Source organism: Vigna umbellata, chromosome 9 (genome assembly GCF_029865625.1).
Source record: "Vigna umbellata cultivar VRB3 chromosome 9, Vumbellata_1.0, whole genome shotgun sequence".
NCBI classification, from domain to species: Eukaryota; Viridiplantae; Streptophyta; class Magnoliopsida; order Fabales; family Fabaceae; genus Vigna; species Vigna umbellata.
Genome location: NC_142173.1, coordinates 45,302,846 through 45,374,934, shown reverse-complemented (window position 1 = coordinate 45,374,934; position 72,089 = coordinate 45,302,846). Strand labels below are relative to the sequence as shown.

At 38.5% G+C, this 72,089-nt stretch overlaps 1 protein-coding gene across 1 annotated transcript; it reads right to left on the bottom strand.

Moving 5' to 3' along the window:
- Window positions 1-41,669: 41,669 nt before the first annotated feature.
- On the bottom strand, window positions 41,670-67,173 carry LOC148193675 (uncharacterized). Its single transcript, XM_088099484.1, has 6 exons — window positions 67,088-67,173; window positions 44,702-44,785; window positions 42,991-43,117; window positions 42,633-42,911; window positions 42,437-42,541; window positions 41,670-42,362 (listed from the first exon to the last, which is right to left on the bottom strand). The coding sequence occupies exons 1-6, from the start codon at window positions 67,171-67,173 to the stop codon at window positions 41,844-41,846; spliced, it is 1,200 nt and encodes a 399-aa protein (XP_087955610.1). The 3' UTR covers window positions 41,670-41,843.
- Between the last annotated feature and the right edge of the window lie 4,916 nt (window positions 67,174-72,089).

Genomic DNA, 72,089 nt, shown 5'->3' with positions numbered 1-72,089 from the left:
TAATATGGATGAGAAGCTATAAACCAAAAGAAATAGAGGAGCAATGGGGAACAAGTGTAAGCACGATCAACTCACACCCAGACCTCTAATTCAATCCTCTTCTTGACTCCATTATTCACAATTTTTTTTTTTTTCATTTTTCTCTATATTTTTTTTTCATCTTGTCTCTTTCCTTATCTTTCTGTTTAGCACACAACTATAAGAGACAAGATATAAATCATATTTCCAACAACAAACAAGAAGAGGAACCAACTAGCCAATTCATCAGAATCCCCAAGGAGACCACACTTGTTCCCAAAACACTTCCAAAGCTCCAAAATTCCCTAAGGTTAAGGTAATCATGGTTTTTCACTTAGGGCCAGTGTATGAGCTTCAAAACAAAGAAATGAGGAAAGTATAGGCTCAAAAGGGGTTATCAAAGGATTAGAGCAAGGTAAGCTTATTTGGCTAGAGAGGCTCAAAAACAAAATTGCCTTTATCACTTCCAAACATGCATATCAATCAAGAATCATCAAAAAGAGTCAAGCCAAGGCATATGCGCAAGCAATCAAGAGACATATCACACATAAGAAAGAACATAAAGTGGCTCAAATCTCACACAGGGTAATTCTGTCACAATCAATTCAACTCTCGAAAATCATAACCATCTTCCCAAGCAAAGAAAAGCAAGGATTTCAAACAAATCAGAGTATCAATGAAGTGAAAGACACATCTACAACCTAAACAAAGTCCAGAAATCAAGAGAAACATGTAAAACTGTACACAAGACACGACAAAAATAACCTAGAAAAGAAAAAATTTAACCAAGAAAACAAAAACTAACAAAGACAAATAAAAATCTCCCCCAATAGACCACACTTAAACTACACAGTGTCCTCAATGTGTCACAATCAGCTGATCAAACAATCAGAACAGTCATCAGATATCGACAAAGTGCAATAAAAGTGAGGAAAAGGGGAGAAGAGAGAAAGAAAACTCCCCTGATCATGGTGGCAGTTGCCAATTTTGGACTTGCAGGGAGATGTCTTCCACCACAGTATCCAGCAAAGAAGTTTTGAGGAAGAACTGCTTCATCCTCCATATTTGATCGAGCAGGGAAATGTCTTCCACAGCTGGATCTAAGAAGAAGTGATTGTTGATGAGTGGGTTCAGCAGGTGCCTATTGATCTTGAAGCTTTTGTCCGTGTCAGCACCTTTGTTGTCCACTGTGGGTGTTTGTTGATCAAATTCATGTGTACCTCCTGCAATAGGGTTAGTGCAATGTGGCTCTACAGAAATTACATGCAGGGGTATAACACCCAATCCAAGTGTAACAGACTGAACCTCAGATACATCCTCAGAACATGAATCAATTTCAAAATCACAAGCAATATCAACCACAGATTCAGATTCATGTTCAGTGCATGGAGAATAAACATACGAATTTGATATCAAAAATTGATTCTCATCATGCAGAGAGGAAGAATTAAAAACAGACTCATCAACAATACAATCATCAACATACCTATCAACAACATATTCATCAATATAATCAAATTGAGGTATGCTCACCTCCTCTTCCTTGAAGATTGCTAAAGTGTGGGAAGATGAAGGTGGTCTACCTGGTTCAGGATTACTGCTTATTTCTGCCTGCTCTTCAAAATACTCATCACTCTCCTCAGGTGCAAGGGTATGGACATAGGATGATGGGAAAGTAGATGGCACAGTAGTAAGCTCATGACTCTTCTCCCAATCTTCTATGTTGATGCCACTATCATCATCATCTGGAATCTGAACAGTCTGAAATGGTAGCTCTGAATCTTGAGACTGTTCCTCAGTGAGTTGAGTGGCCATCTGCCCTATCTGATCAGTCATACTCTGAATGGCAGCTCCTATTTCTTGCTGGAACTGCATGTTCTCTTGCCGAAACTGAAGGTTCTGCATGGTCATCTGCTCCAACAACTCCTTCAATGTAGGCTCAGAAGTAGAAGGCTGAGGAGCTATTTCGGCAGGAGCACTATACTGCTGACTCTCGTATTGCTGGACTGGTGGAGGCATAAAAGTACTCTGGAATGGTGGTTCTTGATATTGATGCTGTGGAGCATCATACCATCCCAAGGTAGGGTCATTCCATCCAAGACCGTTGCTGTAAGCATATTGCACAGGGGAAAATTTGCTCAGAAACTGATGCTCAAGATATCCCCAATCGGTAACGGATCTCAGAGGAAGAGAGTCTTTCCAATCCTTAGCTGCTCCTTGTAATGAATGCGGAAATGCGCTCAAGAAAATGTAATCAAGAGGGACATCTGGAGGCTTCATTGAAGAGCACATGATGTGGAGCTCCTCCAAATGTCTGTGTGGGCATTCTCCTGCAAAACCATGAAACTTAGGCAGCAAATGTATCAGTCCAGGGGTGAGATCGCAATGAAGATCATCCTCCTTAAGTGAAACCGGCTCACAAAGAGCACTCTCAGAAATTAGAGGATGAGTCGTATTGTTCTCAACATAGAAATCAGCAGAATATGAATTACAATCAGAGTAACATGCAGAAGGAGAATCATAATCAGAGGCACTAGCAAAACAAGCAGTGTTCACGAAATCAAAATAGGTAGACATGGAAAAAGAAGAATACTAAAAATCACGAAACCAATAAAACACGACACATTTATACATGCAACACGCACACACAAAACAGAACATCACATCACATCACATCACAACACAAGACAAAACACAACACACACAAACACAACAAAAACCTAAGACCGAACCGTTGGTCCCCGGCAACGGCGCCATTTTGATGAGAGGGTCGCACCTCCCAACAAAAGTTGTGCATAAAAGAATGCAGTATAGACTAGGAAGTGACTCCTAGGTCGTCTCTCAAGGACCAAATTGGGTTCAGTCTCAGATCAAACACATAGTGGGGGGGGTTTTGAAAATGTTTTTGTGATTCGAAAATGATGTAAATTAAGACTGGAAATTAAATACAACCAAACATAATTGAAAATAGTGAAATGAATTAACAAAGCTTGAATACCGAACGGTTTCTAAAATAAGTGAGGAAATTGGAAATGCAAGAAGATAAATAAACTGAACAGAACAGACAACATGATAACAGTAAATTAAACATTCCTAAAGCCAAAACTAATTTAAATGCATTAGAGAAATAAGAAAAAGGAATTCAAAACTATTAAAATGCAATGATAAGCTAAAGTAAAACAAATTAAATGCATTGCAGCAAAGAAGCAGTAAAGGGCTTTAATCAAAAGTTAAAATGTGAGCTTGTGTATCTCCCAATCCGTGACAGCACACCACTTTCCGTGCACACCATTCTTCTACCTAATCTACTCCTTCAATCAGCGTTCCAGCATGGCCCCCTACCACCTTGACCAAGTGTTTCTCTTTCTCCCAGCCAATCACCATCAACCCGTGCCTCATTTCTCCCAGCCATCACTGTGTGCATCCTTTTTCATTGGATTAAAACTAATGAAAACTTCCAAAAATAAAAAAACGAAATGTGAGGCTGACGGCTCCCTTCACACGTCCAGCCCCACTTAAGTTACGACTCCCAACGCTCCAAACATAGAAAAGTAAAAATCCACAAATATTCTTATCCTAGTGTAAGCACGAGATGAATTCCCGCTTATCCAACGCCCATGTGCTTATAAGTAAGCATAATAAAAAAAAAATTAAGAACCAATGCCAAACAATATCACCGTTACAGCTGCTTGCTTCTCTTCACCATGCTGCTTCTAAAAACGAAAATGAATTGTGTGTGGTGCTTTTCCTTTCCCAGACCGTGACAGCATACTGTGCACCACTGGCCGTAACACTATTCTCCAATTCCAATATCCATTACCCCTACTACAAGGACACCACGTGCTTCAAGCTTCCAGCCGCGACATGTGCTCTCTCCATACCATACCACATCCTTTCTTTCCTTCTCGCCTATTCTTTCTTGGTAACAGTAATATTTGTATCTTCAGCTGCCAAGCGCCGTTTCCTTTTACTCTCTCTTTCTCTCTCTTCCTTTTTCAAAAGCCAGTTTTTACTTACTCTGATCATGCCTCCACTGCCTCACTCTTCTCCATAACCATCGCACGCTCCTCACTCACCCAATTCTTTTTCCTTCTTCTCCCCCTCACTACTTTCTCCATACTAAGCTTTGACACGACATCTCCTCCAACGTACTTCACTTCTTCCAGCAAAATCAATCCCGTGAGCTGCCTTTCTTTCCACTTGAATGAAGATTGAAATTAGTGCCCCCTTCTCCAGCAAAGAAAAGAAACCAGCTTGCTTATTAAGATGAGACCAGCGTTAACACTTCCCAATCCAAAACAGCGTACAAAGTAAAAAAACAAAATCAGTGTGCCATTAAACGTTCAAAGCCAAAGGCTAAAACCAAAAAAATAACCCGAGAGAGTAACGTGCCCCCCTGCAAGTGGCGGCAGGCTGCTCCCCTTTTCATTCATTCCAAACTAATAAAAATTCCAAGAGAGAGAGCCCCCTTTCGTAAGGGTGGCGGCTGCTAACTATAAAGCCGTGTGTCCTTTGTTTTAGGGTAGGGTCCACACAAATAAAACCCTAGGGTGCCAAGTCATTAATTTCTAATTTTGGGTCTAATCTAATTTACCAAAAATTGACCCAAAATATAAAAGTTGATACAAAAAAATTCTAAACTACTGAATTACATTTTAATTAATTCAACGATGTCTGTCTGGAGAGTCTTCAATTTATTTGGCACTCTTCCTGATGTCCCAAAATGTATTTCCGAAATTTTCCTGCACTTCAAAAATACACTTAATTAGCTCAGAAAACCCAAATTAGCACAATTACAAATTTGCGACCAAATTAAGCAAAATTCGGAAAACGAGGAAATAACAAACAATTAAACACAATTCCCTGGTTTATTTAAGTGCAATAAACTAAATATAATTCAAGAATTAACGACTCATCAGGAATGAATAAGAATAATTGTGTTGTTACAATTCTCTTAACTCAAGGATTTTGTGATCCAGAAAAACCAATTTTCTTGTTAGCCCAGCCACATTATAAGCCATTGAAAAGTCCTTGTGATGATGCATTCTTGTGAATGTTTTTTATTGTGGTTAAATGAAAGGAAAAGTTGATTCATGTGACATTGTGATAGTAGAGTGAATGAGTGATTACCTCTTATACACTTGTGTGTGAGTGAAACACTTTACCTAGTGAGGAAATATTCCATGAGCACATGAACATCCATGCTTAATTGATTGATCATTCATGAAAAATAGCATTTGTTGGAATTTAAATGACTTTGTGAACACTAAAGCATGTGCACATCTTGATTGAACTCTTGGTCATAAGTTTGATTGAAGTCTTTACTTATCTTGAAAAGAAGATTTTTGAATGAGTGAACCATCATATGAATTGGCAGAAGATTGAGTTACATCTTATTTGCTTGAGGACAAGCAAAGTTTTAAGTTTGGGGTTGTGATAACGGTTGAAAAACCGTTATTTCTATGCTTAAAATTGATACCAAAAGCAACCTTTAAGACTTAGAAACTAGCTTGAACTCATATTTTTGCTTTAGTTTTGTGAATAAGAGTGTTGAAAGTGAATTTAATGGTTTTGTGCAAGATTCCCTTGATTTTGTAGGCTAATTGAATGATTTGAAAGAAGAATTGAAGTACCGAATGATTGGAATGCTGAAAAGTCAACCAGAAACCAGAGAAGTCAACCAGTCAACCAAAAAAGTCAACCAGTCAACCAGAATACGAAAAAAGTCAACCAGACGAGTTTTGGGCCAGTTTTATGCGATTTTATGATCTGTTTGGGCCTGGACCCGTTTTCTATTATTTTTATGTCCTATTTAAAGACCTAGATGTCTTAGGGTTGGTATCTTTGGCAGAAACGAAGCAAACACTCTCTCTTCCACCGCTTTGAAGGAGGATCTTGGATGCTCAGTCTTCCTCTTCACCTTTCTAGGGTTTTATCTTTCATTCTTTCATTGTTATTCATCTAGGTTCACCATGAATATGGTGAACTAAACTCTGTATGTTTGTTGGGGAATCAATGTAATCTTTTGAAGCTCTCATATATGGAATCTGTTTTTACATCTTTTAATTAAGACTTATGCTTTCTTTCATCATTAGTTAGGGTTTTTCCTCTTTGCTTAATGCTTGCATTGTTTAACTCATTCGATGCATGATTATTGGTTTTGTCGATACGGGCGCGTACGGGGAAGTCTAGATCCGGGGAATTTCTCCCAATATTATATTGGTTGTCGTTAAGCTCCTGCACTTATGAACTGATCATTAGGAATGCTAGGAATTGTATGAACTCGTGATTAGGGAGAAGCCTTCTTGAAAGGTACTTTAGAGAGTGGCATTAACAATGATGATTTGAATGTTGAATTCCTGATGAGAGGGTCGCACCTCCCACAAAAGTTGTGCATAAAAGAATGCAGTATAGTTACTAGGAAGTGACTCCTAGGTCGTCTCTCAAGGACCAAATTGTGGTTCAGTCTCAAATCAAACACGTCGTGGGGGGGTTTTGGTGAAAGATTTGTGATTCAAAACGAACTAAACTAAAATTGGAAATTAAATGCAACCAAACATAATTGAAAACAGTGAAATGAATTAACAAAGCGTGAATACCGAACGGTTCTACATTGACACCGAACGGTCTCTAAAGCAAGTGAGGAAATTGGAAATGCACGAAAATGAAGAAACTAAACAAAATAGACAACATAGTGAACGAGAACAATAAACTAATTAAAGTGAATGAAAGCAGTGAACCGACATTTCTAAAGGAAGATGTGTTAACTAATTAAAATGCATAGATAATAAAGAAACATGTGATGTGCTATTCAAATGCAATACTTAAACTAAAACATTAAAACATAAACCGGCGGGAATTACAAGAAAACCTGCAAAAAGTGCTTGAACCAATTTTAAGCAAGGAAAATACATTTAATAATAAAATGCAACGTTGAGCTAAACCATTAAATTCACACGACAACTAAAATAAGAAAGCAATGCTTAAAATGCTATGAAACTTTGGAGTCACACATTTAATGCAAAGTGTTTGAATAAAATTGGAATGCATGGATTTAACAATTGAAATTAATACTATTGAGCTAAAAGTTCATCACGGACACAGTGCAAAGAACGTATATGAACAGTAAAAAGGAACCAAACTACATTTTGGGGCTATTCCCTCTCCACGGACCGTCACATGTTTGCTTCAAAACCATAAAGAAAATACTGCACCGTGCTCATTCAATGATAAACTCCAAAAATAAAACGTTCCAGCCTTGCACAAAATTAAAAGGAAAAGACAGTGTGCTTGTTTTCATTCAACCAATGTAATAGCGCTTGCAAAAAAAAAAATAGAAAAAGGGAAAGTGTGCTCTTCATTCTCCATGAAAAACATTCAAAAGCAGAGAGAAAACTCGTAACAAGTGGCAGCTGCCCTCAGCTCTAGGCCGAAACATCCTCCAAAGAAAACTCCATGCTCTTTATTCCAGCACCATTCTTTTCTTCAACCGTATCCCTCCATGCTTGCTTTCTTTCTCCAGCTCTACTCTCCTCTCGGTGGTGGCTACTGGAACCTCCCACGTCCTCTAAAATCATTCTCCATCCCGTAACAGTGCCTTCTTTTTCTAAATGAAAAATGATGCCCCTAGGTCGCGGCTGGACTGCACCCCTAAAACCTGCCTCTCTGTAACACTGCTACTTCTCCTGCTGGACTTAGTGGACGCGTGGATTGCTTCATGCACACCCGCTGGATGTGCTGTGTGGACGTGGCAGCTGTTTCCAGAATGAAGATAGTTGGGCCTGCTGCTTCTTTGCTGGATGCCACGTGAAGTCCCTTGCTCAAGCTGGAAAAACCGAGAGCTTCCAAGCCTGCTACTGCTTTGCTGGACTCCACTGGAAGGCCTGCTGTCTCCTTTTGCTGCACCTCCCATTCTCTCCAAACACACCTGCTCAAATCCATGCTGCTGGACCAAAAGCCAAGGAGGCTGCTGGAAAATGAAGCCCAACGTGCTGACTCCCAAGCTGCTGGAACGCTGGACCGAAAATTGTGTTGGCCGTGATACTTCTTTTTCTTCCAGCACCACTTCTTAGCTTCTCCAATCAAGCCCATCTCCATGTGCACTCCCATAATTTAAATCCACACCTCCTCACTCATTTTAGTTTAAAGTATATTTGATGTGGTATTTTCTTTTGACCTCCAAATGTTCCAAAATTTATCCAACAATTTCCCTACAATTAATAATGCAAATAATTAGCTCAAATAATTCAAATTAATTAAAATAAGAATTTCTGATCAAATTAAGCACAATTAGGAAAAATGGGAAAATACTGGACATTTAAGCACAATTCCCTAATTAAATTCGGTACAATAGGCTAAGTGAAATTGAGAAAATATTGACTCATCAATTCCTAAAATATATGAGAGTGGATAAGATGAAATTGACCCCCAACAACATATTCATACATAAATTTCATTGAAAGTGTTTATCTTTTGCTTTTTGCCATTGATCAAAACTTCATGCATACATATTTAATTTTCGTCTTTTGCATATAAAATCCAAATATTTCGTCTTTAAGTCTTAGCTAATCAAGAAACCACATAACTAAACTAGGCCGTGAGTCCTTTGGGAAGAACAATACTTGGTCTTACCAAGTTTATTACTTGAACGATTCGGTCACACTTACCGATTGAAAAACAAGTTTGTGACATCATATTTTGGTGTTCATAAATTTGTCCATCAAGTTTTTGGCGCCGTTGCCGGGGACTCGTGGTTTAACTGGTTAATTTGTGTGATTATTGATTATCTTTGACTTATTTTTTTTATTTTATTTTTAAATTTCGAATTTTATTTTATTTTATTTTATTTTATTTTTCTGTTTATATATTTTTTTATTTTGTATTTTATTTGATTTTATTTTATTTTATTTTTCTGTTTTCTGTTTTTATTCTATTTTCTGTTTTTATTTTCTGAATCTTATATCTTCTCTTATATCATTTTGTGCTAACCAAATCTTTTCTAGGGTTTTGTGTTCTTGTGTATGCAGGAGGCAATTCGAACTAGGAGCAAGAAAACAACAGAACCTCTGCTTGAAGGATTAGAAGACAATAGACGGAGGAGAAGAATCAGAACATCTAGAGAACTTTTTCCTCCTCCGGAAACTTTGTTGCAACCATCACCACAAGGTTCTAACAATAGCACAGAAAATATGGAGAACAATAATATCAGAAGAACTCTTGCTGATTACACCAATATAGCTGGACCTCAGCACTTTAACAGCATAGCTAGACCTAGAGTCAATGCAGCCAATATGGAGGTCAAACTAGCACTGATCCAACTGGTGAAAAGCAATCAATTTAATGGGTTATCTCATGAAAGCCCATATGAGCACCTTACTACATTCAATGAAATTTGCAACACAGTCAAAATTAATGGGGTGCCAGATGAAGCGATCAAACTTAGTTTGTTTCCTTTCTCATTGGGAGGCAATGCTAAGCTTTGGTTGAATTCTTTTCCAGAACGAAGTTTCACAGAGTGGGAAGCAGTGGTAACAAAGTTTTTGAACAAGTACTTTCCACAATCAAAGGTGACAAAAGGCAAGCAAGAGATATCTTCATTTAAGCAGGGCATGGAAGAATCATTGGGGCATGCATGGGATAGATACAAAAGTCTGTTAAGAAAAACACCCACGATGGCTTTGAAGAACAGGAAGTAGTCTTAACTTTCCTTGGAGGGCTTGGTTCACAAACCAAGATGATGCTGGATGCCTCAGCAGGAGGCAATATTAAATGGAAAACTCCAGAGGAAGCCACAGAAATTATAGAAAACATGGCTACTAGTGATAATGAGCTGCACAGTGAGAGAGGAGCTCCTATGCAACAAAAAGGGGTTCTTCAATTACAAACGCATGGTGCCTTGCTAGCTCAAAATAAAATTCTAACTCAACAGCTGGAGACTCTGACTAAAACTCTTGCACAATTACCTAAAGAGTTGAAAACTGCTGCACAGGTACAAACCTAGTTGTGCGAATTATGTGGAGGTGATCATATCAATTGTCAATGTGCTTTTCCAGTGGAAGCCGTGGAGGATGTTAATTTCATGGCTAATCAATTTCCATACCGTCAAGGGAATTACAATCAAGGGTGGAAACCACATCCAAGCTTTGGTCAAGGACAAACTGGGCAAGCTAATCAATATAATAAGCAGCAGCAGCAACCAACCTTTTGGCAACAATTATCTATGCTTAATGAAAGATAAACAAGGTTGGAAGAAACTCTTCAGCAATTCATACAAAAAACTGAATCTTCTCAAAAGAGCACTGAAGCTGCTATAAAGAATTTGGAGATTCAAATGGGTCACATTACCAAGCAATTGGAAGAAAGGCCAAATAGAAATTTTGGGGCTAATACTGAGGTTAACCCCCAGAGAAGAGTGCAAAGTGGTAAAGAGTGTGAATGAAGAGATAATTGAGTTAGAAGAAGGAGAAACAGAAGAAAGAAGAGAAATAGAGAGCAAAAATACTTTTCCTTTTCCAATAAATCAAGAGAAACAAATGGACTTCACAGAATTATTCAGAATGGTGGATAATGAAGCACCTTGGGAACAGATTTTACAGAAAATTGCAGTTTACACAAAATCTGATGAAGAAATCTCTACAAAGAAGAGACGTAGAGATGATGAGGCAAAAGAGTGTATAACTGTTAAGAAAGAGTCATTCCCTCCTAAAGCATCAGATCCAGGCAGTTTTTCTATCCCTTGTACTATAGGGAAGAAAAAGGTAAAGAAAGCTCTCCTTGATTTAGGTTCAAGTGTTAACTTGATACCTTATCCTTTACTGGAGCAAATCGGCAATGTTAAAGTGAAACCTGCAAAGGTTAAAATAGTAATGGCCGATGGATCTTCAAAGGAGCCATGTGGGATTGTAGAGGACATTATAGTTTGTGTTGGCAAACTTCAGTTCTTGGCAGACTTTGTGGTGATGAAGATGGAGACCGAGAAGATACCTATCATACTTGGAAGACCGTTTATGAAAACGGCCAGGGCTATCATAGATGTAAATGAAGGTATAGTGGTGCTCCAGGACAGAGAGGAGAGAGTGGTGGTAGATGTCTTCAAAGATGAGACGCAAGCAAAGGAGGAAGAAGCTAGTTATAAAGTTGCATTTCGAGATGCACCCATGACTAGCCGTAAAGATAAAAATCTTGAGGTTTCAGGTAACCATTGTTTGTTGTTTCAGGTACCCAAGGAAGAAGAGATTGGAAGAGGAGAAGAAATTCCTAGTGACTGGAAGAAAAGAAGACTCCAAATTGGCACACCTGTAAGAATCAAGAACAAGTTGTGGGTTGTGAAGGGCTTTAAAGAGAAGGAGATGATAGAGATAGAGTCTCCATATTCTAGAAGGACCAAAACAGTTCAAAGGAAACAGCTGAGGAGTTGGTGGAATGACAACATCAACTATAAAGAAGATGGAACTTGAACTTTATTGGGTCAAGCGAATGACATTAAAAGAGCGCTTGCTGGGAGGCAACCCAGTGAATTTAAAAACCTTTGATTTGGTTTTGTAATTTTTAATTTGTGAACATTATTTTTGTAATTATTTTGTTGGAGATAGCATCTACTGAAGGATGCTAGGTGGTTAAGTATCTACTGAAGGATACTATGGCTGTAACACCTACTGATGGGTGTTGGTAAGAAAATTTTGCACCTACTGAAGGGTGTTGGTGGATTTTGGGTCAGGCTCGTGACGTTAAACAAGCGCTACCTGGGAGGCAACCCAGTTGATTGAATATTTTTGTTGGTTTGTTTTAGTTAGGGTTGCATAAGCATTTTAAACATTAAATTGCAAGGAACCAGTGCGGGGCACATATGGGAGGCACGTAGGTTAAGAAAAGAAGGAGAAGAACACATCACGAAAGTGCCGCTGAGCGGTACTTTACCGCTGAGCGGTACTCTCGCAGAATGGGTTTTAGTTCCCCTTAGTGGGACCCGAGCCCATTAGGGTATTTTTAAACCCTAAGCTGCGTATTCTTTCACACTTTCAGATTTGTCTCTGCACAAACACTCCCACATACCTTCTCCAAGGTTTTCCACATCTTTTCACTCTTCCCTCTTAAGAAAATTTCTCTTCCACTCAATTTTTCACTAGTGTGCCATCAAAGTTTGGGGTTGGAAGAGAGCATTCTAGCTTGGAAGCATTCTCATTGCATCTAGTATCTCCACCCAAGTATGTAAAATGCATTTTGTTCATTCTAGGGTTTTTGATTTTGAATATGATTGTCAAAGCATGAAGATTTAGGGGTTTTGATTTCTTTGCATGATTTGATGATATATTTGGTGTTTGAACCGATTAAATTGCATGATTATGAACTGGAAAACTGAAAATTGCATTTGGGTGGAGTTAGGATAGCTTTAAAATGAGTTTTTCAAAACTCTGCAGAGTTACCGCTAAGCGGCAGTTTACCGCTGAGCGGCACTCTGCCAGATTGGGTTTTTCTGAATTTTTGCGTGTTGGAATGTGGCACTAGTGGCGCTGAGGGGAAATTCTGGCCCTCAACGGTGGTTTAGCTTCGAAAGGAGTTGTGTTCTGTGTTTTACTAATGATTAACATCATGTTTTGTGGTTTTGTTTGTGTTTTGAATGTAGGAATGGCATCCTCATCAGGAAAAAGATTGAAAACCATGGCAACCAAGAGAAAGGAAAAGGAACCAGAGCAACCCCAATCTAGCAGGTTCCTCTCTAGGAAACATGAGAAGCACTTTAGGGTGGTTCAGGACAGGAGACTTCTGATGGAGAGAAAGGTTGGAATGATACCTAACTTTGCTCCTCAATTTGGAGAACAAGTGTTAGGGAATGATTGGGGAAAGCTAGCCACTTATCCTGCACCTGCCAACATAGCTGTGGTAAAGGAATTTTACACCAATGCAAAGAAGATTGGTGATTATCCAGCTGAGAATTATTTGGGTTATGTCAGCGGCCATGCTATCAGGTATGATCCTGATTCTATTAATAACTTCCTGGACATTATATGGGCTGGTGAGCAGTGCCAGTTTGCTCTTTGCATGGAGGAAGGTGCTGATTATGAGGATGTGGAGAGAGTATTGTGTATACCTGGAGGACACTTCCAAAGGAATAGATCTGGCTCAGTGGTTAACATTAGGAGGATGGATTTGACTCCTCTTGCAAAGTATTGGATGGCGTTTTCTCATGCCAACATTCAGCCATGTTCACATGTGTCAGATATTACTCTCAGCAGGGCACTATTCATCTACTGTGCTATCAGAAATTTAAATGTTAATATTGGGCAGGTGATTGATGGACAAATTTGTAAGCACCAAAATATGATGTCACAAACTTGTTTCACAATCGGCAAGTATGACCGAATCGTTTCAAGTAATAAACTTGGTAAGACCAAGTATCGTTCTCCCAAAGGACTCACGGCCTAGTTTAGTTATGTGATTTGTTGATTAGCTAAGACTTAAGAACACAATAATTGAAGTTTAATATGCAAAGACGAAAATTAAATATGTATGCATGAATTGATCAATGACAAAGACAAAAGATAAACACTTTCAAGGAAATATATGAATGAATATGTTGTTGGGGGTCAATTTCATCTCATCCACTCTCATATATTTTAGGAATTCAACATTCAAATCATCATTGTTAATGCCACTCTCTAATGTACCATTCTAGATGGCTTCTCCCTAATCAAATAGTTCATACAATTCCTAGCATTCCTAATGATTAGTTCATGAGTGCAGGAGCTTAAAGGCAACCAATATAATATTGTCAGTATAATATTGGGAGAAATTCCCCGGATCTAGATTTCCCCGTACGTGTCCGTATCAACAAAACCAATAATCATGCATTAGAATGAGTTAAACAATGCAAGCATTGAGCAAAGAGGAAAAACCCTAACTAATGATGAAAGAAAGCATATGTCTTAATTCAAAGATGTACTCAACAAATCCATATATGAGAGCTTCAAGAGATTACTTTGACTCCCCAACAAACATACAAGGTTTAGTTCACCATATTCATGGTGAACCTAGATGAATTACAATGAAAGTATGAAAGAATAAACCCAATAAAGGTGAAGAGGTAGCCTGAGCATCCAAGATCCTCCTTCAAAGGGGTGAAAGAGAGAGTGTTTTCCTCGTTTCTGCCAAAGATGCTAACTATAGGACGTGCAAGCCCTTATATACTAATCTAGAGTTACAAAAGATTACAAAAGTCCAAGCCCAAAAAGTGCCGCTCAGCGGTATTTACCGCTCAGCGGTGATTGCGCGTCTTCTTTCTTCCCCTCAGCGGCCATTTTTCCCCTCAGCGGTTCCAACGTCACCTCTTGAGTGCCGCTCAGCGGTAGTTTGCCGCTGAGCGGTGCCTTCGACTTCTCCTTTTTGCACTCTTTCTTGTCTTTTCGAATGTCCTCTCTCTTATTCTTCACTTCTTTCACCAAATTCACCTCAAAACCTGCACAAGAACACTTAAATCAAGCATAAACCTGTCCAGCTCTCTTATTTCTGAAAATATAAACAAAAGGCATGATTTCAAGCTAGTTTCTAAGTCTAAAGGTTGCTTTTAGTATCAACTTTAAGCATGAAAATAACAGTTTTTCAACTGTTATCACAACCCCAAACTTAGAACTTTGCTTGTCCTCAAGCAAATAAAATTTAACTCCATCTTCAACCAATTCATATGATGGTTCACTCATTCAAAATCCTCTTTTCAAGATAAGTAATAACTTCACTCAAACTTAAGACCAAGAGTTCAATCAAGATGTGCACATGCTTTAGTGTTCACAAAGTCATTTAAATTCCAACAAATGCTATTTTTCATGAATGATCAATCAATTAAGCATGGATGTTCATGTGCTTATGGAATATTTCCTCACTAGGTAAAGTGTTTCACTCAACACACAAGTGTATAAGAGGTAAAGTGTTTCACTCATTCACTCCACTATTACAATCACATGAATCAACTTTGCCTTTCATTTAACCACAATCAAATACATTCACAAGCATGCATCATCACAAGGACTTTTCAATGGCTTATAATGTGGCTGGGCTAACAAGAAAATTGGTTTTTCTGGATCACAAAATCCTTGAGTTAAGAGAATCATAACAACACAATCTTCTTATTCATTCCCAACTTTCTTTTGCCTTTGCTTTTGCATTTGCATTGAGCTTTGCTTCTTTTTCTTTTCTTTTCTTTGCATATTCTTACTTTTTAGCTGTTAGCTCAATGCTTTTTCCCTTTTCATGTTTCCCCAATAACCCCAAACTTGAACATTTAACAATACCACACAAGATCTTCTACTTAACTCAAGGTAAAGATTTTCAATCAAGGGTGTTCAGTGTATATTTAAGGCTAAGGGTTCAAAGGATAGAACACAACGTGTTCTCTTTTAGAAGGCTAACTTTATGAATTTGGCCAATAAAAAGGGTTTCAAAAACACGGCCTTTGATCATATGATGCAAAACAAGCAATTGATTCAATCATAGAAAACCTGGGCAAAGTCATTCATGCTTTCAAAGTAATAGCATTCAACAATAACAACTCTGGAGCTCAAAACCTCACATATAAGCTCATTCACATTTGACATGCATATCCTGCTTAATTTCACAATCACAATCATGATATTACACATTTGTTCACAAAGCTTGTGAATCACCTATATAAGCATTTTAATGTGCACATCATCTCAACATCAATTAATCATAAGCATCATTCAGCATTACTTATCACACAATCACAGTTAATAGCAAACCATCACAAGAAACCAGGTTTCAAATAGAGTACATCAAACCCTAATCTAAAAACAAAAACAAATAAGTTCAGAAAACTTAAACCACAAAAGCATAATCATATGATAGCATTCATCAGTAAATGCTATCTCAGCTCCTCATCAGTCTGAGCTGTCCTCTGTATCTTCCTCTTCTTCCTCATCATCATCATCATCAAACGCATCCTCCTCCTCAGCTTCATCTTCATCCATGTCTCGGGCTGAAGCTTCAGCTGCTTCAGCTCCTCCATGCCATGGTTCTTCTGGCCAAGCTACCACATTATGGAATTCATCCATAGTCCACCTGTGTGCTGGAGGGGTATCATACATCCCCACTATCATCTCAGCCGTGGCCACCTGCCCTCTGTGAATGGACTGCAACTGAGCACCTATAAGAGACATATACATGTCCCTCATCTGGAATGGTTCTGCCTCATGAGTATCAGCAGAAGTCCTGCTCTGTGCTGGCCTTCTCTCTCTACGAGCCTGGCGTGGTGGCACTGGCTGGGCTGCCTCCTCACCTCCACAGTACTGTCTGTAATAGGCCTCATCTATAGCTTTTCTTGGCCTCTCAAATGGTGGAACAGAAGTGTCCACCCCAGCTAGCTTGCAAAGGTGAGTGATCAAAGAAGGATGTCCCAGTGGTGCTTTGTTGTTTGAGGTGTTAGCACACACACTAATCTCATCAGCTATCACCTGCCCAATATTAACATTCAAGTTTCTGATAGCACAGTAGATGAAGAGTGCCCTGCTGAGAGTAATATCTGACACATGTGAACATGGCTGAATGTTGGCATGAGAAAATGCCATCCAATACTTTGCAAGAGGAGTCAAATCTGTCCTCCTAATATTAACCACTGAGCCAGATCTATTCCTTTGGAAGTGTCCTCCAGGTATGCACAATACTCTCTCAACATCCTCAAAGTCAGCACCTTCCTCCATGCTAAGAGCAAACTGGCATTGCTCACCAGCCCACACAGTATCCAGAAAGTTATTGATGGAGTCAGGATCATACCTGATAGCATGGCCTCTAACATAGCCCAAATAATTCTCAGCTGGATAATCACCAATCTTCTTTGCATTGGTGTAGAATTCTTTCACCACAGCTATGTTGGCAGGTGATGGATAAGTGGCTAGCTTCCCCCAATCATTCCCTAACACTTGCTCCCCAAATTGAGGAGCAAAGTTAGGTATCATTCCAACCTTTCTCTCCATTAAAAGTCTCCTGTCCTAAACCACCCTAAAGTGCTTCTCATGTTTCCTAGAGAGGAACCTGCCATTATGGGGCTGCTCTGGTTCCTTTTCCTTTCTCTTGGTTGCCATGGTTTTCAATCTCTTTCCTGAAGAGGATGCCATTCCTGCATTCAAACATAAATCCAAAACCACAGAACACGATGTTAATCATTAGTAAACACAAAACAAAACTCCTTTTGAAGCTAAACCACCGCTGAGGGCCAGAATTTCCCCTCAGCGCCACCAGTGCCACATTCAAACACGCAACAAACCAGAAAAAGCAAATCTGGCAGAGTGCCGCTCAGCGGTAAATGCCGCTCAGCGGTGATCTGCAGATTTTTGCAAATCTCGTTTTTAAACTGTCCTAACTCCACCCAAATGCAATTTTCAGTTTTCCAGTTCATAATCAAGCAGTTTAATCGGTTCAAACATCAAATATATCATCAAATCATGCATAGAAATCAAAACCCCTAAATATTCATGCTTTGACAATCACAGTCAATTTCAAGAACCCTAGAATGAACAAAATGCATTTTACTTACTTGGGTGGAGATGCTAGATGATATGAGAATGCTTCCAACCTAGAATGCTCTCTTCCAACCCCAAACTTTGATAGCACACTAGTGTAAAAGTGAGTGGAAGAGAAATTTTCTAAAGAGGGAAGAGTAAAAAGATGTGGGAAACCTAAGAGGAGATATGTGGGAGTCTTAGTGCAGAGAAGAGCTTGAAAGAATATAAAAACGCGCAGCTTAGGGTTTAAAAATACCCCAATGGGCTCGAGTTCCGCTAAGGGGAACTTAAGCCCATCTGCGATAGTACCGCTCAGCAGTAATTGCCGCTCAGCGGCACTTTCGTGATGTGCCCTTCTCCTTCTTTTCTTGGCCTACGTGCCTTCCTAGCATACCCCTCATAGGTTCCCTGCAATTCAATGTTAAAAATGCTTATGCAAATCCTAAAAATAAACAAACAGAAAACAATCAATCAACTGGGTTGCCTCCCAGGTAGCGCTTGTTTAACGTCACGAGCCTGACCCAAAATCCACCAGCACCCATCAGTAGATGCAAAATTTTCTTACCAACACCCATCAGCAGGTGTTACAAACCTAGCATCCTTCAGTAGATGCTTAACCACCTAGCATCCTTCAGTAGATGTTGGATCCAGCAAAAAATAATTACAGAATAATATCCACAATTTAAAAGTTACAAAACCAAATCAAAAGTTTTTAAATCCACTGGGTTGCCTCCCAGCAAGCGCTCTTTTAACGTCATTAGCGTGACCCAGTAAAGTTCAAGTTCCATCTTCTGTATAGTTAATGATGTCTTTCCACCAACTTCTCAACTGCTTCCTTTGGACTGTTTTGGTTCTTCTAGAATAAGGAGACTCTATCTTTATCATCTCCTTCTCTTTAAAGCCCTTCACAACCCACAACTTGTTCTTTAGTCTCACATGTGTGCCAAGTTGGGGTCCTCTTTTCTTCCAGTCTCTAGGACTTGCTTCTCCTCTTCCAATATCTTCTTCCTTGGGTACCTGAAACAACAAACAATGGTTACCTGAAACCTCAAGATTTTCTTCTTTACGGCTAGTCATGGGTGCATCTCGAAATGCAGCTTTATAACTAGCTTCTTCCTCCTTTGCTTGCGTCTCATCTTTGAAGACATCTACCACCACTCTCTCCTCTCTGTCCTGGAGCACCACTATACCTTCATTTACATCTATAATAGCCCTGGCCGTTTTCATAAACGGTCTTCCAAGTATGATAGGTATCTTCTCGGTCTCCATCTTCATCACCACAAAGTCTGCCAAGAACTGAAGTTTGCCAACACAAACTATAATGTCCTTGATGGACAAATTTGTAAGCACCAAAATATGATGTCACAAACTTGTTTCACAATCGGCAAGTATGACCGAATCGTTTCAAGTAATAAACTTGGTAAGACCAAGTATCGTTCTCCCAAAGGACTCACGGCCTAGTTTAGTTATGTGATTTGTTGATTAGCTAAGACTTAAGAACACAATAATTGAAGTTTAATATGCAAAGACGAAAATTAAATATGTATGCATGAATTGATCAATGACACAGACAAAAGATAAACACTTTCAAGGAAATATATGAATGAATATGTTGTTGGGGGTCAATTTCATCTCATCCACTCTCATATATTTTAGGAATTCAACATTCAAATCATCATTGTTAATGCCACTCTCTAATGTACCATTCTAGATGGCTTCTCCCTAATCAAATAGTTCATACAATTCCTAGCATTCCTAATGATTAGTTCATGAGTGCAGGAGCTTAAAGGCAACCAATATAATATTGTCAGTATAATATTGGGAGAAATTCCCCGGATCTAGATTTCCCCGTACGTGTCCGTATCGACAAAACCAATAATCATGCATTAGAATGAGTTAAACAATGCAAGCATTGAGCAAAGAGGAAAAACCCTAACTAATGATGAAAGAAGGCATATGTCTTAATTCAAAGATGTACTCAACAAATCCATATATGAGAGCTTCAAGAGATTACTTTGACTCCCCAACAAACATACAAGGTTTAGTTCACCATATTCATGGTGAACCTAGATGAATTACAATGAAAGTATGAAAGAATAAACCCAATAAAGGTGAAGAGGTAGCCTGAGCATCCAAGATCCTCCTTCAAAGGGGTGAAAGAGAGAGTGTTTGCCTCGTTTCTGCCAAAGATGCCTAACTATAGGACGTGCAAGCCCTTATATACTAATCTAGAGTTACAAAAGATTACAAAAGTCCAAGCCCAAAAAGTGCCGCTCAGCGGTATTTACCGCTCAGCGGTGATTGCGCGTCTTCTTTCTTCCCCTCAGCGGCCATTTTGCCCCTCAGCGGTTCCAACGTCACCTCTTGAGTGCCGCTCAGCGGTAGTTTGCCGCTGAGCGGTGCCTTCGACTTCTCCTTTTTGCACTCTTTCTTGTCTTTTCTAATGTCCTCTCTCTTATTCTTCACTTCTTTCACCAAATTCACCTCAAAACCTGCACAAGAACACTTAAATCAAGCATAAACCTGTCCAGCTCTCTTATTTCTGAAAATATAAACAAAAGGCATGATTTCAAGCTAGTTTCTAAGTCTAAAGGTTGCTTTTAGTATCAACTTTAAGCATGAAAATAACAGTTTTTCAACTGTTATCAGTGATAGCTGATGAAATTAGTGTATGTGCTAACACCTCAAACAACAAAGCACCATTAGGACATCCTTCTTTGATCACTCACCTTTGCAAGCTAGTCGGGGTGGACACTTCTGTTCCACCATTTGAGAGGCCAAGAAAAGCTATTGATGAGGCTTATTACAGACAGTACTGTGGAGGTGAGGATGCAGCTCAGCCAGTTCCACCACGCTGGGCTCGTAGAGAGAGAGGGCCAGCACAGAGCCAGACATCTGCTGATACACATGAAGCAGAACCAGTCCAGATGAGGGACATGTATACGTCTCTTATAGGTGTGATAACAGTTGAAAAACTGTTATTTTCATGCTTAAAGTTGATACTAAAAGCAACCTTTAGACTTAGAAACTAGCTTGAAATCATGCCTTTTGTGTATATTTTCAGAAATAAGAGAGCTGGACAGGTTTATGCTTGATTTAAGTGTTTTTGTGCAGGTTTTGAGGTGAATTTGGTGAAAGAAGTGAAGAATAAGAGAGAGGACATTAGAAAAGACAAGAAAGAGTGCAAAAAGGAGAAGTCGAAGGCACCGCTCAGCGGCAAACTATCGCTGAGCGGCACTCAAGAGGTGGCGTTGGAACCGCTGAGGGGCAAATGGCCGCTGAGGGGAAGAAAGAAGACGCGTAACCACCGCTGAGCGGTAAATGGCGTTGAGCGGCACTTTTTGGGCTTGGGCTTTTGTAATCTTTTGTAACTCTAGATTAGTATATAAGGGCTTGCACGTCCTTTAGTTAGAGATCTTTGGCAGAAACGAGGCAAACACTCTCTCTTTCACCCCTTTGAAGGAGGATCTTGGATGCTCAGGCTACCTCTTCCACTTTATTGGGTTTATTCTTTCATACTTTCATTGTTATTCATCTAGGTTCACCATGAATATGGTGAACTAAACCTTGTATGTTTGTTGGGGAATCAATGTAATCTCTTGAAGCTCTCATATATGGAATCTGTTGAGTACATCTTTGAATTAAGACATATGCTTTCTTTCATCATTAGTTAGGGTTTTTCCTCTTTGCTCAATGCTTGCATTGTTTAACTCATTCTAATGCATGATTATTGGTTTTGTCGATACGGACACGTACGGGGAAGTCTAGATCCGGGGAATTTCTCCCAATATTATACTGACAATATTCTATTGGTTGCCTTTAAGCTCCTGCACTCATGAACTAATCATTAGGAATGCTAGGAATTGTATGAACTATTTGATTAGGGAGAAGCCATCTAGAATGGTACATTAGAGAGTGGCATTAACAATGATGATTTGAATGTTGAATTCCTAAAATATATGAGCGTGGATGAGATGAAATTGACCCCCAACAACATATTCATTCATATATTCCATTGAAAGTGTTTATCTTTTGTCTTTGCCATTGATCAAAATTCATGCATACATGTTTATTTTCTGTCTTGCATTTTAAACTCAAATATTTCGTTTGTAAGTCTTAGTTAATCAAGAAACCACATAACTAAACTAGGCCGTGAGTCCTTTGGGAAGAACGATACTTGGTCTTACCAAGTTTTATTACTTGAACGATTCGGTCATACTTGCCGATTGTGAAACAAGTTTGTGACATCATATTTTGGTGCTTACAAATTTGTCCATCAAGTTTTTGGCGCCGTTGCCGGGGATTCATGGTTTAACTGGCTAATTTGTGTGATTATTGATTACCTTTGACTTTAATTTTGAATTTCTGTTTTTATTTTTTCTGTTTTTATATTTTTTTTTTTTTTTTTTTTTTTAGATTTGATTTTTATCTTTTAGGTTAGATTTTATTTTTATCTTTTTAGATTAGATTTTATTTTAATTTCGAATTTTTATTTTATTTTTCTGTTTTCTGTTTTTCTGTTTTCTGTTTTTTTTATTTTTCGGTTTTTATTTGATTTTATTTTATCTTTTTAGATTAGATTTTATTTTATTTTATTAGATTTTATTTTTTTATCTTTTTAGGTTAGATTTTATTTTATTTTATTAGATTTTATTTTTTTTATCTTTTTAGGTTAGATTTTATTTTATTCTTATTCTATCTTTTAGGTTAGGTTAGATTTTATTTTATTTTATCTTTTAGATTAGATTTTATTTTTTAGATTAGGTTTTATTCTATTTTATTTGATTCTATCTTCTAAATCTTTTATCTTCTTATATCTTTTCAATCTTTATTTTCTTCTATATCTTTTTGTGCTAACAAATCTGTTCTAGGGTTTTGTTTTCTTGTGCATGCAGAAGGCAATTCGAACTAGAAGTAAGAAAACAACAGAACCACTACTTGAAGGGCTAGACGAGAGTAGAAGGAGGAGAAGAATCAGAACGTCCAGAGAACTTTTCCCTTCTCCTGAAACTCTCCTACAATCATCACCACAAGGTTCTGTTCATAGCACAGGGAGTATGGAGAACAATAATAATGCTAGAAGAACTCTTGCAGATTACACTAATCTTGCTGGACCTCAGCACTTCAATAGCATAGCTCGGCCTAGAGTCAATGCAGCCAACATGGAGGTCAAACCAGCATTAATTCAACTGGTAAAGAGTAATCAATTTAATGGGTTATCACATGAAAGCCCATATGAGCACCTTACAACATTTAATGAGATCTGTAACACGGTCAAGATTAATGGGGTGCCAGACGAAGCTATCAAACTTAGCTTGTTTCCTTTCTCATTGGGAGGCAATGCTAAGCTTTGGTTGAACTCTTTTCCAGAAGAAAGTTTCACGGAATGGGAAGCAGTGGTTGCAAAGTTTTTGAATAAATACTTCCCACAATCTAAAGTGACTAAGGGAAAGCAAGAGATATCTTCATTCAAGCAGGGCATGGAAGAATCACTTGGACATGCATGGGATAGGTATAAAAGCTTGTTACGTAAAACTCCCACGCATGGCTTTGAAGATCAAGAAGTAGTCCTAACTTTCCTTGGAGGGCTTGGTTCACAAACCAAGATGATGCTAGATGCCTCAGCTGGAGGCAATATCAAATGGAAGACTCCAGAGGAAGCAACTGAAATCATTGAAAATATGGCTACAAGTGATAATGAGCTGCACAATGAAAGAGGAGCTCCTATGCCACAGAAAGGGGTTCTACAATTACAAACGCATGATGCTCTGCTAGCACAGAATAAAATTCTAACTCAACAGCTAGAGACTCTGACAAAAACTTTGGCTCAATTACCTAAAGAGTTGAAGTCTGCTGCCCAGATACAAACCCAGTTGTGCGAACTATGTGGAGGTGATCACATAAATGGCCAGTGTGCTTTTCCAGTGGAGGCCTTGGAGGATGTTAACTTCATGGCTAATCAGTTTCCATACCGTCAAGGGAATTATAATCAGGGTTGGAAACCACATCCAAGCATTGGCCAAGGACAAACTGGGCAGGCTAATCAGTTTAATAAGCAGCAGCAGCAACCAACCTTGTGGCAACAATTATCTATGCTTAATGACAGATCAACAAAGTTGGAAGAAACTCTTCAGCAATTCATCCAGAAAACTGAATCTTCTCAAAAGAGCACTGAAGCTGCTATAAAGAATCTGGAGATTCAGATGGGTCAGATCACCAAGCAATTGGAAGAAAGACCCAACAGAAACTTTGGGGCTAATACTGAGGTTAACCCCAGAGAAGAGTGCAAAGTGGTCAAGAATGTAAATGAAGAGATCATTGAGTTCGAAGAAGATGAAACAGAAGAGAGAAGAGAAGAAGAAAGAAAGGACACTTTTCCTTTTCTAACAAATCAGGAGAAACCAATGGATTTCACAGATTTATTCAAAATGGTTGATAATGAAGCTCCTTGGGAACAAATTCTACAGAAAATAGCAGTTTACACCAAATCAGATGAAGGAACCTCTACAAAAAGAAGACGTAGAGAGGATGAGGAAGAAAAGTGTATAACTGTTAAGAAAGAATCATTCCCACCAAAAGCAGCAGATCCAGGCAGTTTTTCTATCCCTTGCATTATAGGGAAGAAAAAGGTAAAGAAAGCTCTCCTTGATTTAGGCTCAAGTGTTAACTTGATGCCTTATTCTCTATTGGAGCAAATTGGCCATGTTGAAATAAAACCTGTAAAGGTTAATCTTGTAATGGCTGATGGATCTTCAAAGGAGCCATGTGGGATTGCAGAAGACATTGTAGTTTGTGTTGGCAAACTTCAGTTCTTGGCAGACTTTGTGGTGATGAAGATGGAAACTGAGAAAATACCTTTCATACTTGGAAGGCCGTTTATGAAAACGGCTAGGGCTATCATTGATGTGAATGAAGGTATAGTGGTTCTCCAAGACAGAGAGGAGAGAGTGGTGGTGGATGTGTTCAAAGATGAGATACAAGCAAAGGAGGAAGAAGCCAGTTATAAAGCTGCATTTCGAGATGCACCCATAACTAGAGGTAAAAATAAAAATCTTAAGGTTTCTGATAACCATTGTTTGTATTTTCAGGCACCCAAGGTAGAAGAGTTTGGAAAAGGAGAAGAAGTTCCTAGAGACTGGAAAAAATTAAGACTCCAACTTGGCACACCTGTAAGACTCAAGAACAAGTTGTGGGTTATTAAAGGCTTTAAAGAGAAGGAGATGATAGAGATAGAGTCTCCATATTCTAGAGAATCTAAGACAGTCCAAAGGAAGCAGTTGAAAGGTTGGTGGAAGGACTACGTCAACTATAAAGAAGATGGAACGTGAGCTTTAACAGGGTCAAGCTAGTGACGTTAAAGAAGCGCTTGCTGGGAGGCAACCCAGTGGATTTACAAACTTTTGATTTGATTTTGTAATTTATAATTTGTGAACATTATTCTGGACATTATTTTGTTGGATCTAGCATCTACTGAAGGATGCTAGGTGATTAAGTATCTACTGAAGGATACTAAGTTTGTAACACCTACTGATGGGTGTTGGTGAGAAGATTTTGCACCTACTGATGGGTGCTGGTAAGTTTGAAACACCTACTGATGGGTGTTGGTGGATTTTGGGTCAGGCTCGTGACGTTAAACAAGCGCTACCTGGGAGGCAACCCAGTTGATTGATTGTTTTCTGTTTGTCTATTTTAGTTAGGGTTTGCATAAGCATTTTTAACATTGAATTGCAGGGAACCTATGAGGGGTATGCTAGGAAGGCACGTAGGTCAAGAAAAGAAGGAGAAGGGCACATCACGAAAGTGCCGCTGAGCGGCATTTACCGCTGAGCGGTACTAACGCAGATGGGCTTAAGTTCCCCTTAGCGGAACCCGAGCCCATTGGGGTATTTTTAAACCCTAAGCTGCGCGTTTTTACACTCTTTCAAGTTCTTCTCTGCATAAACACTTCCACACCTCTTCTCCTAGGTTTTCCACATCTTTCTACTCTTCCCTCTTTAGAAGATTTCTCTTGCACTCACTTTTATACTAGTGTGCCATCAAAGTTTGGGGTTGGAAGAGAGCATTCTAGTTTGGAAGCATTCTCATATCATCTAGCATCTCCACCCAAGTAAGTAAAATGCATTTTGTTCATTCTAGGGTTCTTGAATTTGAATGTGATTGTCAAAGCATGAATACTTAGGGGTTTTAGGTTCTATGCATGATTTGATGATATATTTGATGTTTGAACCGATTAAACTGCTTGATTATGAACTGGAAAACTGAAAATTGCATTTGGGTGGAGTTAGGACTGTTTTAAAAAGAGATTTGCAAAAATCTGCAGATCACCGCTGAGCGGCATTTACCGCTGAGCGGCACTCTGCCAGATTTGTTTTTTCTGGTTTATTGCGTGTTTGAATGTGGCACTGGTGGCGCTGAGGGGAAATTCTGGCCCTCAGCGGTGGTTTAGCTTCGAAAGGAGTTGTGTTTGTTACTAATGATTAACATCATGTTCTGTGGTTTTGGATTTATGTTTGAATGCAGGAATGGCATCCTCTTCAGGAAAGAGATTGAAAACCATGGCAACCAAGAGAAAGGAAAAGGAACCAGAGCAGCCCCATAATGGCAGGTTCCTCTCTAGGAAACATGAGAAGCACTTTAGGGTGGTTCAGGACAGGAGACTTCTAATGGAGAGAAAGGTTGGAATGATACCTAACTTTGCTCCTCAATTTGGAGAGCAAGTGTTAGGGAATGATTGGGGAAGCTAGCCACTTATCCATCACCTGCCAACATAGCTGTGGTGAAAGAATTCTACACCAATGCAAAGAAGATTGGTGATTATCCAGCTGAGAATTATTTGGGCTATGTTAGAGGCCATGCTATCAGGTATGATCCTGACTCCATCAATAACTTTCTGGATACTGTGTGGGCTGGTGAGCAATGCCAGTTTGCTCTTAGCATGGAGGAAGGTGCTGACTTTGAGGATGTTGAAAGAGTATTGTGCATACCTGGAGGACACTTCCAAAGGAATAGATCTGGCTCAGTGGTTAATATTAGGAGGACAGATTTGACTCCTCTTGCAAAGTATTGGATGGCATTTTCTCATGCCAACATTCAGCCATGTTCACATGTGTCAGATATTACTCTTAGCAGGGCACTATTCATCTATTGTGCTATCAGAAACTTGAATGTTAATATTGGGCAGGTGATAGCTGATGAGATTAGTGTGTGTGCTAACACCTCAAACAACAAAGCACCACTGGGACATCCTTCTTTGATCACTCACCTTTGCAAGCTAGCTGGGGTGGATACTTCTGTTCCACCATTTGAGAGGCCAAGAAAAGCTATAGATGAGGCCTATTACAGACAGTACTGTGGAGGTGAGGAGGCAGCCCAGCCAGTTCCACCACGCCAGGCTCGTAGAGAGAGAAGGCCAGCACAGAGCAGGACTTCTGCTGATACTCATGAGGCAGAACCATTCCAGATGAGGGACATGTATATGTCTCTTATAGGTGCTCAGTTGCAGTCCATCCACAGAGGGCAGGTGGCCACGGCTGAGATGATAGTGGGGATGTATGATACCCTCCAGCACACAGGTGGACTATGGATGAATTCCATAATGTGGTAGCTTGGCCAGAAGAACCATGGCATGGAGGAGCTGAAGCAGCTGAAGCTTCAGCCCGAGACATGGATGAAGATGAAGCTGAGGAGGAGGATGCATTTGATGAAGATGATGATGAAGAGGAAGAGGAAGATACAGAGAGCTCGGACTGATGAGGAGCTGAGATAGCATTTACTGATGAATGCTATCATATGATTATGCTTTTGTGGTTTAAGTTTTCTGAACTTATTTGTTTTTGTTTTTAGATTAGGGTTTGATGTACTCTATTGAACACCTGGTTCCTTTATGATGGGTTGCTATTAACTGTGATTGTGTGATAAGTAATGCTTGATGATGCTTATTGATTGATTGATGTTGAGATGATGTGCACATTAAAATGCTTATACAGGTGATTCACAAGCTTTGTGAACAAATGCATAATATCATGATTGTGATTGTGAAATTAAGCAGGATGTGCATGTCAAATGTGAATGAGCTTATATGTGAGGTTTTGAGCTCCAGAGTTGTTATTGTTGAATGCTATTACTTTGAAAGCATGAATGACTTTGCCCAGGTTTTCTATGATTGAATCAATTGCTTGTTTTGCATCATATGATCAAAGGCAGTGTTTTTGAAACCCTTTTTATTGGCCAAATTCATAAAGTTAGCCTTCTAAAAGAGAACACGTTGTGTTCTATCCTTTGAACCCTTAGCCTTAAATATACACTGAACACCCTTGATTGAAAATCTTTACCTTGAGTTAAGTAGAAGATCTTGTGTGGTATTGTTAAATGTTCAAGTTTGGGGTTATTGGGGAAACATGAAAAAGGAAAAAGCATTGAGCTAAGAGCTAAAAAGTAAGAATATGCAAAGAAAAGAAAAGAAAAAGAAGCAAAGCTCAATGCAAATGCAAAAGCAAAGGCAAAAGAAAGTTGGGAATGAATAAGAAGATTGTGTTGTTATGATTCTCTTAACTCAAGGATTTTGTGATCCAGAAAAACCAATTTTCTTGTTAGCCCAGCCACATTATAAGCCATTGAAAAGTCCTTGTGATGATGCATGCTTGTGAATGTATTTGATTGTGGTTAAATGAAAGGCAAAGTTGATTCATGTGACATTGTGATAGTGGAGTGAATGAGTGAAATACTTTACCTCTTATACACTTGTGTGTTGAGTGAAACACTTTACCTAGTGAGGAAATATTCCATAAGCACATGAACATCCATGCTTAATTGATTGATCATTCATGAAAAATAGCATTTGTTGGAATTTAAATGACTTTGTGAACACTAAAGCATGTGCACATCTTGATTGAACTCTTGGTCTTAAGTTTGAGTGAAGTTATTACTTATCTTGAAAAGAGGATTTTGAATGAGTGAACCATCATATGAATTGGTTGGAGATGGAGTTACATTTTATTTGCTTGAGGACAAGCAAAGTTCTAAGTTTGGGGTTGTGATAACAGTTGAAAAACTGTTATTTTCATGCTTAAAGTTGATACTAAAAGCAACCTTTAGACTTAGAAACTAGCTTGAAATCATGCCTTTTGTTATATTTTCAGAAATAAGAGAGCTGGACAGGTTTATGCTTGATTTAAGTGTTTTTGTGCAGGTTTTGAGGTGAATTTGGTGAAAGAAGTGAAGAATAAGAGAGAGGACATTAGAAAAGACAAGAAAGAGTGCAAAAAGGAGAAGTCGAAGGCACCGCTCAACGGCAAACTATCGCTGAGCGGCACTCAAGAGGTGGCGTTGGAACCGCTGAGGGGCAAATGGCCGCTGAGGGGAAGAAAGAAGACGCGTAACCACCGCTGAGCGGTAAATGGCGCTGAGCGGCACTTTTTGGGCTTGGGCTTTTGTAATCTTTTGTAACTCTAGATTAGTATATAAGGGCTTGCACGTCCTTTAGTTAGAGATCTTTGGCAGAAACGAGGCAAACACTCTCTCTTTCACCCCTTTGAAGGAGGATCTTGGATGCTCAGGCTACCTCTTCACCTTTATTGGGTTTATTCTTTCATACTTTCATTGTTATTCATCTAGGTTCACCATGAATATGGTGAACTAAACCTTGTATGTTTGTTGGGGAATCAATGTAATCTCTTGAAGCTCTCATATATGGAATTCTGTTGAAGTACATCTTTGAATTAAGACATATGCTTTCTTTCATCATTAGTTAGGGTTTTTCCTCTTTGCTCAATGCTTGCATTGTTTAACTCATTCTAATGCATGATTATTGGTTTTGTCGATACGGACACGTACGGGGAAGTCTAGATCCGGGGAATTTCTCCCAATATTTACTGACAACTATTATATTGGTTGCCTTTAAGCTCCTGCACTCATGAACTAATCATTAGGAATGCTAGGAATTGTATGAACTATTTGATTAGGGAGAAGCCATCTAGAATGGTACATTAGAGAGTGGCATTAACAATGATGATTTGAATGTTGAATTCCTAAAATATATGAGAGTGGATGAGATGAAATTGACCCCCAACAACATATTCATTCATATATTCCATTGAAAGTGTTTATCTTTTGTCTTTGCCATTGATCAAAATTCATGCATACATGTTTATTTTCTGTCTTGCATTTTAAACTCAAATATTTCGTTTGTAAGTCTTAGTTAATCAAGAAACCACATAACTAAACTAGGCCGTGAGTCCTTTGGGAAGAACGATACTTGGTCTTACCAAGTTTTATTACTTGAACGATTCGGTCATACTTGCCGATTGTGAAACAAGTTTGTGACATCATATTTTGGTGCTTACAAATTTGTCCATCAAGGTGCTCAGTTGCAGTCCCTTCACAGAGGGCAGGTGGCCACTGCTGAGATGATTGTGGGGATGTATGATACACCTCCAGCCCACAGGTGGACTATGGATGAATTCCATAATGTGGTAGCTTGGCCAGAGGAACCAGTGCATGGAGGAGGAGCTGGAGCAGCTGAAGCTTCAGCTAGAGATATGGAAGAAGATGAAGCTGATGAGGATGATGCATTTGAAGATGATGAAGATGAAGAGGATGAGGAAGATACAGAGGACAACTCAGCCTGATGAGGAGCTGAGATAACATTTACTGATAAATGCTATCATATGATTATGCTTTTGTGGTTTAAGTCTTCTGAACTTATTTGTTTTTGTTTTTAGATTAGGGTTTGATTACTCTATTGAACACCTGTTTTTGTTATGATGGTTTGCTATTAACTATGGTTGTGTGATAAGTAATGCTGAATGATGCTTATGATTAATTGATGTTGAGATGATGTGCACATTAAAATGCTTATACAGGTGATTCACAAGCTTTGTGAACAAATGCAGGATATCATGATTGTGATTGTGAAATTAAGCAGGATGTGTATGTCAAATGTGAATGAGCTTATATGTGAGATTTTGAGCTCCATAGTTGTTATTGTTGAATGCTATTACTTTGAAAGCATGAATGATTTTGCCCAGGTTTTCTATGATTGAATCAATTGCTTGTTTTGTATCATATGATCAAGGCCATTTGTTGGAAACCTTTTTATTGGCCAAATTCGTAAAAATTAGCCCACTAAAAGAGAACACTTTGTGTTTTATCCTTTTGAACCCTTAGCCTTGAACATACACTGAAACCCTTGATTGAAAAATCTTTACCTTGAGTTAAGTAGAAGATCTTGTGTGGTATTGTTAAATGTTCAAGTTTGGGGTTGTTGGGAAAACATGAAAAGCATTGAGCTAAGAGTTAAAAAGTAAGAATATGCAAAGAAAAAGAAAAGAAAGGAAAAAGAAGCAAAGCTCAATGCAAAGGCAAAAGAAAGTTGGGAATGAATAAGATAATTGTGTTGTTATGATTCTCTTAACTCAAGGATTTTGTGATCCAGAAAAACCAATTTTCTTGTTAGCCCAGCCACATTATAAGCCATTGAAAAGTCCTTGTGATGATACATGCTTGTGAATGTTTTTGATTGTGGTAAAATGAAAGGCAAAGTTGATTCATGTAACATTGTGATAGTAGAGTGAATGAGTGATTACCTTTTATACACTTTTGTGTGAGTGAAACACTTTACCTAAGTGAGGAAATATTCCATTAGCACATGAATATCCATGCTTAATTGATTGATCATTCATGAAAAATAGCATTTGTTGAAATTTAAATGACTTTGTGAACATTAAAGCATGTGCACATCTTGATTGAAATCTTGATCATAAGTTTGATTGATGTTTTTACTTATCATTGAAAAGAAGATTTTTGAATGAAGTGAACCATCATATGAATTGGTTGAAGATTGAGTTATATCTTATTTGCTTGAGGACAAGCAAAGTTTTAAGTTTGGGGTTGTGATAACAGTTGAAAAACTGTTATTTTTATGATTAAAATTGACACTAAAAGCAACCTTTACACTTAGAAACTAGCTTGAAATCATGCTTTTCTTCATATTTTTAGAAATAAGAGAGCTGGACAGGTTTATGCTTGATTTCAGTGTTTTTGTGCAGGTTTTAAGGTGAATTTGGTGAAAGAAGTGAAGAAGGAGAGAGATGAAATCAGAAAAGACATCAAAAAGTGCAAAAGGAGAAGCCGAAGTCACCGCTCAGCGGCAGTTTACCGCTGAGCGGCACTCAGGAGCTTACGGGAGATCCGCTGAGGGGCAAAATGGCCGCTGAGGGGAGAAAACAAGACACGCACTTACCGCTGAGCGGCACTTTAATGGGCTTGGACCTAATTTTTTGTAATTTATGAATGGTATTTAAGCTTTAGGGTTTCCTAGGCTTAGGTATCCTTTGCATAAACGAAGCAAACACTCTCTCTTCCACCCCTTTGAAGGAGGATCTTGGATGCTCAGGCTTCCTCTTCACCTTTCTAGGGTTTTATCTTTCATTCTTTCATTGTTATTCATCTAGGTTCACCATGAATATGGTGAACTAAACTCTGTATGTTTGTTGGGGAATCAATGTAATCTTTTGAAGCTCTCATATATGGAATCTGTTTTTACATCTTTTAATTAAGACTTATGCTTTCTTTCATCATTAGTTAGGGTTTTTCCTCTTTGCTTAATGCTTGCATTGTTTAACTCATTCGATGCATGATTATTGGTTTTGTCGATACGGGCGCGTACGGGGAAGTCTAGATCCGGGGAATTTCTCCCAATATTATATTGGTTGTCGTTAAGCTCCTGCACTTATGAACTGATCATTAGGAATGCTAGGAATTGTATGAACTCGTGATTAGGGAGAAGCCTTCTTGAAAGGTACTTTAGAGAGTGGCATTAACAATGATGATTTGAATGTTGAATTCCTAAAATATATGAGAGTGGATAAGATGAAATTGACCCCCAACAACATATTCATACATAAATTTCATTGAAAGTGTTTATCTTTTGCTTTTTGCCATTGATCAAAACTTCATGCATACATATTTAATTTTCGTCTTTTGCATATAAAATCCAAATATTTCGTCTTTAAGTCTTAGCTAATCAAGAATCCACATAACTAAACTAGGCCGTGAGTCCTTTGGGAAGAACGATACTTGGTCTTACCAAGTTTATTACTTGAACGATTCGGTCACACTTGCCGATTGAAAAACAAGTTTGTGACATCATATTTTGGTGTTCATAAATTTGTCCATCAGCCATTGATCAAAACCTCATGCATACATGTTTATTTTCGTCTTGATCACATGATGCAAAACAAGCAATTGATTTAATCATAGAAAACCTGGGCATCATTCATGCTTTCAAAGTAATAGCATTTAATCAATAAAAACTCTGGAGCTCAAAACTTCACATATAAGCTCATTCACATTTGACATACACATCCTGCTTAATCTCAAAACCACAATCATAATATCATGCATTTGTTCACAAAGCTTGTGAATCACCTGTATAAGCATTTTAATGTGCACATCATCTCAACATCAATCAATCAATAAGCATCATCAAGCATTACTTATCAAACAACCACAGTTAATAGCAAACCATCATAACAAACCAGGTGTCCAATAGAGTACATCAAACCCTAATCTAAAAACAAAAACAAATGAGTTCAGAAAACTTTGAACCGACAAAAGCATAAGCATATGATAGCATTCATCAGTAAATGCTATCTCAGCTCCTCATCAATCTGAGCTGTCCTCTATATCTTCCTCTTCTTGGATCTTATAGTCTTGATTCTTTTTGCCCGATGAGGAGGCCATCCCTGCATCAAACATAATTCACAAAACCAAAAGATACATTGTTAAGCATTAGTAAACCACAATGAAGAAATCAGCCCCTTCAATGATGCTCTCTCCCAACCCCAAACTTAGATGGAAAAATAGTGAGCAAGTGAGTGGAAAGGAGATTTTCTAAAGAGGGATGAGGGAAAAGTTGTAGAGAACCTTTGAAAAGGTATGTAGGAGTGTGTGTGCAGAGAAGAGCCTGAAAATAAAAGCATTTGCGCAGCTTAGGGTATCAAAATACCCTAATGGGCTCGGGTTCCGCTAAAGGGTAACCAAAGCCCACTCTGCGATAGTACCGCTCAGCGGCACTTTCGTGATGTGCTCTTCTCCTTCTTTGCTTAACCTAAGTGCCTCCTAGACATGCCCCTCACTGGTTCCCTGCAATTCAATGCTTAAAATACTTATGCAAACCCTAACTAAAATAAAACAAACAAAAACAATCAATCAACTGGGTTGCCTCCTGATAACAGTTGAAAAACTGTTATTTTCATGATTAAAATTGACACTAAAAGCAACCTTTACACTTAGAAACTAGCTTGAAATCATGCTTTTCTTTATATTTTTGGAAATAAGAGAGCTGGACAGGTTTATGCTTGATTTCAGTGTTTTTGTGCAGGTTTTAAGGTGAATTTGGTGAAAGAAGTGAAGAAGGAGAGAGATGAAATCAGAAAAGACAATAAAAAGTGCAAAAGGAGAAGCCGAAGTCACCGCTCAACGGCAGTTTACCGCTGAGCGGCACTCAGGAGCTTGCGGGAGGTCCGCTGAGGGGCAAAATGGCCGCTGAGGGGAGAAAACAAGTCACGCATTCACCGCTGAGCGGTATTTTACCGCTGAGCGGCACTCTGGAAGTCACGTAAGGTCCGCTGAGGGGCAAAATGGCCGCTGAGGGGAGAAAACAAGTCACGCACTCACCGCTGAGCGGTAGTTTACCGCTGAGCGGCACTTTAATGGGCTTGGACTTGACTTTTTGTAATTTATGAATGATACATAAGCTTTAGGGTTTCCTAGGGTTAGGTATCTTTGGCTGGAACGAAGCAAACACTCTCTCTTCCACCCCTTTGAAGGAGGATCTTGGATGCTGAGGCTTCCTCTTCACCTTTTTAAGGTTTATTCTTTCATTCTTTCATTGTAATTCACTTAGGTTCACCATGAATATGGTGAACTAAACTCTGTATGTTTGTTGGGGAATCAATGTAGTCTTGTGAAACTCTCATATATGGAATCTGTTTTTACATCTTTTAATTAAGACTTATGCTTTCTTTCATCATTAGTTAGGGTTTTTCCTCTTTGTTTAATGCTTCCATGGTTTAACTCATTCGATGCATGATTATTTGTTTTGTCGATACGGGCACGTACGGGGAAGTCTAGATCCGGGGAATTTCTCCCAATTTTATATTGGTTGTCGTTAAGCTCTTGCACTTATGAACTGATCATTAGGAATGCTAGGAATTGTATGAACTCGTGATTAGGGAGAAGCCTTCTGGAAAGGTACATTAGAGAGTGGCATTAACAATGATGATTTGATTGTTGAATTCCTAAAATATATGAGAGTGGATAAGATGAAATTGAACCCCAACAACATATCCATACATAAATTTCATTGAAAGTGTTTATCTTTTGCTTTTTGCCATTGATCACAATTCATGCATACATGTTTATTTTCTGTCTTGCATTTTAAACCCCAATTAATTCGTTTGTAAGTCTTAGTTAATTAAGAAATCACATAACTAAACTAGGCCATGAGTCCTTTGGGAAGAACGATAGTTGGTCTTACCAAGTTTATTACTTGAACGATTCGGTCATACTTGCCGATTGAAAACAAGTTTGTGACATCATAATTTGGTGTTCATAAATTTGTCCATCAAGTTTTGGCGCCGTTGCCGGGGACTCGTGGTTTAATGGTTAATTTGTGTGATTATTGATTATTTTGATTTTTTTTTTATTTTTTTTTTAAATTTCGAATTTTTATTTTATTTTTCTGTTTTTTTTATTTTCTGAATATTATATCTTTTTTATATCTTTTTGTGCTAACCAAATTTTTTCTAGGGTTTTGTGTTCTTGTGTATGCAGGAGGCAATTCGAACTAGGAGCAAGAAAACAACAGAACCTCTGCTTGAAGGATTAGAAGACAGTAGACGGAGGAGAAGAATCAGAACATCTAGAGAACTTTTCCCTCCTCCGGAAACTCTGTTGCAACCATCACCACAAGGTTCTGACAATAGCACAGAAAATATGGAGAATAATAATATCAGAAGAACTCTTGCTGATTACACCAATGTAGCTGGACCTCAACATTTTAACAGCATAGCTAGACCTAGAGTCAATGCAGCCAATATGGAGGTCAAACCAGCATTGATCCAACTGGTGAAGAGTAATCAATTTAATGGGTTATCTCATGAAAGCCCATATGAGCACCTTACTACATTTAATGAAATTTGCAACACAGTGAAAATCAATGGGGTGCTAGACGAAGCAATCAAACTTAGTTTGTTTCCTTTCTCATTGGGAGGCAATGCTAAGCTTTGATTGAACTCTTTTCCAGAAGGAAGTTTCACAGAGTGGGAAGCAGTGGTAACAAAGTTTTTGAACAAATACTTTCCACAATCAAAGGTGACAAAAGGCAAGCAAGAGATATCTTCATTTAAGCAGGGCATGGTATGCATGGGATAGATACAAAAGCTTGCTACGAAAAACACCCACGCATGGCTTCAAAGAAGAAGAAGTAGTCCTAACTTTCCTTGGAGGTCTTGGTTCACAAGCTAAGATGATGCTTCATGCCTCAGCAGGAGGAAACATTAAATGGAAAACTCCAGAGGAAGCAACTGAAATTATTGAAAATATGGCTACTAATGACAATGAACTCAACATTGAAAAAGGAGATTTTAGTCAGAAGGAGTTGTTACAATTAAATGAGGCTTTGCTTATTCAAAATAGAATTATCTCTCAACAGCTTGAAGAAGTAACTATGAAACTTTCTCAATACCACAGGAAATACAACAGTCCTCAATGGTTCAAGTGCAACACCAAATAGCAGATGCAATTTACTCCAGTTGAGAAAACAACAAAGCTTGAAGAGACTTTCCAAAGATTCTTGAAGACGAATGCGTCTTATTGTCATAATGTGGATGTTGCATTTAAAAAAATGGAGGTTTTTTGAGAGAATAGTTGACGAGATGAAACATGATATCTTGGAAAGGAGTGTAAAACTGTTGTGACTAGAAGTGGTAGAGTGTTAGAGGAGAGACAAAAAGAAAGAGAAGAGAAAGAAAATGAGAGTGAGAGTGAAAAAGAAACATGTGAGTGGAAAGAAAGAGTTGAGAGAGAGAAAAAGGAAAAGAAGAAGAGGAGAGGAGAGAAAAAAAAGAGAGAGAAGAGAGAGAGGAGACAGAAAGAAAAAGAGTATGAAAAGCCACTTCCTTATCCAAAGAGTTATTCAAGGAAGGAGAAAGAAAGCAGTTGGAAAGATTCATGGAATTGTTTAAGAAGTTGGAGATCACTATACCATTCTCTGAAGCATTGCAACAGATGCCAGCATATGCGAAATTTTGAAGGAACTCCTCACAAAGAAACACAAGTATTGAGAAGGAAACTATCAATATACAAGGCAACTGCAGTGCAATATACAGAAACTACCTCCTAAACTTAAAGATCCAGGAAGCTTCACTATTCCATGCACCATAGGAGATGTGAAAGTTGGAAGAGCATTGATTGATTTGGGAGCTAGCATTAATCTAATGCCGCTATCCATGTGCAGAACAATTCAGGGGCTGGAATTAAACCAACCAGAATGGCTCTTCAATTGGCGGACAGGTCTCTTAAGTATCCATATGGAGTGGTTGAAGATGTTCTAGTGAAGGTTGACAAATTTGTATTCCCAGTGGATTTTTTGTGATGGAGATGGAAGGAACTAGTGATGTTCCTCTTATTCTTGGGAGACCTTTTATGAAGACTGCTAGAGTTTTGATTGATGTAGAGAATGGTAAGCTTAAATTGAGAGTTGACGATGAAGAAGTCACTTTTGACGTATCCAAGGCCATGACATATCCAAATGATGACAAAGCATGTTTTCAATTTGATGAACTTGACAAGTTTGTATGGTGCAAGAAAGGATGGTGCGAAATATTTCTCCATTGGAAAAAACTCTCATTGATGCATGTGAAGATTTAGATGAAGAAGAAGAGAAATTGATTGATGAATGTCTGATGGACTTGGAAACATTGAAAAAAGTCCAGAGGAAGATCCAATATTTGAAATAATTGATAAGGAAGAAACAGTCAAAACAGACACCAGAATTAAAAAGATTGCCATCACATCTGAAATATGTGTTTCTAGAAGAAGATGGAACAAAGCCAGTTATCATCAATAACTCTTTATCTCTACAAGAAGAAGAGCAATTGATAGAAATTCTGAAAGCCACAAAGAAGCAATTGGGTGGTCAATATCAGATCTCAAAGGTATTAGCCCAACTTACTGCATGCACAAAATTTTTATGGAAGAAGATTATAAACCAAGTGCTCAACCACAGAGAAGGTTAAATCCTGTTATGAAGGAGGTTGTCAGAAAAGAAGTGTTGAAACTGTAGAAGCTGGTATCATCTATCCAATCTCTGATAGTGAATGGGTGAGTCCAGTACAGGTGGTTCCAAAGAAAGGTGGGATGACAGTAATTTATAATGATAAGAATGAACTTATTCCTACTCGGACAGTTACTGGTTGGCGTATGTGCATTGATTACAGGAAGCTGAATAAAGCTACTAGGAAAGATCATTTTCCTCTTCCTTTCATGGATCAGATGCTAGAAAGGTTATCAGGGCAGGTTTCTATTGTTTTCTAGATGGATATTCTGGATATAATCAAATTGTGGTGGATCCAAAGACCAGGAGAAGACGGCTTTTACTTGTCCTTTTGGTATCTTTGCGTATAGAAGATGCCTTTTGGATTATGTAATGCTCCAGCTACGTTTCAGAGGTGTATGCAGGCAATTTTTGCGGATCTTTTAGAAAAATGCATTGAAGTATTCATGGATGATTTCTCAGTTTTTGGAAATTCTTTCCAAAGATGTTTGGCTAATTTGAACACTGTCCTCAAAAGATGTGTTCAGACAAATCTTGTTTTGAATTGGGAAAATGTCATTTCATGGTAACTGAAGGAATTGTATTGGGGCATAAAATCTCTGCTAAAGGAATTGAGGTAGACAAAGCTAAAGTAGAAGTCATTGAGAAACTACCTCCACCAACAAATGTAAAGGGGATTAGAAGTTTTCTTGGTCATGCTGGGTTTTAGAAGATTCATCAAGGATTTTTCAAAAATTGCTAAACCATTGAGTAATCTTTTGATGAAGGATGCACCTTTTGTGATGAATGAAGATTGTTTGAAAGCTTTTGACATTGAAGAAGAAGTTAGTGTCAGCTCCAGTAATTGTAGCACCAGATTGGAATCAAAACTTTGAATTAATGTGTGATGCAAGTGATTATGCAATAGGAGTTGTCCTTGGCCAGCGGAAAGAACAAAAGTTTCATCCAATTTATTATGCTAGCAAGGTTCTGAATGATGCTCAATTGAATTATGCTACAAGAGAAAGAATTTCTTGCTATTGTGTATGCTCTAGAGAAATTTAGACCTTATCTTATTGGGTCCAAGGTAACTGTCTATACAGATCATGCAGCTATCAAATATTTGTTGACAAAACCAGATTCTAAGCCACGTCTGATTAGATGGGTTTTACTATTGCAAGAATTTGATGTAGACATCCGTGATAAGAAAGGAAGTGAAAACTTAATTGCTGATCATTTGTCACGGTTAGTCAATAATGAAGTCACTAGCAAGGAGTCTGAAATCTGGGAATCTTTTTCAGATGAATCACTTATGTATATTCAGCAGAGACCCTGGTTTGCTGATATGGCTAATTTCAAAGCTGCAAGGGTTATGCCGGAAGACTTAACTTGGCAACAAAGAAAGAAATTTTTGCATGATGCCAAGCAGTTTGTTTGGGATGATCCTTATTTGTTCAAAATTGGAGCAGATAATCTTCTGAGGAGATGTGTTACAAATGAAGAAGCAGAAGGAATTCTCTGGCATTGTCATGATTCACCTTATGGAGGACATTTTAATGGAGAAAGAACAGCAGCAAAAGTCCTTCAATCAGGATTTTATTGGCCAACTTTGTTTAAAGATGCTCATAATCATGCTAAAATTGTGACAAATGTCAAAGAGCAGGGACAATCACTAAACGTCATGAGATGCCTTTACAAGGTATTTTAGAGGTTGAGGTTTTTGATTGTTGGGGTATTGACTTTGTTGGACCTTCCCTCCATCTTTCAACAATGAATATATTCTGGTAGCAGTGGATTATGTGAGTAAATGGGTGGAAGCATTAGCTTGTCCTAAAAATGATGCTAGCACGGTAATTAAATTCCTGAAGAGGCAGATATTCTCACGTTTTGGCACTCCAAGAGTGTTGATCAGTGATGGAGGATCTCATTTTTGCAATTATCAGCTAGAGAAAGTACTCAAACACTATGGAGTAAAACATAAAGTAGCTGCACCTTATCATCCACAAACCAATGGACAAGCTGAGGTATCTAACAGGGAGATAAAACGGATCCTGGAAAAAACAGTGACTTCATCAAGAAAGGATTGGTCTCTCAAATTGGATGATGCTCTTTGGGCTTATAGGACAGCAATGAAGACGTCTATGGGATTATCACCATTTCAATTAGTCTATGGGAAAGCATGCCATTTGCCTGTAGAATTGGAGCATAAAGCATTATGGGCTTTGAAATTCTTGAATTTTGATCCTTATGAAACTAAATGCACACGCAGACGGCAGATTTTGGAGCTTGAAGAAATGCGATTACATGCATATGATTCATCCAAGGCTTACAAAGACAAAATTAAATTTTATCATGACAGAAAGTTGGTGAACAGAGTTTTCAATCCAGGACAACAGGTATTATTGTTCAATTCAAGATTGAAGATATTTCCTGGGAAGCTGAAGTCAAAATGGTCAGGACCATATGTGATAAAAGAAGTGCATCCGCATGGAGCAATTGAAATATTTAATCCAGTTGCTGCTGATCCACAAAGAAGTTGGGTGGTGAATGGTCAACGTCTCAAACCTTATCTAGGGGGAGAGGTGCAACAATTTTCCACAATGATGTTGTTGGTTGATCCTTGAAAGTTTGGGTCAGGCTCGTGACGTTAAACAAGCGCTCACTGGGAGGCAACCCAGTGTTTTGTAAGTATTTTCTGTTTTTAGATTAAGGTTTGATGTACTTTATTTGAAACCTGGTTTCTTGTGATGGTTTGCTATTAACTGTGATTGTGTGATAAGTAATGCTGAATGATGCTTATGATTCATTGATGTTGAGATAGATGTGCACATTAAATGCTTATACAGGTGATTCACAAGCTTTGTGAACAAATGCAGGATATTATGATTGTGATTGTGAAATTAAGCAGGATGTGTATGTCAAATGTGAATGAGCTTATGTGTGAGATTTTGAGCTCCAGAGTTGTTATTGTTGAATGCTATTACTTTGAAAGCATGAATGGTTTTGCCCAGGTTTTCTATGATTGAATCAATTGCTTGTTTTGCATCATGTGATCAAGGCCATTTGTTGAAAACCTTTTTATTGGCCAAATTCATAAAGTTAGCCCACTAAAAGAGAACACTTTGTGTTCAATCCTTTTGAACCCTTAGCCTTGAATATACACTGAAACCTTTGATTGAAAAATCTTTACCTTGAGTTAAGTAGAAGATCTTGTGTGGTATTGTTAAATGTTCAAGTTTGGGGTTGTTGGGAAAACATGAAAAGCATTGAGCTAACACTACAAAAAAGTAGGGTATTACCGAAGGCCAGAAGCCCTCGGAAAATGCCAAAGGCCGTCGATAATGGGTGTTTACCGAAGGCTTATCGACGGCCAAAAATCCTTCGGTAAATCCCCTGTCGCTAACCATTACCGAGGGCTTTTGCCCTTCGGTAATTACCGAAGGCTTAAAGCCTTCGGTAATTACCGAAGGGCAAAAGCCCTCGGTAAATACCGAAGGGCAAAAGCCTTCGGTAATTACCGAAGGGCGAAAGCCCTCGGTAAGTTCCGAAGGGCAGGAGCCCTCGGTAATGAGCATACGATGGTATTTACCGAAGGGCGATAGCCTTCGGTAATGGCCATACGAGGGCATTTACCGAAGGGCAAAAGCCTTCGGTAAAATGCAGGGCAGGTTTCAGCAAAATTGTTTTTCTTGTGCAACCCAGACCTGTATAACAAATTTCAATTACAAACAGACCTGCATAACAGTTTTCAAACATATACAAACATGCATAATGTGCATCTCAAAGATCCAATCAATGATCAATATCCAATGCACATCAAATAATCTACAAGACATCCATCAATGTATAAATAATGTATGGGGTAGTTCAAATATAAAACAATGTAAGACAAGGATGTTGTAACATCCAAAGTTTGTAAGTACATCTAACATTGAAATGATATCAACTGAAAATATTCTAATATCCAAATGTTTGTCTAACAAGTAATAACAAAATGAAACCTAATAATGTACATAACTATCATCAGAATGATTTTCATCATCCTGCTCCTCTATTGATGGCTGGACTGGTGTGGGTTGGACTGATGAGGGTTGGACTGAAGTGGGCTGCTGAGTGGCAGCAGGTGATGAGGAGGCTCGTGGCTGGGTCAGAGGGAGATTTTGTACTTCCTGTGAGGTTTCAGGCAAGACTCTCATGATCAGGGCCTTGAAGTTCGTAAACTCTGTTCTGAGATCAGTGATCTCCTGGTCACGTTGATGGAGTTCCTGCCTCAGGCGAACAACCTCCTCAGGAGTAGTGGTGGAAGAAGAAGGCTGGTGCTTCAGAGTACCTCCTCTGGATGCCGTATAGTTTGCAGCAAGCTGTCCCGCACCATATACTCGTCCCTTTTTCTTCCCACCAACGATGTCGATCCAGCACTGTGTCCTACGGATGTCATCATCTGCATTACTGGCATCATCCGGTGTAGGAGCTGACTCATGTTCAGATCTAACCTGTGAAAGTCTCGTAGAAAAGTCTTCCTGTTGAAACATTAAAAGCAATGTCAGATAACGATAGTATAACAGAAATAAAAAATTAGTAATTATTTGCTTACATGAGTCTTCCGAGATCTTTCATCAACAAATTCATTAGTTCCCTTCCGAACATGAGTCTGTGCAAAGACCTCATCAACATGGACCGCCCGTCCTAGAGCCTGTGCCTGTAACATAATTAAGAATTACAAGCGTACATATGAAATACAATATACATAACTTGTGTATGAAGGAAAAAGTTATGTAATGAGATTATACCATACGAATGGCATGCTCATGAATGGTGATCGACCCACCAGTATGCAGGGTGCCACCCCTTTCAGACGCTCTGTTCCGCTGGGCTTTAGCACACTTATTGCGGAACTCTACTGTATTCCAATGGGCCAGTAAAGAGTTCCAAATGTGCTCACCCAGCCAGTTAGGGCGCTGTGCTGCATTCCGGGCATCCCTAAACATCTCTGACAGCCGATGAGATGCTTTCATGTGGAAATTTCTGTGTATCTGAGTTTCATGTTCAGGTTTCCACTGCACCTTCATCTGTAACATTAAAGAGAACAAACATTGATTAGGCAACATACTAAAATAAGAGCGACAATTAGTTTAGTGGATTGTTGACCTGAAAACGCTCCCAGAATGCCTTTCTGTCGTCGTCAGGTATTGCTCCCCAAGTAGGCCATGGACTTAAAAACTGTTGCTTTATTGAACGTGTGATGGCCTGGGAAGCAACCCTAGATGGAATAAACCTGCATAACAAAACTCATTTCAATTACAATATGGTTTAAACATGAAATGATATCAACAGATTATAAACTTACCCTTTACCATAGGGCTCAATCCATGGTCGATCATGGAGGGGCGGATCAAGATCTTCAGCATCACCACTTGAATCTGGATGACTAAGTGGTGTGACAGTCTCAGAAGGAGGTACAGAAGATGAGGAAGGTATAGAAGTAGGGTCAGAGAGAGGAGTGGGGGTAATAACAATAGGGGGAGGAGTGGGGGTTGTAGAAGGGTGTGCTGCAGGAGGAGGAGAAGGGTCTACTGCAGTGGTAGTAGAAGGGTGTACTGCAGGAGGAGGAGTAGGGGCTACTGCAGGAGGAGGAGTAGGGGCTACTGCAGGTGTAGGAGTCTGTATACTAGGGGTAGGAGAAGGCCCCACAGATGATGTAGTACCGGGAGCAGGGGTAGGTAGTCTAGCAGGCACCCTAAGTACATACTTTGGTGCCTGCCGTTGCCTCTTTGTAGGCCTTGCTACCCCTTTTCCTTTATCAGGACGCTCTGAACCTTGTCCTGTCATTACTGCACTCAAATGGTTACAAATAAAGCGAAAAAAATATAAACAAATAAAGGATGAATTGTTTTCAAAGTCAATGTATACGTAATTGCAAACAAGTTAAAGATGGTATTTTAGATAATGGTAATGAAATGATAGTCCAATTTGCTACAATAGATGTTCAACATTCAATCATCGTCATCATCATCATCATCTTCATCTTCATCTTCAGCATCGTCTTCTTCTTCTTGTTCTTCTTCTTCATCGTCATCATCACCATCATCTTCTTCTTCTTGTTCTTCTTCTTCATCTTCTTCTTCTTCTTCTTCTTCTTCCTCTTGTTCTTCATCACCTTGTATTGTTGCTTCTAATTCATCTCCATCACCATCAGGGTCGACCAATGCGGTTATACGTTCAACTTCGATAATTTCTTGTGATTGTGACATTTGGTCAAGTTGGTAGGCTACATCTTCCTCAACTTCATTTGAGTCTATGCGACCTCTAGGCTTCGTTTGTATTGCTACGGCCCAACCACGCTTGTCAATATTGCGAAATGGTGGATATGGCACATAATAAACCTGTCTGACATTAGATGGTAGAATGAAAGGATCAAAAGGCCCATATCTTAATCTCTGGTTCAGTTCGACAATATTAAAGCGTGGATCGACTCTAGTACCAGCTCTAGAAGGATCAAACCATTCACAATAAAACAGTACCACTCTGTTTGGAGAAGTAGTGCTGTTGTACTCTAACTCATATATTTTATGAATGATGCCGTAGAAATCATCATAAGACCCCTCTGTTAGGCCCTTGACATACACACCACAATTTGATGTTTTCTTTCCTTTAGACCATTCATGTGTATGGAATTTGTAACCATTGATGAAGTAAGTGTGCCATTCTTTGACACATCTCATTGGCCAATTGGAGAGATGTCTTAACTCTTGAACCGTGGGAGTTAATGCCTGATTAAAAACCTACAAAGGTACTAACAAAATTAGTACCTACAACAGTCAAATTAACCTTGCTCTAAACGAAGGACAAAACTACGGACCTGATTTCTAAACCAATGGGAAACTCAGAGTGTATTCTAGCAGAAGTATTTCCTTCTGTGACTTGCTCAACCACAACAAATGAGCTGGTAGAAATGAAATTAATTAGTGTATAACAATTAAACCTTTTGATAGATTAGAGATGGATGATGACATACTCAAGGTACGGCTTGACTTCACTGCAATTGATCAAGACATGGACATGAGCGGAGTTGAATTCAGCATCAGTTAACCAATGAGTGAATTCTTTCCCTGCGTGACGGCCTGATTGTCGGAAAACTGATAATGCACCTTCACGTGGTTGAACTTGCCATTGCATTTCATTTCTGACATGAGTGGGAGACAACATGAAGTTCTTGAAATAATGTGAACAAAAATAAGTTGTCTCTCTGTGCAAGTAAGCTGCACCAATTGAGCCTTCCACTCTAGCTTTATTTTTAACTGACCGTTTGGATTCTCCCATAAACCTTTCAAAGGGATACATCCACCTGTACTGCACGGGTCCCCCAAGCCAAGCTTCATATGCAAGATGAATTGGAATGTGCTCCATTGAATCAAAGAATGCAGGAGGGAATATTCTTTCCAATTTGCAGAGAATAATCGGGATATTTTCATCCATCTTTTTAAGGGAATCTTCCTTTAGTGTCGTGCAACACAAATCTTTAAAGAAGTTACTGATTTCTATCAGTGGATGTAACACGTGTGTTGGCAAACAACTGAACGCAAGAGGGATGAAAGTCTCCATGAATACATGACAATCATGACTCTTCAACCCTTGAATAGTACCGTTCTGAACATTGGCACATCTGGACAAGTTAGAAGCATATCCATCTGGCATTCTAAGCTCCTTGATCCATGCACACACTATTCTTGTCTCGTCTTTTGACATGGTGTAATTTGCTTTTGGTTTAAATAATCGGCCGTTACCTTGTGCCTTCAACTCTAAGTCTTTTCGTCCACAATACAAAGGTAAATCTTTTCTTGCTTTCTCATTATCTTTTGTCTTACCTTTAACATCCATGACTGTGTTGAAGACATTGTCAAAGAAATTTTTTTCTGTGTGCATCACATCGATGTTGTGTCTTAGCAAGTTGTCCTTCCAATACGGAAGTTCCCAGAATATGCTTCTTTTAGTCCAATTATGCCATTCCCCAAACCCTTCTAGCCTATTCTGACCAGATTCAGTGACTTTTGGATAGTCTTTCACTCTTCTCCACACGTGTGATCCAGTCAACTTTGGCGGGGGCATATCCGTTTCAACTTTTCCTTTTCGAAATGCCTTTTTGTTTCTTCTAAAGGGGTGGTCAATGGGCAAGAACCGTCGATGGCAGTCAAACCAACTACTTTTCCGGCCATGACTCAATTGGAATGACTTTGTATGTTCCATGCAATGTGGACAAGCTAATCGACCATGTGTGCTCCAACCAGATAACATGCCGTACGCTGGGAAGTCGTTAATAGTCCACATCAAGGCTGCCCTCATAAGGAAATTTTGCCTCCTTGAAACGTCATACGTCCAAACACCATTCCATAACTTCTTCAAATCATCAATCAAAGGCTCCAAGTAAACATCAATCAATGATTTGGGATTAGATGGACCTGGTATTATACACGATAAAAACATGTAAGGCTTTGTCATGCACATCTCAGGTGGTAGATTGTATGGTGTAACTATCACGGGCCAACATGAATACGGTGATGCAGACGCCTGAATGTACGGGGTAAACCCATCAGAGCATAGACCAAGTCTGACGTTACGCGGTTCACTAGCAAAGGATGGATGTTTACGATTGAAGTGCTTCCAAGCTTCACCATCAGAAGGATGACGCAAAAGTCCCGGAGTTTTGTTACCATCATGCCATGTCATGTGTTCTGCTGTTTGCATTGAAGTAAACAATCTTTGTAATCTTGGAATTATAGGTAAGTAGAACATGGACTTTAATGGAATTGGTTTTTTTTGCCTCCGTCCAGCATGCATTGTCTGATATCGAGGTGAGCCACAAAACTTGCATTCACCAACAGCATCATTTTTGCCACTGTCATTGTCATAGAATAACATACATCCATTAACACAACAATCAATCTTCTTCACATCCAATCCCAACTTTGAAACACATTTTTTGGCTTGGTAATAATTCTTCGGCATCAAATTGTTTGGTGGTGTCAAATCTAACATCAGTTTTGTATAGAAGTCCACTGCTTGAATGGGAACGTTCCAATTAGATTTGCCAGCCATGAGTCTAATGCACACTGACAATTTTGACTCAGATGAACCTTCAAATACAGGTAGATTTGCCTCTGTCAGTAAATTGTAAAACCTCTGCGTCGTTTCATTGGGAGGCTCTTCATCATGACTATCGTCTGCTTCTGCAGCATGGTGACGAAGAGCATGGTCGACCATCTCTTGCATGTAGGCAAATTGATCTATCTCACATGTATGTACAACAGTATTCGAACCTGATGCAAGCCGTTTTTCAGCTGCAGTGGAGGTCGAAGGAATTTCTTCACCATGAAATGTCCAGACCGTGTAATTAGGCATGAACCCTTTTTGGTAAAGGTGAACTTTGACGACTTCATCTTTCAGAATGCTTGTACATTCGCACTTGATGCATGGACATCGAATCCCTCCATCAAGGGCATAATATTGATATCGTCGTGCCGTCTCCACGAACTCTTCAACTCCCATGACAAAAGATTCTTTCAAACCTCTCCTTCCACTATAACAACGGTCGTACATCCATCCACGATGGTTGGGAAAATGGGCCATGTTCTGTGACAAGCCAAACAAATAAAAACTTAGCCAAAACAGCAACACTCCATGTGACATAAGTAATAAACCTATTGCTACTCAAGTCGAACATGGAAGGCAATTTCAACACTATGGTCATAGGCATTCAATAAGGGCATGCAAAGAGAAGTCCTCGGTATTGAAATGCCTTAGACATACTAAGGGGGGCTCTGTATTAAAGTTGGAGGAGACAACTTATTAAAACAAAAGTTCTCTTCTCTAGAGTACTTCCTAATAATTTCTAGTTTCTAAGTGTTTAGTGTATTTTTACCCTTCTCATTGATTTGAGAATGTGTGTAGTACCATAGGTACTTAAATGACTACTCCACTTAATGAAGTTATAGGCTAAGAAATGAAATACAAGGTAAATGAACATACCATATACACATCAACATAATTTAGACAATCAAATATCTATAAAAGCATGGATATATACAACAATTTAACCATGGATGTCTTTATGCAGTTTGCAAATTCAAACAATTCTAGTGCACTTTATGAAGTTCTTTTGAAGAAGAAAAAGTTGTAGTGGGTGTCTATTTCGTGCAGCAGGGATGTTGTGCTATTTGGCAGTTTATAAAGGTTGTAATTGTTGTATTAAACTTGTTACAGCATTGAAAATGAAGCCACATTGAAAATCCAGCCACATTATATACAAATTACAGAAACAAGACCCTTGAAAAGCTTATATGTTATATACAAATTATAAAAATCTGCACTTATCTGTTATGCAGAGGATTAGGACCAGTGTAGATTAGATAATGGTGCATGAAAAGCTTAAAATTGAAGTCAGAATTCTAAAGACTTTCTAAAGACCACTTTTTGATCTAGTTTGGTACTAATTATTGTGTGAAATAGTGGTCTTCTAAAGACTTTCATATTCTCTCCTAGCTCATATTCTAAAGCTAGATCTACTCAATTAGGACTTTCATAATCTTTGTTGGTGCTTTCCAGCTTTGATTCCACTTAGTTTTCAAATCTGATGCAGTTTTGGTCTAATTTTCTTGAATCTTGGCAACTGCTACTGTCATACGAATGTACTGGCTATTTCTATGCATTCTGAACAATTGAGCAAGTGTATTTTACCATTTGAAATTAGTGTGCACTGTTCATTTGGTGCATTTTGAACCTATATGCAAAATCACCTTTTAAACCATCATTTTTGCCTATATTTGGAAGTGTAGTAGTGAAATTCTGTTGTAGTGTATTCCTTGGCTGTTTAAGTGTTTGCACACATCCAATTTGATGATATAAACTTGATTGACAAATCATTTGAACCTCACAATCACTGTTGCTCATTTTAGCCACTGCTGTTAATTTTTCCAGCCACTTTGTAAGGTGCAGAGTTCATTTTTATTGTTGTTTGCCATTGTTTTTCTTTGGTGTTTTAGCCCATTTTAATTCTCCTAGCTCAGATGTTCAAGCTAGATCTTGTTGTTTAGGATTTTTCCTACATGTTTATTGATCTAGCTATCTTTGATTCTGCTGTTTTGGTCATTTATAGTGCTGTTTTAGCACTTTTTGCTGCATAAATAGCAACTACAATAGTCATTTTGAGAAGTTGTGTACCTTTCTGTTTTTTAACCAATTATGCAAGTGTATTTGGTCATTACAAACTACTGTGCACTGTTCAAATGGTCCTTCACACTAATGTAAGAAACAACCAAAGACTAACTGGCTAGGAAGGACAAGGTTCTTAACCTTGTCCATATTATGACTTTTATCCTATTCTGCTAACTAGTTTTAGGTTCTAGGTAGTCATGTTTTCAGTTTTAGGTACTTTTGGTAGTGTCATTTTTGTACTAGGTAGGTTTAACTGTTCTAAACTTTTTAGAACAGTGTCTGTGTAGTTTGGTAGCCTACTTTAGTATTTTGTGTTTCTTGGTCAAACATTAAGACTTACTTTAAATGTGGTTGGATGTTGGACATAAAGGGAGAGAGTGAGATCAAGTTTGGACCATAAACATGAACCAAAGGCACGGATTATAGGTCTGTTATGTAGTTTTTTACCATACAAATCAGAATTTAAATCAAATACAAGTCCACAATTCAAAATATTCCAATAAGGTTATTTACAATGCTAAAATCAACACATACCCAACAAAGTTTACAATAAATGCACATTCAGGCACCAAAAACAGGACTTTGAAAACTTCAATAAAATATGATTGAGTACATACTTGTTTCAGATGCTTAACTCCTCCTAATTTGCAACACCTCCAAATTTGACACCAACTTTATTCAATTGAACAGTGGGTGTTCCTCCAAAAAACCTATATTTGCAACATATAATAATCTTTATATACCAACTTATAATAATGTTATATATTATAAACAAACAATAGCTTAAAATGAGTAATGCACGACAAAAAGTTCAAAATTACCACTCTACTTCCATTTTAACTCAAAAAGTAATGGTTTAAACACCAAATCTGGCTATAAGCTAAAATATCTGGTGTTGAAACTAGACCAAATTGATCAAAGTACTACTTCAAGATTCAATCGGGTAGAACAAATATTAATAAAATTACTATAATAATTTAATAACATAACATATAAAGTAATATTTAAAAATGTCATACTGTAATTTTGATAATAAAAGTTTTATGGATTGTTGGTAAGTTTGGAAGGTAATTTCTAATGCAGAAAAGAGAGGGAAAAGCACGTAAGGTCTCTTGCAGCATATGAAAATGTGAATACACCTGAATAACATTAGATGACATAACACTGAATGATTAAGACATGAACATGGTTATCTGTCTTGGTTGATGGTAGAATGGTCATTTCAGCAGAGGCTCTGCCAGTGCCATTGGTGGCCCAAAGCCGTCATCGGGTAGCCCCAAATCAAATCATCAAACTGGCCATTATGAATACAGCTAACTTTGTTTTTATTTGTCTTTTCTTCAACTCTTAAATATTAGACCAATGGACAATTGAACATGATCACCACCTGTTTGTAAATTTTCCCATCCCAGAATTTCGAAAAAAATAATACAAGGAAGAAAGAAAGTACTCACCCTCTATTCAATTCCCCAACTGAAATTCTAAATCACCATTTGAGATGGCATCATTTGCAGGCACCACCCAGAAGTGCACAGCTTGTGAAAAGAAAGTGTATTGGGTGGAACAGCTTAGTGCTGACAACAAGGTGTACCATAAATCGTGTTTCAGATGCCACCACTGCAAGGGCACCCTCAAGGTGAGACCAAACACAGGATCATGCTTTTATCTTTTTTTTTCTCTGAATTTGATCAAAGCTTCATTTGAGCTTTCACTCTTAGATTGGTCGAATGATTCTTTTTTTTTTTTCTTCTGGTGGATTGATGATGATTTTTATGATTTAATGCTTGGAAAGTGTATATTTTCTTCTTTTATGAGGACACATAGCTAAAGAGTATATGCTCGAAAAATCTGTTCTGTTTCCAGTAATAATCATACAATGTGACTTGAATGAGATATAGGAAAAAGGAGCATTGTAATCATAGAATTGAGGGTTGGAAATAGACCAGAATTGATGATATCTATTGTAACTTAGAGAGAATGGTCCAGTGTGAATAACAGATTGAGATATATTATTTGTTTTTCAATCTGAATAAGGAGAATGTGGCCCTGAGTAGGGAAGAGGCCAAGGTGAATCCATGTGGCGAATCCATATGGCAAAGTGTAGAATAAAAGGATATTCCTGTTGACACTAAGTTCAGATGAATTAGTTCCTATTTCTACTTCATATCTTTCAAAGAGTGCTCAACACTCTTCAGATGAATTACTATTACTGTGTGAGGTTGCATTTTTCCATTATCTGATAAACTTTTTGTACCTTTCATGAATAGTTCTGATCGTATCTGGTATGCATTTAATTGTAAAGAACCTAATCTTAGATCCTTTATGTATCTTTATTTTATTCTACTAACAGTAATTTAAGAATTCATATTTCGATTCTGAAAGCATACCATTTATCTAACAGCTATCTTCTTCTCGATGTTTGAGATTTGGATGCACGTTACTTATTTCTTCAAATCAAGTACTTCTTTTAGTTCTAACAATATACACTATTTTCAAGTTATTCTGTTCTCTTTTCATCTGACTTTATAATTCATGCTTGAAGGTATTCCAAGAATTGCTAGAGTTGAAAGATCTGCTGATCAGGTTTTTACACATTCTTAATACACACAAAAAAAATCTTTCTATCTTTAGGATTACAGAAAAATGCAATTGCTACTAGTAAAAAAAAGTAATTCCCTCTGTATTGTCTCTGGGAAATCCACAGGTCCAAAACAACAAGGTTTCAAGATTGTTTTCTGGAACTCAGGAAAAGTGTGTTGTTTGCAAGAAAACGGTGTACCCAATTGAAAAGGTATATATAATGTTGTTAGTGATCTTGAGATCTTCCCATTGATAAATATTTCTCTAAAACAATTGTAAGTAGTAGAAATGAACAGTTAAGAATCTATGCACTTAAATTTTATAAGATTAATATCATAACAGGCTTTAAATTAAATTAGCAGTAGATACGTTCTCAGTGCTTATTTTAAAACCAAATTCACTTTGCAAAAATCATTAGCTTAATCTTATAAAACGTGGAAGTACCACTAGAAACATAAATTAATTTTCCAATATTTAATATCATAGCAGTATTTGTTTAAAAAGGGGAAAAGAAATGAATTGAAAGAGCCAGAAATAACAGCGAATAACGCATCTCACACTCTGGCATATAAAAATAATCGACCATCATCATCATATAAAAACATAAATGCTATAATTTTAAAACATCTAAATAATAAAATGGAAATTTTGCAATTGAAATACTAAAAATAGGAGACACTAGATTCAAATAAAACATATAATACTAGAGAAGATAAAATAAAAAAAATTGAAGATATTTGTTTATAATTGGATGAAAGTCAAATGCACACATTCATAGGTCTGGACACTTGGTATCCCAAGATATACCCCAGAAAAAGAGTGACCATAAAAGCATAATGAAAAACTTAACTACCTTAAACAAAATCAGATGATGTCTATTTTTACTTATAGCAGAGTTGTTTCTTCAGGTGGCTGTTGATGGGAAATTGTATCACGAATCAGTATATTACCATAAACCCAGTAGAGAGATAAGGCCAGAAGCATCACAAAATGGACAAAAAGTAGTATATGTAGTGAGAAAAATAATTGAACACCCCTAGCATAGCTACCAATATGTCTGTACATACACTACATCTACATCGATCCTTGTTTGATTTTAGATCAATAATTGGTGAAGTAAGACATTATAAAAGCAACTGTCTAGAAATTTTGGTAGTAAGACCAATAAATAAGGTCTCTGGTTGATTCTGGGCCATAATTTTTTACTGCCTTTACATGTTATTTATATAGAGGTGCTAGGTTAGATAATTAGGTTGTAGAATCACATGCAGAATGGCGATAAAGTAGGAAAGGAGGTTTGGCGTCCGGGATATATAGAAAAGGTGTTTGATTTTACATATTGATAACAGAAACCGATGTTCAATATTTGGTAAAGGAAAGGGAAGAAAAGGTTTGGGAGAAATGCATTAGAGATTTGGATGTTCAGCATTATATACGAAGTGCCTGCTTTGTTTAAGTTGGTATTTGAGGTGGTACCACATATAATAATGAGAGATGAGTAAAGGTAATATAAAAAACTAGCAACGAGAAATCATGTGAAATGAGCTGAGATATTATAGACATTGATAAAGGTTATGCTTGCCTGTGTTCTTGAAACAAGAAACAGAGAGAAAAGGTAATCCATAATGTAACGAAAAATCATGCTATTATCCAACATTAAAAGAGGAACTTCTAAATGCAGTTAACTACAGCGGTGGAAGATAGCAAACCTGATAAAAAGCTCCACAGCACCCTCTGCAATGGCAGACCCAGCCCAACTACACCACCAGTTAAAGCAACGTCCACAACACGTCACCACCGCAATGCCCTCCTCACGCTATCCACGAAGCACCACCCCTGTTGCCACAACCACAATCCAATATAGAATGACTTGCAAGGAATTGCAAGAATTTGGAAGCACGAAAACAAATAGAAATCAATTAAGGAGGAAGCCCCAAACCTAAAATTCAAATGAACAGAACACTAACCTTGCGGCAATCCTAGCGGGAACACCCTCCCTACTCCACGGCAGCCGCAATAAATGCCCAATCACCGGCCACCAACACCCTTCCCGGAGAATCCCTCAAAAACACCTCCAAACCTACCGAATGAAGGATGACACCTCAGTCACCAACCCTCCTACTCCACGGCAGTCGCCTCAGTCAACGACAACCACTGTCACGCCGCCTCACTAACACGACCGAATGAAGGATGAGCTCGACGGACAACCGTGACGACAGAGACAATGCGCCTGAGGAGATGATTCGCAGGGAGAGGGAAATAGGCTTTCGTCGACGAGCTCGAAATGGGAGAGGGAAATCAGAAGTTTTGATTTTAATTCACCCTCAAACATACCGACGGCCTAGGACCCTCGGTTTTTAAAATCACCAGTTCATTACCGAGGGCCTAAGGACCTTCGGTAAAAAGCCGCCTGTATTTTGCGATATTTTTGTATTCAATACCGAGGGATCATAGACCTTCGGTAATACTATAACTGACCGTCGGTAAATTACTTTTACCGAAGGCCGTGAGGCCGTCTGTAAATACCCTTCGGTAATCAAACAATTTCTTGTAGTGTAAGAGCTAAAAAGTAAGAATGTGCAAAGAAAAAGAAAAGAAAAGAAAAAGAAGTAAAGCTCAATGCAAAGGCAAAAGAAAGTTGGGAATGAATAAGATGATTGTGTTGTTATGATTCTCTTAACTCAAGGATTTTGTGATCCAGAAAAACCAATTTTCTTGTTAGCCCAGCCACATTATAAGCCATAGAAAAGTCCTTGTGATGATGCATGCTTGTGAATGTTTTTGATTGTGGTAAAATGAAAGGCAAAGTTAATTCATGTAACATTGTGATAGTAGAGTGAATGAGTGATCATCTCTTATACACTTGAGTGTGAGTGAAACACTTGACTTAGTGAGGAAATATCACATGAACACATGAACATCCATGCTTAATTGATTGATCATTCATGAAAATAGCATTTGTTGGAATTCAAATGACTTTGTGAACACTAAAGCATGTGCACATCTTGATTGAACTCTTGGTCATAAGTTTGAGTGAAGTTTTTGCTTATCTTGAAAAGAAGATTTTTGAACGAAGTGAATCATCATATGAATTGGTTTAAAGATGGAGTTACATATTATTTGCTTGAGGACAAGCAAAGTTTTAAGTTTGGGGTTGTGATAACAGTTGAAAAACTGTTATTTTCATGATTAAAATTGACACTAAAAGCAACCTTTACACTTAGAAACTAGCTTGAAATCATGCTTTTCTTTATATTTTTGGAAATAAGAGAGCTGGACAGGTTTATGCTTGATTTCAGTGTTTTTGTGCAGGTTTTAAGGTGAATTTGGTGAAAGAAGTGAAGAAGGAGAGAGATGAAATCAGAAAAGACAATAAAAAGTGCAAAAGGAGAAGCCGAAGTCACCGCTCAGCGGCAGTTTACCGCTGAGCGGCACTCAGGAGCTTGCGGGAGGTCCGCTGAGGGGCAAAATGGCCGCTGAGGGGAGAAAACAAGTCACGCATTCACCGCTGAGCGGTATTTTACCGCTGAGCGGCACTCTGGAAGTCACGTAAGGTCCGCTGAGGGGCAAAATGGCCGCTGAGGGGAGAAAACAAGTCACGCACTCACCGCTGAGCGGTAGTTTACCGCTGAGCTGCACTTTAATGGGCTTGGACTTGACTTTTTGTAATTTACGAATGATACATAAGCTTTAGGGTTTCCTAGGGTTAGGTATCTTTGGCTGGAACGAAGCAAACACTCTCTCTTCCACCCCTTTGATGGAGGATCTTGGATGCTGAGGCTTCCTCTTCACCTTTTTAGGGTTTATTCTTTCATTCTTTCATTGTAATTCACTTAGGTTCACCATGAATATGGTGAACTAAACTTTGTATGTTTGTTGGGGAATCAATGTAGTCTTGTGAAACTCTCATATATGGAATCTGTTTTTACATCTTTTAATTAAGACTTATGCTTTCTTTCATCATTAGTTAGGGTTTTTCCTCTTTGTTTAATGCTTGCATGGTTTAACTCATTCGATGCATGATTATTGGTTTTGTCGATACGGGCACGTACGGGGAAGTCTAGATCCGGGGAATTTCTCCCAATTTTATATTGGTTGTCGTTAAGCTCCTGCACTTATGAACTGATCATTAGGAATGCTAGGAATTGTATGAACTCGTGATTAGGGAGAAGCCTTCTGGAAAGGTACATTAGAGAGTGGCATTAACAATGATGATTTGATTGTTGAATTCCTAAAATATATGAGAGTGGATAAGATGAAATTGAACCCCAACAACATATCCATACATAAATTTCATTGAAAGTGTTTATCTTTTGCTTTTTGCCATTGATCACAATTCATGCATACATGTTTATTTTCTGTCTTGCATTTTAAACCCCAATAAATTCGTTTGTAAGTCTTAGTTAATTAAGAAATCACATAACTAAACTAGGCCGTGAGTCCTTTGGGAAGAACGATACTTGGTCTTACCAAGTTTTATTACTTGAACGATTTGGTCATACTTGCCGATTGAAAACAAGTTTGTGACATCATAATTTGGTGTTCATAAATTTGTCCATCAACCAGGTAGCGCTTGTTTAACGTCACGAGCCTGACCCAAAATCCACCAACACCCATCAGTAGGTGTTTAAAATCTCACCACCACCCATCAGTAGGTGTTAAAAACATACCAACACCCATCAGTAGGTGTTACACACTTAGCATCCTTCAATAGATGCTATATCTAACTAGCGTCCTTCAGTAGATGCTATGTTCAGCAATATAATGTTCAACAGATTAAAAATTTACAAACCAAAGTAAAATTAAAAAGTTCTTAAAATCAACTGGGTTGCCTCCCAGCAAGCGCTCTTTTAACGTCATTAGCTTGACCCAGTAAGCTCAAGTTCCTGTTTTATAGTTGATGTTGTCATCCCACCAACTCCTCAGCTGTTTCCTGTCAACTGTTTTGGTCCTTCTAGAATGTGGAGACTCTATCTCTATCATCTCCTTCTCTTTAAAGCCCTTTACAACCCACAACTTGTTCTTGATTCTTACCGGTGTGCCAAGTTGGGGTCTTCTTTTCTCCCAGTCACCAGGAATTTCTCCTCCTCTTCCAATATTTTCTTCCTTGTATACCTGAAACAACAAACAATGATTACCTGCAACCTTGAGATTTTCATCTTTACGGCTAGTCATGTGTGCATCTTGAAATGCAGCTTTATAACTAGCTTCTTCCTCCTGTGCTTGCGTCTCATCCTTGAAGACGTCTACAACCACTCTCTCCTCTCTGTCCTGGAGCACTACTATACCTTCATTTACATCAATGATAGCTCTGGCCGTTTTCATAAACGGTCTTCCAAGTATGATAGGTATCTTCTCTGTCTCCATCTTCATCACCACAAAGTCTGCCAAGAACTGAAGTTTGCCAACACAAACTATAATGTCCTCTGCAATCCCACATGGCTCCTTTGAAGATCTATCGGCCATTACTAGATTAACCTTTACAGGTTTCACTTTAACATTGGCGATTTGCTCCAGTAAAGAGTAAGGTATCAAGTTAACACTTGTGTTAGCAAAATGATGAAGATGAAGTTTTGATGATGTCCAAATCAAGTCAAGAACAACCAAGACTCATGAAGAATGATCTTTGAAGACTTGTAACCTTTTGTAATAATTGTATGAACATAGGAAAATTAGTAGTTTTAGGTATGCATTCAAAAGTGATGTAAAAATAAACCAAAAGCAAAAACTGTGCAGTGCTAATCGATTAACAAGAGGTGTTAATCGATTAGCGTTAATCGATTAACATAGGGTGTTAATCGATTGTTCCAGAGAGCCATGGAGAAGCCCAGCAGTGCAGTGCTAATCGATTAACAGAGGGTGTTAATCGATTAGCGTTAATCGATTAACAAGGGCTGTTAATCGATTAACATAGGTGAACGTTTGAAAAACTAGCCGTTTTTAGAGCCGTTGAAGTATCCGTTGGGTTGTTAATCGATTAACCACTGTAGCTAATCGATTAACACTGTCAGAAAGGCTGAAAACGAAAAATGGAAGAGTCTTTAGATGAGTCTATAAATAGACTCTCATTTTCCTCTCAACAACAACTCTTCCCTTGTGCTCAAATACTCTGAAACTCTTGAGAATTGTGTGCTCTTGCTCAGCTAAGGAAACTTTGTCTGTAGAGCTGGTAAAGTGCTGCTACGGTGACAGAGGAAATAGCCGGTTCATCCTTAGTGCGTCTGAGGAGGTGTTCGGAAGAGGAAGTTCATCCTTCGTGAAGTATTCGAAGGAAGTGTTTCATCCTTTGTGAAGATTCAAAGGAGGTGTTGTTTCATCTCTTGTGGCTTCAAGAGAGGTGTCTTCTAAACTTTTACAAATTGTATCTGTGTGATTGTAGTTTGTAATAGTTTTGTGATTAGTGAAGTGTTTATCTTGTTTTTGAGATAAGCGACTGGACGTAGGATTGGTAAGATCCGAACCAGGATAAAATCAACTGTGCAAATTTCTCTCAACCTTACTCTATTTTATTATCTTTATTATTTGCTAAGTAAGTTTAATTGAGTAGAAATTTTTAAGGCACACGATTTTAGTAAGAACCAATTCACCCCCCTCTTGGTTTGTTATCCCACGCTAACCATTCCGCTGCAGCCGCTCTGACAACTTGGTAAGACCAAGTATCGTTCTTCCCAAAGGACTCATGGCCTAGTTTAGTTGTGTGGTTTATTGATTAGCTAAGACTTAAAGACGAAATATTTGGATTTTATATGCAAAAGACGAAAATTAAATATGTATGCATGAAGTTTTGATCAATGGCAAAAGCAAAAGATAAACACTTTCAATGAAATATATGTATGAATATGTTGTTGGGGGTCAATTTCATCTTATCCACTCTCATATATTTTAGGAATTCAACATTCAAATCATCATTGTTAATGCCACTCTCTAAAGTACCTTTCAAGAAGGCTTCTCTCTAATCACGAGTTCATACAATTCCTAGCATTCCTAATGATTAGTTCATAAGTGCAGGAGCTTAACGACAACCAATATGATATTGGGAGAAATTCCCCGGATCTAGACTTCCCCATACGCGCCCGTATCGACAAAACAATTAATCATGCATCGAATGAGTTAAACAATGCAAGCATTACGCAAAGAGGAAAAACCCTAACTAATGATGAAAGAAAGCATAGATCTTAAATAAAAGATGTAAAAACAAATTCCATATATGAGAGCTTCAAAAGATTACATTGATTCCCCAACAAACATACAGAGTTTAGTTCACCATATTCATGGTGAACCTAGATGAACAATAATGAAAGAATGAAAGAGATAGAAAAACCCGAGAAAGAGAAGAGGAGAGCTGTCACCATCTCCCAATCTACCCCAAGGGGTGGAAGAGAGAGTGTTTGCTTCGTTTCTGCCAAAGATACCTAACCCTAGGAAACCCTAAAGCTTAAATACCATTCGTAAATTACAAAAACTTAGGTCCAAGCCCATTAAAGTGCCGCTCGGCGGTAAATTACCGCTCAGCGGTAAGTGCGAGTCTTGTTTTCTCCCCTCAGCGGCCATTTTGCCCCTCAGCGGATCTCCCGTGAATGCCTGAGTGCCGCTCAGCGGTAAACTGCTGCTGAGCGGTGACTTCAGCTTCTCCTTTTGCACTTTTTGATGTCTTTTCTGATTTCATCTCTCCCTTCTTCACTTCTTTCACCAAATTCACCTTAAAACCTGCACAAAAACACTGAAATCAAGCATAAACCTGTCCAGCTCTCTTATTTCCAAAAATATAAAGAAAAGCATGATTTCAAGCTAGTTTCTAAGTGTAAAGGTTGCTTTTAGTGTCAATTTTAATCATAAAATAACAGTTTTTCAACTGTTATCACAACCCCAAACTTAAAACTTTGCTTGTCCTCAAGCAAATAAGATGTAACTCAATCTTCAACCAATTCATATGATGGTTCACTCATTCAAAAATCCTCTTTTCAAGATAAGTAACAACTTCACTCAAACTTATGACCAAGAGTTTAATCAAGATGTGCACATGCTTTAGTGTTCACAAAGTCATTTAAATTCCAACAAATGCTATTTTCATGAATGATCAATCAATTAAGCATGGATGTTCATGTGTTCATGTAATATTTCCTCACTAAGTCAAGTGTTTCACTCACACTCAAGTGTATAAGAGATGATCACTCATTCACTCTACTATCACAATGTCACATGAATCAACTTTGCCTTTCATTTTACCACAATCAAAAACATTCACAAGCATGCATCATCACAAGGACTTTTCTATGGCTTATAATGTGGCTGGGCTAACAAGAAAATTGGTTTTTCTAGATCACAAAACCTTGAGTTAAGAGAATCATACAACACAATCATCTTATTCTTCCCAACTTTCTTTTGCCTTTGCATTGAGCTTTGCTTCTTTTTCTTTTCTTTTCTTTTTCTTTGCATATTCTTACTTTTTAACTCTTAGCTCAATGCTTTTCATGTTTTCCCAACAACCCCAAACTTAAACATTTAACAATACCACACAAGATCTTCTACTTAACTCAAGGTAAAGATTTTCAATCAAGGGTTTCAGTGTATGTTCAAGGCTAAGGGTTCAAAAGGATTGAACACAAAGTGTTCTCTTTTAGTGGGCTAATTTTACAAATTTGGCCAATAAAAAGGTTTCCAACAAACGGCCTTGATCATATGATGCAAAACAAGCAATTGATTCAATCATAGAAAACCTGGGCAAAATCATTCATGCTTTCAAAGTAATAGCATTCAACAATAACAACTCTGGAGCTCAAAATCTCACATATAAGCTCATTCACATTTGACATACACATCCTGCTTAATTTCACAATCACAATCATGATATCATGCATTTGTTCACAAAGCTTGTGAATCACCTGTATAAGCATTTTAATGTGCACATCATCTCAACATCAATTAATCATAAGCATCATTCAGCATTACTTATCACACAATCACAGTTAATAGCAAACCATCACAAGAAACCAGGTTTCAAATAGAGTACATCAAACCCTAATCTAAAAACAAAAACAAATAAGTTCAGAAAACTTAAACCACAAAAGCATAATCATATGATAGCATTTATCAGTAAATGCTATCTCAGCTCCTCATCAGTCTGAGCTGTCCTCTGTATCTTCCTCTTCCTCTCATCTTCATCATCTTCAAATGCATCATCATCATCAGCTTCATCTTCTTCCATCTCTCTAGCTGAAGCTTCAGCTGCTCCAGCTCCTCCTCCATGCACTGGCTCCTCTGGCCAAGCTACCACATTATGGAATTCATCCATAGTCCACCTGTGGGCTGGAGGTGTATCATACATCCCCACAATCATCTCAGCAGTGGCCACCTGCCCTCTGTGAATGGACTGCAACTGAGCCCTATAAGAGACATATACATGTCCCTCATCTGGAATGGTTCTGCTTCATGTGTATCAGCAGATGTCTGGCTCTGTGCTGGCCCTCTCTCTCTACGAGCCCGGCGTGGTGGAACTGGCTGAGCTGCATCCTCACCTCCACAGTACTGTCTGTAGTAGGCCTCATCAATAGCTTTTCTTGGCCTCTCAAAAGGTGGAGCAGAAGTGTCCACCCCAGCTATCTTGCAAAGGTGCGTGATCAAAGAAGGATGTCCTAGTGGTGCTTTGTTGTTTGAAGTATTGGCGCACACACTAATCTCATCAGCTATCACCTGCCCAATATTAACATTCAAGTTTCTGATAGCACAGTAGATGAAGAATGCCCTGCTGAGAGTAATATCTGACACATGTGAACATGGCTGAATGTTGGCATGAGAAAACGCCATCCAATACTTTGCAAGAGGAGTCAAATCTGTCCTCCTAATGTTAACCACTGAGCCAGATCGATTCCTTTGGAAGTGTCCTCCAGGTATACACAGTACTCTCTTCACATCCTCATAATCAGCACCTTATTCCATGCAAAGAGCAAACTGGCACTGCTCACCAGCCCATACAATGTCCAGAAAGTTATTAATAGAATCAGGATCATACCTGATAGCATGGCCTCTAACATAGCCCAAATAATTCTCAGTTGGATAATCACCAATCTTCTTTGCATTGGTGTAGAATTCCTTAACCACAGCTATGTTAGCAGGTGCAGGATAAGTGGCTAGCTTTCCCCAGTCATTCCCTAAAACTTGCTCTCCAAATTGAGGAGCAAGGTTAGGTATCATTCCAACCTTTCTCTCCATCAGAAGTCTCCTGTCCTGAACCACTTTAAAGTACTTCTCATGTTTCCTAGAGAGGAACCTGCTAGAGTTGGGTTGCTCTGGTTCCTTTTCCTTTCTCTTGGTTGCTATGGTTTTCAATCTTTTTCCTGAAGAGGATGCCATTCCTACATTCAAAACACAAATACAAAACCACAGAACATGATGTTAATCATTAGTAAAACACAGAACACAACTCCTTTCGAAGCTAAACCACCGCTAAGGGCCAGAATTCCCCCTCAGCGCCACCAGTACCACATTCCATAACACAAAAAACCAGAAAAACCAAATCTGGCAGAGTGCCGCTCAGCGGCAGTTTACCACTCAGCGGTAACTCTGCAGATTTTTGAAAAACCTGTTTTAAAGCTTTCCTAACTCCACCCAAATGCAATTTTCAGTTTTCCAGTTCATAATCATGCAGTTTAATCGGTTCAAACATCAAATATATCATCAAATCATGCAAAGAAATCAAAACCCCTAAATCTTCATGCTTTGACAATAATATTCAAAATCAAAAACCCTAGAATGAACAAAATGCATTTTACTTACTTGGGTGGAGATACTAGATGCAATGAGAATGCTTCCAAGCTAGAATGCTCTCTTCCAACCCCAAACTTTGATGGCACACTAGTGAAAAAGTGAGTGGAAGAGAAATTTTCTTAAGAGGGAAGAGTGAAAAGATGTGGAAAATTTGGAGAAGGTATGTGGGAGTGTTTGTGCAGAGAAAAGTCTGAAAGTGTGAAAGAATACGCAACTTAGGGTTTAAAAATACCCTAATGGGCTCGGGTCCCGCTAAGGGGAACTAAAACCCAATCTGCGAGAGTACCGCTCAGCGGTAAAGTACCGCTCAGCGGCACTTTCGTGATGTGTTCTTCTCCTTCTTTTCTTAACCTACGTGCCTCCTAGACATGCCCCTCACTGGCTCCCTGCAATTCAATGTTCAAAATGCTTATGCAAACCCTAACTAAAACAAATCAAAAAATATTCAATCAACTGGGTTGCCTCCCAGGTAGCGCTTGTTTAACGTCACGAGCCTGACCCAAAATCCACCAACACCCTTCAGTAGGTGCAAAATTTTCTTACCAACACCCATCAGTAGGTGTTACAGCCATTGTATCCTTCAGTAGATACTTAACCACCTAGCATCCTTCAGTAGATGCTATATCCAACAAAATAAATACAAAAATAATGTTCACAAATTAAAAATTACAAAACCAAATCAAAAGTTTTTAAATTCACTGGGTTGCCTCCCAGCAAGCGCTCTTTTAATGTCATTAGCTTGACCCAATAAAGTTCAAGTTCCATCTTCTTTATAGTTGATGTTGTCATTCCACCAACTCCTCAGCTGTTTCCTTTGAATTGTTTTGGTTCTTCTAGAATATGGAGACTCTATCTCTATCATCTCCTTCTCTTTAAAGCCCTTCACAGCCCACAACTTGTTCTTAATTCTAACAGGTGTGCCAAGTTGGAGTCTTCTTTTCTTCCAGTCTCTAGGAATTTCTTCTCCTCTTCCAATCTCTTCTTCCTGGGGTACCTGAAACAACAAACAATGGTTACCTGAAACCTCAAGATTTTCATCTTTACGGCTAGTCATGGGTGCATCTCGAAATGCAGCTTTATAACTAGCTTCTTCCTCCTTTGCTTGCGTCTCATCTTTGAAGACATCTACCACCACTCTCTCCTCTCTGTCCTGGAGCACCACTATACCTTCATTTACATCTATGATAGCCCTGGCCGTTTTCATAAACGGTCTTCCAAGTATGATAGGTATCTTCTCGGTCTCCATCTTCATCACCACAAAGTCTGCCAAGAACTGAAGTTTGCCAACACAAACTATAATGTCCTCTACAATCCCACATGGCTCCTTTGAAGATCCATCGGCCATTACTATTTTAACCTTTGCAGGTTTTACTTTAACATTGCCGATTTGCTCCAGTAAAGAATAAGGTATCAAGTTAACACTTGAACCTAAATCAAGAAGAGCTTTCTTTACCTTTTTCTTCCCTATAGTACAAGGAATAGAAAAATTTCCTGGATCTGATGCTTTAGGAGGGAATGACTCTTTCTTAACAATTATACACTCTTTTGCCTCATCATCTCTACGTCTCTTCTTTGTAGAGATTTCTTCATCAGATTTTGTGTAAACTGCAATTTTCTGTAGAATCTGTTCCCAAGGTGCTTCATTATCCACCATTCTGAATAATTCTGTGAAGTCCATTTGTTTCTCTTGATTTATTGGAAAAGGAAAAGTATTTTTGCTCTCTATTTCTCTTCTTTCCTCTGTTTCTCCTTCTTCTAACTCAATTATCTCTTCATTCACACTCTTTACCACTTTTCACTCTTCTCTGGGGTTAACCTCAGTATTAGCCCCAAAATTTCTATTTGGCCTTTCTTCCAATTGCTTGGTAATGTGACCCATTTGAATCTCCAAATTCTTTATAGCAGCTTCAGTGCTCTTTTGAGAAGATTCAGTTTTTTGTATGAATTGCTGAAGAGTTTCTTCCAACCTTGTTGATCTTTCATTAAGCATAGATAACTATTGCCAAAAGGTTGGTTGCTGCTGCTTATTATATTGATTTGCTTGCCCAGTTTGTCCTTGACCAATGCTTGGATGTGGTTTCCACCCTTGATTGTAATTCCCTTGACGGTATGGAAATTGATTAGCCATGAAATTAACATCCTCCACGGCTTCCACTGGAAAAGCACATTGACCATTGATATGATCACCTCCACATAATTCGCATAACTGGGTTTGTACCTGTGCAGCAATTTTCAACTCTTTAGGTAATTGTGCAAGAGTTTTAGTCAGAGTCTCCAACTGTTGAGTTAGAATTTTATTTTGAGCTAGCAAGGCATCATGTGTCTGTAATTGGAGAACCCCTTTTTGTTGCATAGGAGCTCCTCTCTCACTGCGCAGCTCATTATCACTAGTAGCCATGTTTTCTATAATTTCTGTGGCTTCCTTTGGAGTTTTCCATTTAATATTGCCTCCTGCTGAGGCATCAAGCATCATCTTGGTTTGTGAACCAAGCCCTCCAAGGAAAGTTAAGACTACTTCCTGTTCTTCAAAACCATGCGTGGGTGTTTTTCTTAGCAGACTTTTGTATCTATCCCATGCATGCCCCAGTGATTCTTCCATGCCCTGCTTAAATGAAGATATCTCTTGCTTGCCTTTTGTCACCTTTGATTGTGGAAAGTACTTGTTCAAAAACTTTGTTACCACTGCTTCCCACTCTGTGAAACTTCCTTCTGGAAAAGAATTCAACCAAAGCTTAGCATTGCCTCCCAATGAGAAAGGAAACAAACTAAGTTTGATCGCTTCGTCTGTCACCCCATTGATTTTGACTGTGTTGCAAATTTCATTAAATGTAGTAAGGTGCTCATATGGGCTTTCATGAGATAACCCATTAAATTGATTGCTCTTTACCAGTTGGATCAGTGCTGGTTTGACCTCCATGTTAGCTGCATTGACTCTAGGTCTAGCTATGCTGTTAAAGTGCTGAGGTCCAGCTATATTGGTGTAATCAGCAAGAGTTCTTCTGATATTATTGTTCTCCATATTTTCTGTGCTATTGTCAGAACCTTGTGGTGATGTTTGCAACAGAGTTTCCGGAGGAGGGAAAAGTTCTCTAGATGTTCTGATTCTTCTCCTCCGTCTACTGTCTTCTAATCCTTCAAGCAGAGGTTCTGTCATTTTCTTGCTCCTAGTTCGAATTGCCTCCTGCATACAGAAGAACACAAAACCCTAGAAAAGATTTGGTTAGCACAAAAAGATATAAGATTCAGAAAATAAAAAAAACAGAAAATAGAAAAACAGAAAACAGAAAAAATAAAATAAAATCAAATCAAATAAAATACAAACAGAAAAACAGAAAACAGAAAAATAAAATAAAATAAAATAAATTCGAAATTTAAATTAAAAATAAAAAAATAAGTCAAAGATAATCAATAATCACACAAATTAACCAGTTAAACCACGAGTCCCCGGCAACGGCGCCAAAAACTTGATGGACAAATTTATGAACACCAAAATATGATGTCACAAACTTGTTTTTCAATCGGCAAGTATGACCGAATCGTTCAAGTAATAAACTTGGTAAGACCAAGTATCGTTCTTCCCAAAGGACTCATGGCCTAGTTTAGTTGTGTGGTTTATTGATTAGCTAAGACTTAAAGACGAAATATTTGGATTTTATATGCAAAAGACGAAAATTAAATATGTATGCATGAAGTTTTGATCAATGGAAAAAGCAAAAGATAAACACTTTCAATGAAATATATGTATGAATATGTTGTTGGGGGTCAATTTCATCTTATCCACTCTCATATATTTTAGGAATTCAACATTCAAATCATCATTGTTAATGTCACTCTCTAAAGTACCTTTCAAGAAGGCTTCTCTCTAATCACGAGTTCATACAATTACTAGCATTCCTAATGATTAGTTCATAAGTGCACGAGCTTAACGACAACCAATATGATATTGGGAGAAATTCCCCGGATCTAGACTTCCCCATACGCGCCTGATGAGTCAATATTTTATTCACTTCACTTAGTTTATTGTACCGAATTTAATCGGGGAATTGTGCTTAATTGTCCGGTATTTTCCCGTTTTTGATAATTGTGCTTAATTTGACCAAAAAATCTTATTTTAATTAATTTGAATTATTTGAGCTAATTATTTGCATTATTAATTATAGGGAAATTGTTGGATAATATTTGGGACATTTAGAGGCTAAATCTGAGGAGGTGTGGATTTAAATTATGGGAGTGCACCTGGAGATGGGCTTGGTTGGAGAAGCTAAGAAGTGGTGCTTGAAGAAAAAGAGGCTCACGGCCTGCACCCAACAGGAGCACGAGCGTCCAGCAGATGGCACGCACGTCCTGATTTGGCTTCTCGCGGAGGACGAGCGTCCGCACACATCCAGGACGAGCGTCCACAAAGATGAAGCGCACGTCCGCACACATCCAGCACGAGCGTCCAGCAGATGGCACGCACGGCCTGGTTTGGGAGACAACGCACGTCCAGCAGAGCAGCACTCCAGCACACATCCAGCACGTCCAGACACATCCAGGACGAGCGTCCGCACACATTCAGGACGAGCGTCCGCACACATCCAGGACGAGCGTCCAGCAGATTGCACGCACGGCCTGGTTTGGGAGACAACGCACGTCCAGCAACTCAGAGAGAACGCACGTCCAGCACGAGCGTCCAACAATGTAGGGGGTGCACTGTCCAGTGAGGCCCACCACGGCCCAAGGCCTGAGAAGCAGTTTTGGGGGTGCATCCAGCACTGATCCAGAAACGTGAGCATCCATGGCAGCTTTCTTAGGTGGTGCGTGAAGAAAAATGAAAGCACAGCAGCGTCCATGCTTCCACGCACACGGTCCAGAATTGAAGAGAACTCATCATCCATCAGCAGCATCCACAGCCTGGTGACAGCAAGCATAAAATGGGGGTGCATCCAGTAGCTGACGTGTCCAAAGTGAATAGGGCATGCTATATTAAATGAAAAAAATGAGAGGGCTGCAGCGTCAGCCGCCACCCTTTTCTTTTCTGCATTTTCACCTTTGAACATTGGGGGGGGGGGGACATACTTTTAGCTATGGAGGGTTACGGCTAGAGGATTCTTGAAGCTGACCCAGCCGCCACCCACGTTTTGACACATGCCCTTTTTATTTCTTTGGTTCATGCACTTTTGAGGGGAAGAACGTTCACGGCTACCATCTTCACTTGGTTTTCTTTGTTTGGCTTTTCAACATTTTTTTGTAATAGAAGCTGCTGCCACCTAAGTGAAATTCATTTTCTTTTGGTTTGGGGTTTCTTTTCCATTTCCAGTGATCAATATGATGTGATGTTAGTATAATTTCTTGTTTTCTGTAATGAACTTCAGTGTAATTTCCAGTCTCAATTCAAATTATGTTTCTGAGCTTCCAGGTTTGTTTACTGTTTTATTTCTGTCGCAGTTTAAATTCCGCCAGTCTCATGCTTTCTGCGATTTTAAATTTCTGCTGATATGATGTTTTACGCTGTTGTTTGAACATTTCATTTTCTCTGATGCACTTTAAATTTTCGTTTTTATTATTCTGCTGCAAATTTCTCCTTCTGTTTTACTGTTTTGAAATCTGAATTTACATTTTCTGCAAGCTGTTTGTTTTTCTGAACCAAAGTTTTCGGAACGTTTACCATTCAGTCATGTTTTCCAGTTTCATTTGCATTGCACTGTGTTGATTTTCATTTTTACCATTTGGTGATTTTACTGTTTGCACGTTTTTTTTTTACTGTTTCGGTTTTCACTGTTTTAATTTATTTTTACTGCAATTTATTTCTTTTGTCCACAACAACAAACTCAAAACCCCCCACTACGTGTTGATCTGAGACTGAACCCAAATTGGTCCTTGAGAGACGACCTAGGAGTCACTTCCTAGTCTATACTGCATTCTTTTATGCACAACTTTTGTTGGGAGGTGCGACCCTCTCATCAAAATGGCGCCGTTGCCGGGGACCAACGGTTCAGTCTTAGGTCTTTTGTTGTGTTAGTGTCTTTTGTTGTGTTAGTGTCTTTTGTTGTGTTAGTGTTGTGTTGTGTGATGTGTTTTAGGATGTTTAGTTAGTCTTGTTTGGGTTTACTTCTTTTATCGATTTTTGTGTTTTTAGATTTTTATCATTTTTTTTGTATTTTGTGCATTTAGTTGTTGTTTCTGGAAGTTTCAAATTATGTAAATAATGGTTTTCCCCCATGTTATGTTTCTATATGTTTGGTTTAATCTTTGTTTGAAGTGGAAGTCCAGGTCTGAGACAGGTTTTGCACTACAATAGAGGAGATGACAGATTCTCAAGACTGGATATATGATCTGATCCAGAGTCTTCCCAAATTCCATGGGTTGGCACATGAAGATCCATACAGGCACCTCAAGGAGTTTTGTTTGGTGTGTTTGTCGATGAGGCCTCCTGGTGTTTCAAAGGAGACAGTGTTGATGAAGGTGTTTCCAATGTCCCTTCAAGGTGCAGCAAGAGACTGGTTCCTATACCAGTATCCTTTTGATAGTTGGCAGGAAACACAACAGAGATTCCTCAACAAGTTCTTTCCAGCAGCAAAGGTAAGCAGCATTAGGAGGGAGATCACTACCATTGAGCAATTTCAAGAAGAAAGCCTGCCAGATTATTGGGAGAGGTTTAACAGGCTCTGCACAGCCTGTCCAAACCACCAAATTCCAGAGCATTTGCTCTTGATTTACTTTTATGAAGGGCTCTTGGACAATGAAAGGATATTAGTGGATGTAGCTGTTGGGGGATCTTTGATGGACACAACTCCAACAGAGGCAAAGAAGTTGCTCTGCAAGCTGGCGGGCCAAAATCCAAGTGAGGTAGTAAAGGAAAAACTTGAGCAGGTTTACTGTAAACTTGAAATCCCTACTCATGTATCTGAGGTTCAAGTAAATTTTAATGCTTTTGAATTGGTAAAACTTGAACCATTTAAGCCTGTTCTGGATTCTGATATTGATACACATGTGCACACTCATGTTGTGGATTCATTATTCCCGGTAGAGCACATTGACATACCTGATGTTCACTATCCTTGCACTGACCTTGATTTAAATGATAGCCTTGAGGATGCAGCTGATGACTTGGAGACTGGTAAGAAAATTTTCAATGAGCAAAAAAAGGTTTATTCTGAACTTGAGATTCCAAACACTTTACCTGATTTGCTTATGCATTCAAATGCCTGTGATTTGATGCACACTGATTCTATAGGATTCATGACTAATACTGATACAGATTTGATTGATCATTCTAAAATTTTTGATTCAGTATCAGCCATTGAACCCATTGGTCTAAGGGTTGTTTTGAATGGACATGATTGCCGTGATGAAATTTTGAATGATAATAGCCTTGAACTGACCTTTGATTCTGTTGATGATGCATATATCAATATTGATTTGGAGGTGGAAACTGTGCAATCTGATAACTCTATAGAGTTAGGACTGAACTTTGATCTGACACAGTTCTCTGAGAACTTTGAATGTGATTGTGAATCTGGTTCTTGCCCGATCTGTATTGAAATTGATTATGTGTTACAGACAGATTCTAAGCGTATAACAGATGCTATTAATTGTGAGTTTGATGACCATGCTGCAGAATTAAATGAGAATACAGGTGCTGACATTAAGGAAATCGTGATTAATGAAGGAGAGTGTACTGCTACTTCTTTGATTGAGCCAGGGATCTCCATTCCGATGTCACACACTGAACAACTGCCAGTGGAAGGAAAACTACTGATGGAACAGTTTGCTGGGAGAAGAAAGAAGAAACATCTCGTTTTGGATGATATGGCAGTACTGATGAAGTTGGTCCTCCTCAAAACTCGTTTGCTGAATCTAATGGTGGAAGACATCTCCCTGAAAGTCCAAAATTGGCAGCTTCCACCATAACTCAGGGGAGTTTTCCTTTTCTCTTCTCCCCCTTTCCCTACTTTTATTGCACTTGTCCATGATCTGTTGACTGTTTTGATTTCCGATCTTATGCTTATGACACATTGAGGACACTGTGTAGTTTAAGTGTGGTCTATTGGGGGAGATTTTTATTTTTTCTTTGTTAGTTTTTGTTTTTCTTGGTTAAATTTTTTCTTTTCTAGGTTATTTTTTTCGTGTCTTGTATACAGTTTTACATGTTTCTCTTGATTTCTGGACTTTGTTTAGGTTGTAGATGTGTCTTTCACTTCATTGATACTCTGATTTGTTTGAAATCCTTGCTTTTCTCTGCTTGGGAAAATGATTATGATTTTTGAGAGTTGAATTGATTGTGACAGAATTACCCTGTGTGAGAATTTGAGCCACTTTATGTTCTTTCTTGTGTGTGATATGTCTCTTGATTACTTGCACATATGCCTTGGCTTGACTCTTGTTGATAATTCTTGATTGATATGCATGTTTGGAAGTGATAAAGGCAGTTTTGTTCTTGAGCCTCTCTAGCCAAATAAGCCTACCTTGTTCTAATCCTTTGATAACCCCTTTTGAGCCTATACTTTCCTGACTTCTTTGTTTTGAAGCTCATACACTAGCCCTAAGTGAAAAACCATTATTACCTTAACCTTAGGGAATTTTGGAGCTTTGGAAGTGTTTTGGGAACAAGTGTGGTCTTCTTGGGGATTCATATGAATTGGCTAGTTGGTTCCTCTTTTTGTTTTATGTTTGTAAATATGTTGTGTATCTTGTCTTTTATAGTTGTGTCCTAAACAGAGAGAAAAGAAAAGAGACAGGATGAAAAAAAATATGAAAAAAATGAAGGAAAAGAAAATGTGTGAGTAATGGAGTCAAGAAGAGGATTGAATTAGAGGTTTTGGGTGTGATTTGACTGTGTTTACACTTGTTCCCCATTGCTCCTCTATTTCTTTTGGTTTGTAGCTTCTCATCCACATTTATCCTCCCTTGTCCTTGGCCCCATTACATCCATAAAAGACCTTTTGATTTGAACATGCATATGTTTTGAGTGTTGATATTAGAGGCTTGCCAAGTCTATTGTTGCTTGCTTTCTTGAGTGCATTGAGTTGAAATTCTTTACCTTATACACTTGAGAGATACAGTGATAGTGCATCTGTGAGGTTCTGTTGCTTTTGATTCACCTCTTGAGCTGATTAATCATTTTACCATGTCTTGAATTGCTTGGATGATTTCATGAGTATCTACTTTCTCTGATTCATTCTGTGTTGGAATTGTCTACTTCTTTTCTCTGTCCAGATTTCTTGAGGACTGTGTAAATTCTGTTTGTTTCCTTGCGAGTCTTTGTTTTCTGTGTGCTAAGTTGTGTCATACCCTTAATGTCCTTTGAACTATTCCCTGATCTGCGTCTTGATTTTGCCCAGGAGTGCAAAAGACTAAGTGTGGTCTATTTTGATGAACCAATATTTTCCTCACTTCACTTAGTTTAATGTACTAGAATTAGTCGGGGAATTATGCTTAAACGTCCGGTATTTTCCTGTTTTTACTAATTGTGCTTAATTTGATCGGAAATTCTTATTTTAACTAATTTGAATTATCTGAGCCTATTATTTTCATTATTAAGTGCAGGGAAAATTTTGGAAATACAATTCGGGACATTTACAGATGAAATGAGAAATGAATTTCATTTAAAAGATGCAAGAGTTGGTTTGGGTGCACAATTATTACATGGAATTTTTATTCCAGCACTGAGAAAGAGGTCACGGCCATACAAAAGGGTGCATCACGGCACTAAA

Bases quoted from the DNA above. Each gene is read 5' to 3' on its own strand.
- LOC148193675 (XM_088099484.1), bottom strand. From the start codon at position 67,173: ATGGATGCTCACGTTTCTGGATCAGTGCTGGATGCACCCCCAAAACTG. The intron at 43,118-44,701 runs GTCCGTAGTTTT...TTTGTTATGCAG, and splicing joins CCCATTGGTTTAGAAATCAG to GTTTATTCCATCTAGGGTTG. The intron at 42,363-42,436 runs GTAAGCAAATAA...ATGTTTCAACAG, and splicing joins AAAGATCTCGGAAGACTCAT to GAAGACTTTTCTACGAGACT.